The following is a 72,089-nucleotide window of genomic DNA, read 5'->3' as shown; positions in this document are numbered from 1 at the left end:
CTAGAGTTTGAAGTTTAAGAGTCGGTCAAGTCATTAAGTGAAAAATAAACAAGTCTACTTCTAAGCAAAGTTAGTTAGTATATCCTCTTTTTAATTATTCTAATAGCACTTTAACATTTAGTGAAAGAGGTAGAAGAAGTTTTGTACTTAGTGATTCCTATAAAAAAAAGTCTGAAAAGTGTTAGTGAGCATTCAAAAAAAAAAAACAAGCAAGCATAGCCTTTACTCCAATGACTCAAGAATTGAGTTATGAGTATCCTAACTTGAATGTTAGAGTGAGGAAGAGTTCGTAGGGGTCCCTTTAAAACCCGGTCACTTGGGTGATGAGCCCGGGATGTGCCAACTCAGTGAACTCACTATAACGAGAAGAGCGGAAAGGCACAAGTTCAAACAAAAATTGGACTTGAAAAAAAAAATTGTTTCTGAAACAGAAAGGAAAAATTGAATGCAAAAACAAAAAAATGAATTAAGACTTGTAATAAAAAGGAAGAAAACCTAGGGACGAAGCAGATACCATATACTTTCACTACCTTTTTGACTTGCTTAGAGGGAAAATTAGAGGGATCATATGCCTGCTAACAGCTATGAAGTTTAAATGTGTATTTTTCCTTATAAGACTGAGTATTTACTTTTGAAATAGAAATCTTAGGCTAAACGCTTGGATTAAAATTTGCTTTCTTTAGATTAGCTGGTTAATTTCAATTGTAGTACTCTGATCACATGTTTCCAGTTTGGTTTGAGCAGTGGGCACCACAAAATAGCGAGTCATAAATTCTGAGATATCAGATGCTTGAATTAGTGAATATGAAAATTTGTACTCTCGATGATAGATTTCTTTCCTTGGTCTTATTTATTTTGCTTGAGGACAAGCAAAAGTTCAAGTGTGGGGAAGTTGATAAGGGCATATTGTCAGCACCCAATTTTGGTCCACTGGCTCCAGAGAGTCAAAATCGTTATTTTTGCCACCCGTAAGGGAAGTATTTCCGATTAATTACTCGAGTATTCGCGACTTTTTGGAAACAGCAAATTTCCCTAATTTAACACCAATTTTATGAGAATTCAAAAATAATGCTATTCGAGACGATTTCGAATTTCGCGTAAATTGACGTCAATTTTCAAAATTCGGAACAAAATTCGAGATTGAAAATAATTTTATTGCATAATATCGATCAACGAATTTTTCTGAGCACGATGGCGGTCTCGAATCATTTTTCCGAAGTCCGATCAAGAAGACGGAATTTTCAATTTTGTACGCGCGTCGAATTCGAATTCGAAAAAAAAAAGAAAAAAGAAAAAGAAGTCAGAACCGGTCAGAATGACCGTTGACTCGAAGCCCCCAGGTTCCTGTTCTTCTTCTTCCTCCTTTCATCTCAGCTTTTTTTCTTTTTTTCTTCCTCCTTGCAGGGACGACCGAGCCCGTGACCGCGGCCGCGCCTTCTGACCAGAGCCTGCCACACGCTAACCTCTACACACGCCAACGGATTTCGTGCACGCCGACTCTCTCTCTCTCTCTCGATTTTTTCGGAACAAAAAAACTCGCCACTCGGGATTTGGAAAACGGACGAACGAAAAAATCTCGGGGGCTCGCCGATTCTCTAAAACAAAAAGAAATCTTCACCTCATCGGGGAGGAGGGCTCGCCGATTCTAGGAACGATTCTCTAAAACAAAAAGAAATCTTCACCTCATCGGGGAGGAGGGCTCGCCGATTCTAGGAACGATTCGGAGCTCGTCGATCGGGACACACACAGCTCCAGGATCCCGAATGCCTTCAGCACACGACGCCTTCACCTGACTCTCCCTCAGCTCACACGCCCTCGGAAACCCGGAGCTCGAACTCGAACCGAGACCCTCAGCTCGATCTGGAACTCGCCCCCGACTCTTCTCTTCTCCTCCAGCTCGCAATTGATTCCTGGAGCTCGTTTCCTCGCATCAATATCCCGGACCATCCCTCTCTTTCTCTCTATTTTCGCCATTTCTTTCCTAATCGGGATTTCGTGATTTCTATTTGAACAAACGCACACCGCGAGCAGCCCAGCTTGCGGCACAATCCGGCAGCGGTGGCCCAGTCCAACAACGGCCCGGCCTAGTCTAGCAGCGGCAGCCCGTTAGCGTTTGGCCCAGCCCAGCCGCGTCCAGAAGCCCAGCGGTCCATTCGGCCCAGTCCGGCCTATTCGGCCCAACTCGGCCCAGCAACCCAGCCACCCAACTCGCCGACGAAATTTTCTAATTTTTTATTTTTTACAGAACCACCCCTCAACTTCCCGAACTAGGTAAATTCTCGACTTAGTGGCATAATTAGGGGTCCTTTCCTGAATATTAATGCTTGCTTGATGGATATAATGTGAAATGAGTGTACTTGGGTCGCATGGGTGATCGGATTTGTCCCGAACTCGATTTTACGAATTTTTCGTTTTGTCACATTTCAGTCCAGAGGACGCATTTTATTTTTTTCAGATCTGCCCTGAACTCTAAAAATTATTTTCAATCAAGTCCCGGTCATTTTACTATTTTCCAATCAGTCCTTGGATTTTTCGAAATATTTCAAGCATCCCCAAAAAACTTTCCAAGTTGTTTCAGTTTATTCCCGGGCCATTTTTCACCTTTTCAGATCTGCCCCGAATTTCAAAATTTCTTTTCAATCAAGTCCCAGTTATTTTACTATTTTCCAATCAGTCCTGGAATTCCCAGAATTTTTTCAAGCATCCCAAGGAACTTTCCAAGTTGTTTCAGTTTAGTCCTGGGGCCATTTTTTTCGTTTCCAGATCAGTCCAGATTTTCAAATTCGTTTCAAACAAGTTATGGGGACATTTTCAGTAATTTTTAGACAGTCCCCAATTTTTTCATAATTTTCAAATTGGTCCCCGAAACTTCATCCGAATTTTCAAATCAGTCCCTGCTCTTTTAAAATCGTTCAATTCAGTCCCCTGGACATTTTCTAAAAATATCCGACCCTTTCCTACTTGGATCACCCACCGACAATGTATGTGTCCCATTTAAATATTTTATTTTTGTAATTATATGTATACAACGTGATCATGTCGGAAATTAGAGTTTATCGGACGGTCAACTAATGGCTATCTCGACGACTCGAAATCCGTAGACCAAACCATTCAGTAAATTTCTAATTAACCTAAAATTCTATACACGGGGTAATCGAAACGTTAAATTTGGCTAAATTAAATCACTGGACTCTTTTAAATAAATTGTACGAACCGATTAATAATCTGGAATCGCATCGACAGTTCAAGAACTGTTAGTCATGCCCTTTTCAAAATTCACAATTTCAAAAGCACCGAGATACGTACAACGTAATCTTGATTTTCATGCATACACATATTTACCGATTCAATGGCATGATTACCAGTTCTTGTCCTACCGTCACTCTAGTGTAGGTTTGTGTTTAGAAAAGGTTAAAACATGGGAAAACAGATTAATTTCAAACTCGGCTTAAATCAAACATGGGTAATAGTCAAATAGAGGGTTAGGTTTTGGGTTTTAGGTGAAAGTACTATTAATCTGTAAAAGCCATATTGTCACGATACAGAATAATCTAAAAATAACCCACTCATTCGAGACTTGACTATGGACATTATGTCTGTCGGGTTCGTTAAATGATGCTGAATGCTACATACCCTATCCATCATCCTATTTGTTTGTTTTAGGGTAGGATTTGTATGCCAAGATACCCCGGATGATAATTGATTAACTCACGTAAATTCGGCAATAACAAAATCTCATTGTTTGTTTATTTGCGCTTAATTGTTACATTTTTACACTCATTTGTTATGCGGGTTGAGCCCGATCCTTTAGGATACGATTCACATGGGGTCCAATGCCCCAATTGTAGATTACGAGATCTAATCCCCTAAACACCGAGTGCGCACCTTAATTTCAATTTCAGTCTTTTCAAACCACACGGTGAGCACGAGTGGGATAATGACCGAACGCGAACCGACCGGGATTCAGTTGTTGTAATTTTTATTTTATTTATTTGAGAGGACAATGTAAGGATTTATGTTTTACGTTTATTCATGTAAGAATCCCGGTCGGAGAGCGGACGGTCGGAGTGTTTCTTCGAATTTACGATGTCAAAACGCGTAAGATGAGCGGAACTTAATTAAGCGGTAATTAAATAAAAATTGGCAAGCCAAGATAACCTAGAGTACCAATAGGGCATGCGAGATATAGGCTCACATGTAACAGAACCCCTGAATTCAGAACCTCGGGTTTCGCAGACCATATGCCTTAGCAATTAGGTGTACCCCGTACCCCTAGACCTGGGCAACTCACCAGCCCTCGACTTTCGGGTCGTAAACATGTAGTGGCGACTCCTTCTCACGTGTGTCCGTCGCGCGTCCCCGGGAAGGTGGACACTCCCAAGCCGCGTTGCATTTAGGCTCGCGCATGCGTGCCCCGACGAGATAAAATTCGGGTGCGCACAACTTGGCAACTCCACTGGGGACACTTAGAGGGTTCAAGCTCATTTCCGCTTGCTTTGTTTGCTTGTTTATTTATCGCTTTCCGCAATTTTTCGCTTATCTATTTTACGCACTTTTATTTCCCGCGCACGCATTACATATCATACTCGCTTTCTAGATACCTATGGGTCGCGTCCCACGACCGGTAATAGGAGCATAGGTTAGATAGGGGTTCGAAGTAGGGGTACGGCGCGCAGTTCGACTACCGCTTAGGCCTTGAAAAGAATCCCGCTCGGTTTTAAGAAATTGATACCCTTGAGTCGGGAGCCCCCATCCTTACGTAGCACTAAAACCATGCATTTTGCAGGAACTCCATGCCATCCTCTAACCCGGCTTCGACGAACAGTCCATCGAGTTGGCCTGCGTGCCACTTGAGTCTTTTCTGTTTCAAGAGTGATGTACCTTGTAATTTGTACTAAGCCGTAGGCATTTACTTTCTTCGCACACATGCATAATCTATTTTACAAAATTAGGGTGTCATTCTTATGGACGAGTGCTAAGTCGATCTTCCTTTCGTCTTGGTAAGAGACGCCTCACTAGACCTCTTGCTCGCACCTCGATAGAACCCGCCAATCTACGAGGACCTCACCGACTCGCCACAGGATGCATGCCACACGTCTCCCAGGACACCCTTTCCTTCGAGCACAGCCACTATGATTGACCTCACCAACACTAGGACCGATCACTGAGAGATTGTTGAGAGATGAGGAATTCGTTGGTCAACCACAACTTCAGAAAGAGCCCGCACGAGCGAACGCCGTCCTGGAGAGGTCTAGGAAGAGGGCTCGTAGAGACCCACACATGCGCTCTATGATAGATGTCTCTGCAAGGCCCTCGCTTAGAATCGGTGCTTTCCAATGCCGCGCTAGCTCAAACTTCGAGTGTGGTGGAAGATCGGCTTAGGGCTTTATTTTACAAAATTTACATTGTACTTTGAACTTTTGAGTCAATTTGAATGACGGCATTAGTTTTGGAAAACTCACGCATCGCATGCATCCTACTCATTTACTATTTTACATAACAGCTAACACCCCACCATACAAGTAAGTGAAAGACCTCCTTCGCAGGTAGACCAACCGCGACCTTCACCCTCCCTCCACGGCAAGGCGAGCCGTGGCCCGAGGACCAATGCACCTTCCTTGGCAAAGCTAGCTTCTCACTAATCCCACGCAACTAAGAATCATCGCGTGATCGCGTACATGTTTCTTCGCGCAACTGAGCACATCTACCAGCACAACCGAGTGCGACCTCCCGCGTCGTGCGAGCATGCCTTCACCTTACCCATGCACACACCCCCGGCACGCTCGCACGACGCCTACCAGGCCAGTTCGCTTCCCTACACTCTTGCATTGAAATCTTGAACAGTTTATGCTATTTCATTGTTTTCTTTTCCCATTGCAGGAAATTCTCAATAAGAAGACAGCCTGAATATTGAGTGACCACAATTGAGACAACAAACGTCTCTCATCCAGCTCCTTGGGATTTCAACACTAAGTCTCCATCCTTACTCCATAAAGCAAGACCGCAAGAAAAATCAGAGTCACCGCTTTGCAGTGCCCTGCACTGTTCCTCAACATTGACCTTTGCTTTTGCATCTCTTGCACTTTCTTATCGAGCACGCATTTATTGCATTGGGCTCCGGCCCCACATCGGGCTTTGGCCCTGCATCGGGCTCCGACCCCGCATTTACTGCATCGAGCTTCAGCCCCGCATCGAGCTCCGGCCCCGTATTTACTGCATCGGGCTTCGGGCCCGCTTTTGGGTTTTGGCCTTGCATCGGGCTTCGACCCCACTTTTGGGTTTCGGCCCCTCATCGGGCTTCAGCCCCACTTTTGAGCTTCGGCCCCGTATCGGGTCTCGGTCTTGCATTTACTACTTTCGGGCCCCAGCTCAGCATTTACTGTTTTTGTGCTCCGACCCAGCATTTACTACATTCAGCCTTTGACACCTGGCATTTACTGCTTTTAGGCTCATCTGAAATCCAAAATCGACTTGGATTCAAATTCATCCAAGCGATACTTCGAGGAGCAAGTCTAATCCTTTCGCTGCAAAGACCGGAAGTGACAACTCCACAAGCAGAGCATGACCCAACTCTCGATCGCAAGAGATACCAGCACGATCAGGCCTCCGATCAAAGAATGGATCTCATTCACCTCTGTTGTGGTCGCCGATTGAATACGGGGGCAACATGCGCAGTCTTCTTTAAACTCTCTTTTGCTTTAATTTAAATGCATTCCCACAAATGGGCTCTCGACATGAACAAATCCTTCAATGGAGCATTAGGACAGTCTTTGCAACGCCCTATTAGTTTTGTTGGACCTGTTCGACTCGCTTGTCCTCATGGGACCCGACTCCTCGAGCTTTCCCTAGGACGACTGCGCATGCTTACTCGCAAATAGGGAAAATATGTTTATGTGACTTTAGTCACGGTCTAACCACTCCAGAGTAGTGATGATTAGATTCCCAGAAACAAATGCCACCTACACGTGGCACCCCATGGGTCGCGCGCGGGACAAAAAGGGATTTTCTTATGGGACCACCTCATATTCCTCACATAATCGCATAATGCATTGTCTTCTTTGTCATCCTTCACAGGGGCACATTGACCACCGACGAAGAGCGATGCACGAGTTCACGCTTCCTTGAGAACTTGTCTCGGATCCTTTCCTTATACTTGGACGAGGGAGGTGTCCGACGATGAGGTACCCCCCCTATGAAGTCGAAAACAAGGACAATCGAGCGAATCACTCAACATTGATGCAACCGTCTTCCTCGAACATCCAGTGGCTTCAACAGTGTGCACCCTCCAAGAGGCAGGCGCTGTAAAGAACAACAAGAGATGATCGGAGACATCACACCAGGGGCCTACCACGGGCCACTTCAACAAATGAAGACCAGGGCATCCCCGTTCAACATTCGCGCCGAGACAACCTTGGTTCCCTATTCCACATGGGGCAATTTGACATTTTCTTTTCCTAGAAAACAAGGGAAGTTCACATGTAATGCTTGCAAGGGCAAATGACACGGAGTTCGACTTCCAAGTGTGCGAGAGTCAAACTTCCAAGAAAGCCGGTACTCACAAAATAGGGCTAGTAACACACAACAAGTCTCCACGAGGCGAAGCACATCAAAGCGGCCTCGGCGATGCAAAATCGTGAAGTTTCAAACAAAGACATGGGGCACAAAACAAACCCCAGCTGCAAGAAAAAAAAAACCAGAGCGAAAAGAAGCGGGAAAAACCCGCCAATGAAGAGAGAGAGAAAAGACGCAGGAAAAACCCGCCAATGAACAAAACAAAGCACCGCCGAGATATAAAACTCCGGCACCGCCAATTCGAAGAAGAAATCGACAAACCCCGACAAAAAGGGGAGCAGCAGACGCAACTCCTCGACGGAGACAGAACACAACGCACTCAGAGGTCGAATCCTTCGAACCCTTCGCCCTTGCAAACTCGAGAGACAAAAGAGTCGAGCCCACTAGGTCGAAAATCCCTTTTCGGGGCGGCCTAGGCAAAAATTAGGGCACAAGAGAGGCACGACCGGAAACCCCTTGTGGGCGGCCGTGGCAAAAGGAGAGTTCATCCCCTTTAGGTTGAGAGGTACGGCCCCGAGGTGGGTAACCGTAGCAAAAGGAGAGTAAAATGAGAGATAAACAAAACAGTCACCTTAGGCTCTCGCACACTGCGCAGACCAAGGATCCCCAAGGGAATTGGCCAGGTTATCTACTCCAACACGATCCCCGATCGGCTCTCTTCGCACGACTCAACTGTCCAAGGCGGATTCTTCCTCAAGCACAGCGGGCGACCAAGCACCCAATCCAAGCAGTTCAAGACAGCCAACACCAACTGGAGGATGGAAGAGAAAGGGGGGTACATCTCACTGAAGGCGTGAATCTGTGTATCCTTTTAGCTTGGCACAACGTGCTCCCCATGCTTCTCTTTTCTCTCGGCTCATAAATGACTCTAAATGGGTCATAGCCACCCTACAATCGGCTATCACAAAGCCAAAATCCTAGACACTCATCTTTGGGAGTCAAGTCATAACACTTTGAAAATGAATAAACTGAGGTCTAACCAAATTTGTACAGAAATCCCCATGCGGGTCACAAGCGCAGCTGCCCTACGGTACCCTGACGAGAGGGGTCCTAAGCCGACGGGCGCGTCGAATAATAGACAGAGCCATTAGGGCATCATTGAGAATGTCTCGATATGCTCGTGCAGGGTCAACAGGAGGCCTCGCATTGAGGCCTTCGAAAATGGGATCTCATTCGCATTGCCAAAGCAAAAACTCTCTACGGGTCGTCCAGGCGACTCGAAACTGAAGAACATGCATCGCGAACACATTCTTTTACCTGTGCTTATAAATTGCTAGTAATCCCATGACTTACTAATGATGTTAGGATCACAGGTACAATAAACGCGGGAACTACGGCGGACTCTGATTCCCCATCTCTCGGGATACGTGGGCACTTTGTCTAGAACTCGAGTCTTTCATCGCAAGACCGGGGCATCCCCAGCAAACTACACTCGCCCTTGCGACAGAGCCGACATCCGGCGGAGCAACGAGCAACCGCCCTAGTGGCGAGGCCGGCCTCCGGCAGATCGGCACATTTGGGGTAGCATTAGCCCTGCACATTCAGCGTACACCACCATTCACATGACTAATGGAAAGTGATGCCATCTTTGCGGGAGAACCACGTGCAATCCTCACTCTCCACTGAGACAAGATGCGTCTTAGTCCCGAGAGTTAGTCTAACCCCCACCACCGCTTCACTATGGCAACATTCATAAGCAACAGCATCCCCGGTGAACACAGCGATCAGACCATCCCCGCCAAGTGCGCGACACAAGTCATCCAGCACGCGCCCAATCATGCGACAAACTGCAGGCCACGCCTACTGCTGCACCATACCAGCTTGTCCCGACCCAATGCCAAGCTCCCATTTTCAGCGCTTTGCACCATTCCCTAGCAATTATCTTTGCTTCAGCATTTCCTACATTCTCCTATCAACTTACATTTACTACTTTTTGGACTTCGCGTCCACATTTACAGCTTTCTGGACTTCGCGTCCACGGATTTCGTGTCTACATTTACTGCTTTCCGGACTTCGCGTCCACGTTTACAGCTTTCTGGACTTCGCGTCCACGGACGTCGCGTCCATCTTTACTGCTTTTTGGACTTCGCGTCCATCTTTATTGCTTTTCGGACTTCGCGTCCACAAACTTCGCGTCCATCTTTACTGTTTTTCGGACTTCGCGTCCATCTTTACTGCTTTTCGGACTTCGCGTCCATCTTTATTGCTTTTCGGACTTCGCGTCCACGGACTTCGCGTCAATTTTTACTGCTTTTCGGACTTCGCGTCCATCTGTACTACTTTTCAGACTCCGTGTCCAGGACTTCGTGTCCATCTTTACTGCTTTTCGGACTTCGCGTCCATCTTTACTGCTTTTTGGACTTCGCGTCCATCTTTACTGTTTTTCGGACTTCGCGTCCATCTTTACTGCTTTTCGGGCTTCGCGTCCATCTTTACTGCTTTTCGGACTCCGTGTCCAGGATTTCGTGTCCATCTTTACTGCTTTTTGGACTTCGCGTCAATCTTTACTGCTTTTCGGACTTCGCGTCCATCTTTATTGCTTTTCGGACTTCGCGTCCACGGACTTCGCGTCCATCTTTACTGCTTTTCGGACTTCGTGTCCATCTTTACAGCTTTTCGAACTCCGTGTCCATCTTTACTTCGTTCCGAATTCCGCGTCCACGGGCTTCGGCCTAGCACTTTACTGCTTTCCACGGGCCTCGACCCAGCATTTTACTACTTCCCACGGGCCTCGGCTCAGCACTTTACTACTTCCCACGGGCCTCGGCCCAGCACTTTACGGCTTTACACGGGCTCCGGCCTAGCACTTTACCGTTTTGCGGGCTCAGACCCCTCATCTACTGTTTCATAATTTCTATCCCTCAACCACGTTGCCGTTTCGTGGCAGGTTTGTACACTTGCATGATTTCTCCCACACATCCAAGGCAAAGGAGCAAGCGATTACAGAGAGTGATACCAAGACAGTCGCCAGGACCAAAATGTGTGCTTCTCATAATCTTTGGTTACATCTTCTATTCGGGCACGCAACCAAAGAGGGACAAGCTGTCAGCACCCAATTTTGGTCCACCGGCTCCAGATGGGCAAAATCGTCATTTTTGCCACCCGTAAGGGAAGTATTTCCGATTAATTACTCGAGTATTTGCGACATTTTGGAAACAGCAAATTTCCCGAATTTAACACCAATTTTATGTTAATTCAAAAATAATGCTATTTGAGACGATTTCGAATTTCGCGTACATTGACGTCAATTTTCAAAATTCGGAACAAAATTCGAGATTGAAAATAATTTTATTGCATAATATCGATCAACGAATTTTTCTGAGCACGATGGCGGTCCTGAATCATTTTTCCGACGTCCGATCAAGAAGACGGAATTTTCAATTTTGTACGCGCGTCGAATTTGAATTCAAAAAAAAAAAAGTCAAAACCGCTCAGAAGTCAAACGAGTTCTGACCGTTGACTCAAAGCCCCCAGGTTCCTGTTCTTTTTCTTCCTCCTTTCCTCTCAGCTTTTTTTTTTCTTTTTTTCTTCCTCCTTGCAGGGATGACCGAGCCCGTGACCGCGGCCGCGCCTCCTGACCCGAGCCCGCCACACGCTAACCTCTGCACACGCCAACGAATTTCGTGCACGCCGACTCTCTCTCTCTCTCTCTCTCTCTCTCTCTCGATTTTTTCGGAACAAAAAAACTCGCGGCTCGGGATTTGGAAAACGGACGAACGAAAAAATCTCGGGGGCTCGCCGATTCTCTAAAACAAAAAGAAATCTTCACCTCATCGAGGAGGAGGGCTCGCCGATTCTGGGAACGATCCGGAGCTCGTCGATCGGGACACACACAGCTCCCGGATCCCGAATGCCCTCAGCACACGACGCCTTCACCTGACTCTCCCTCAGCTCACACGCCCTCAGAAACTCGGAGCTCGAACTCGGACTGAGACCCTCAGCTCGATCTGGAACTCGCCCTCGACTCTTCTCTTCTCCTCCAGCTCACAATTGATTCCTGGAGCTCCTTTCCTCGCATCAATATCCCGGACCATCCCTCTCTTTCTCTCTATTTTCGCCATTTCTTTCCTAATCGGGATTTCGTGATTTCGGGTTGAACAGATGCACACCCCGAGCAGCCCAGCTTGCGGCACAATCCGGCAGCGGCGGCTCAGTCCAACAACGGCCCGGCCCAGTCCAGCAGCGGCAGCCCGTTAGCGTTCGGCCCAGCCCAGCCCAGCGGTCCATTCGGCCCAACTCGGCCCAGCAACCCAGCCGCCCAACTCGCCGACGAAATTTTCTAATTTTTTATTTTTTACAGAACCACCCCTCAACTTTCCGAACTAGGTAAATTCTCGACTTAGTGGCATGATTAGGGGTCCTTTCCTGAATATTAATGCTTGCTTGATGGATATAATGTGAAATGAGTGTTCATGGGTCGCGTGGGTGATCGAATTTGTCCCGAACTCGATTTTACGAACTTTCCGTTTTGTCACATTTCAATCCAGAGGACGCATTTTATTTTTTTCAAATCTGCCCCGAACTCTAAAAATTATTTTCAATCAAGTCCCGGTCATTTTACTATTTTCCAATCAGTCCTTGGATTTTTTGAAATTTTTCAAGCATCCCAAAAAAACTTTCCAAGTTGTTTCAGTTTAGTCCCGGGGCCATTTTTCACCTTTTTCAAATCTGCCCCGAATTTCAAAATTTCTTTTCAATCAAGTCCCAATCATTTTACTATTTTCCAATCAGTCCTGGAATTCCCAGAATTTTTTCAAGCATCCCAAGGAACTTTCCAAGTTGTTTCAGTTTAGTCTTGGGGCCATTTGTTCCGTTTCCAGATCAGTCCAGATTTTCAAATTCGTTTCAAACAAGTTCTGGGGACATTTTCAGTAATTTTTACACAGTCCCCAATTTTTTCATAATCTTCAAATTGGTCCCCGAAACTTCATCCGAATTTTCAAATCAGTCTCTGCTCTTTTAAAATTGTTCAATTCAGTCTCCTGGACATTTTCTAAAAATATCCGACCCTTTTCTACTTGGATCACCCACGGACAATGTATGTGCTCCATTTAAATATTTTATTTTTGTAATTATATGTATACAACGTGATCATATCGGAAATTAGAGTTTATCGGACGGTCAACTAATGGCTATCTCAACGACTCGAAATCCGTAGACCAAAGCATTCGGTAAATTTCTAATTAACCTAAAATTCTATACACGGGGTAATCGGGACGTTAAATTTGGCTAAATTAAATCACTGGACTCTTTTAAATAAATTGTACGAACTGATTAATAATTTGTAATCACATCGACAGTTCAAGAACTGTTAGTCATGCCCTTTTCAAAATTCACAATTTTAAAAGCACCGAGATACGTACAACGTAATCTTGATTTTCATGCATACACATATTTACCGATTCAAGGGCATGATTACCGGCATTGTCCTGCCGTCACTCTAGTGTAGGTTTGTGTTTAGAACGGGTTAAAACATGGGAAAACGGATTATTTTCAAACTCGGCTTAAATCAAACATGGGTAATAGTCAAATAGAGGGTTAGGTTTTGGGTTTTATGTGAAAGTACTATTAATCTGTAAAAGCCATATTGTCACGATACATAATAATCTAAAAATAACCCACTCATTCGAGACTTGACTATGGACATCATGTCTGTCGGGTCCGTTAAATGATGCCGAATGCTACATACCCTATCCATCATCCTATTTGTTTGTTTTAGGGTATGATTTGTATGCCAAGATACCCCGGATGATAATTGATTAACTCACGTAAATTCGACAATAACAAAATCTCATTGTTTGTTTATTTGCGCTTACTTGTTACATTTTCACACTCATTTGTTATGCGGGTCGAGCCCGATCCTTTAGGATACGATTCATATGGGGTCCAACGCCCTAATCGTAGATTACGGGATCTAATCCCCTAAACACCGAGTGCGCACCTTAATTTCAATTTCAGTCTTTTCAAACCACACGGTGAGCACGAGTAGGATAATGACTGAACGCAAACCGACCGGGATTCAGTTGTTGTAATTTGTATTTTATTTATTTGAGAGGATAATGTAAGGATTTATGTTGTACGTTTATTCATGTAAGAATCCTGGTCGGAGTGTTTCTTCGAATTTACGGTGTCAAAACGCGTAAGATGAGCGGAACTTAATTAAGCGGTAATTAAGTAAAAAATGGCAAGCCTAGACAAGTTAGAGTACCAATAGGGCATGCGAGATATAGGCTCGCATGTAACAGAACCCCCGAATTCGGAACCTCGGGTTTCGCAGACCATATGCCTTAGCAATTAGGTGTACCCCGTACCCCTAGACCTAGGCAACTCACCAGCCCTCGACTTTCGGGTCGTAAACAGGTAGTGGCGACTCCTTCTCACGTGCGTCCGTCGCGCGTCCCCGGGAAGGTGGACACTCCCAAGCCGCGTTGCATTTAGGCTTGCGCATGCGTGCCCTGACGAGATGAAATTCGGGTGCGCACACATATTATACTAATATTTTATTGTGCAATTCATGTTAAATTATTATTAATTTTATAGAAATTATAAGAAGTTGGTGCTTAATTATGTGTAATTTGATATTGTAGGTCTTTGAGGACTTAGATGGAATTACGAGCAATATTGAGGAGTTTTGCGTAATTTGGAGCCAGCCTATATCTTTTGGAAATCTTTTTTGTTTTGGATATAAATACTCCTCATAACAAGAATAGGAGACCCTGGAGGGGGGAGCCATCTTTCACCATTCTTTTAACCTAGAGAGTTTTTGGAGAGAGTCTTGTCTGGAGCCGTCACCTGGATCAATTGATTTGAAGCGAAGAATTGTGGAAGAGACAAATCCTTAAAGGAATTGTTGGGTTTTTATTTTAGGATTCAATATCTTGAGTTTACTGCTGAATATGAATTCTATTGCAATGGCTTCTTTGAATTATAATTGTGTTTTCAATTCCATGATGTTCTAAGCTTCTCTTGTGGGAATATGATGAAACCCTAGGTAGCTAATATGATGATTGTCGCCATGTTATAGGATTAATAGATGTGTTAATGATTCATGATTGCAATTCCTATAATTTCAATTTTAATTCTTAATTGATTATAATTGTTAGAAACACTATTGATACGGGAGTTGATATAGTGTTTGTTAGGAATTCTTGATTAGACTAATTAGTTAAATGTGGAAGCTACGTTAATTAGTTTAATTAGAGATTATCCAGGGATTAATGCAATGTTTCTAGTTAGTTATTCGCTAAGACATTAGGGATAATTAGGGTAATCTTTCTGCTCTTTGTGACGATTTAGGATGATTAGTAGTTAATTATTTAATTCTCTCAATTTAATTGCTTAGATAATAATAGAATCTAATATAGCTTTAGTACTTAATTAATCCTCGTGGGATCGACACTCTATTCATCACTACATTACTTGATCTGACCCAGTATACTTGCTGGTAGAATTTGCGCTTATCTTTATATATATTTGCAGTGGATCAAGTTTTTGGCGCCATTGTCGGGGACTAACTTAATATTAGACCACTTTTAGTTCTATTGTTAATTTAGGCGCACTTTACTATGTGTTTATTTCTTGTTCTCTTAGCAGGTATTCTATGCGCAGGAGTAGAAGTGCTGAACTTCAACCATTAGATCCTGAGATAGAGCGCACCTTGCATCGGTTGAGAAGAGAGAACAAAAGAAGGGAAGAATTGCAGGCAGTTGAGATGGCAGATGATGACATCAACTGCCAAATACAAGGTGCTGCTAGAGCACTTCGAGACTATGCAGCACCTACTATTATGGGTTCTGCGATCAGAAGGCCCCTATTCCAGCTAATAACTTTGAACTGAAGTCGGCACTCATCCAGATGGTTCAATCAAATCAGTTTGGAGGATATCCATAGTTATGTCAGTAAAAACTGACATGGGCATTGGCAAAGGTTGCAGGAGTCCAAGATAGGCAAAGTGCTCTGCTTTATTTTGTTGGCAGACCTGGCACTCCCTCATGAACTGCCTCACATGTTTCCATAATCCCTTCTAATATAATAGACTTGTAATCCTTTTTGCAGTAGCTTGAGCCCCTGAGTGCCCTCCTACTGGACTTGAGTGATATGCAGCAATTATTTCCTGTTGTAATGCAGTATCCTTTCCCACCACTAGTCTTCCTTTTCTCCTCAGTTGCTTTCCAACCCAAGTAAACTTAGGGTGAGACGACCCTTCTTTCAGATTTGCTATCAGCTGCCGAATGGCATGATCAGAACTCCAACTTGCTTGAATCTTGTCAAGGAAGGTTGTAGACACCACCGAGACTACCATACATTGAAGTTCTTGCCCAGTTATCCGAGAAAGGGCATCAGCCACTACATTTTCTTTCCCCTTCTTGTAACGTATCTCATAATCATACCCCAATAGCTTAGCTAGCCATGTGTGTTGAAGTGGGGTATTAAGCCTTTGCTCTAATAGGTACTTCAAACTTTGATGGTTGGTTTTGATTATGAAGTGTCTTCCACTTAAATAATGATTCCACTTCTTCACTGTATAGAGTATAGCGAAGAGCTCCCTTTCATAGATTGAGAGTCCTTAGTGTTTTGGAGCCAATATCTTTCTGATGTAGGCTATGAGATGACCTCCTTGCTGCAAAACTGCTCCAATCCCTATTCCAGAAGCGTCTGTTTCCACTATAAACTCCTTTGAGAAGTTTGGCAAAGCCAGCACGGGTGTGAAAATCAAAGCTCCTTTAAGTTTCTCAAATGCTTCCTGTGTTGTATGTGTCCACAGGAATGCATCCTTCTTGAGAAGATCTGTGAGTGGTTTGCTAATACTGCCATAGTTCCTCACAAATCTCCTATAATATCTCGTGAGTCCTAGGAAATCCCTTACCTGCTTCAAAGTGGTGGGTGTGGGCCATTCTTGCACCGCCCTTAACTTCCTGGGATCTGTTGCTACACCTACAGCAGGCACATAATGCCCAAGATACTCCACCTTATCTTCCCCAAAGCTGCACTTGGATTGTTTTGCAAATAAGGAGTTCTTCCTACACATAGTAAAGACCCTCCTCAGGTGTTCCATATGCATTTGCCAGTCCTTGTTGAAAACTAGAATGTCATCAAAGAAAACCAACACAAACTTCCTAAGGTATGGCTTGAACACCTCGTTCATCAAGCCTTGGAATGTTGAAGGAGCATTAGTAAGCCCAAAAGGCATGATCAGAAACTCATAGTGCCCCTCGTGAGTTCTGAAAGCCGTCTTATTCTGATCTGGTGATACCTTGACCTCAGGTCAATCTTCGAAAAGATTGATGATCCATGCAATTCATCCAGTAGCTCCTCTACCAAAGGAATTGGAAACCTGTCCTTGATGGTCATGCTACTAAGACTTTTATAATCTACACACATTCTCCATGAATTATCTTTTGTCTTTACCAACACCACAGGAGAAGAGAAAGGGTTGTGACTAGGCTGTATTATACCTACATCCATCATTTCCCAATTCATCTTTTCAATGACATCTTTCTGCAGTGTGGGGTATCTATATGGTATGATATTCACTGGTTGTGACCCTTCCTTGAGTGGGATCCTATGGTCATGTTGTCTCTTGGGTGACAATCCTTTAGGCTCCTTGGAAATATCTTCAAACTCCTTCAATAATGGCTTTAGTTCTGGTGCTTCCTTGTGGTCTTGACTGCTACTCAACTGTACCTTACTAGGCCTAGCTATTTGCAGAGTGCACAGTTGCACCATAGCCAGTTGGTCTTTTTTCTGCAACAAGCTCTCCGTTTGTTCTTCTCCAATGGCCTTAAGCTCTTTAGAATTATTACCTTGTAGTGCACTTTCTTTGCCTCCTACAACAAACCTCATATGTAATTCTTTGAAGTTTCATAGTATGTCTCCTAATGTGGATAACCACTGCACCCCCAGCACCATGTCATAACTGTCTAAGGGTATCAGCAGCATATCAGCTACATATTCATTACCCTGCATCCTCCACGTAAACTTCTTACACATTCTCTCACACTTCAACTCATTACCATTGGTTACAGCTACTTTCACAGAGGGCACCTACTCCGTTTGACAACCCAATTTCCTTCTAGTTTCCACATTAAGAAGTTGTAAGTACTTCCCGAGTCTACTAGAATGTGCAACAATCGTTTGCCTGTGGTTCCCACGACCCTCATGGTTTGGAAACTGCGGGTACCCAAGAGGGCATGTAGGGATATCAAAGGGGTTGTCTCTTCCTGCTCTTCCTCGACCTCTACCTCTTATTCTCCTTCCACTGCTTCTACTTCAATAATAAAGGCCTGCCTTCTCGAGCACCTATGTCCTGGCACAAACTTCTCATCACACCAAAAACAAAGGTTCTTAGCTCTCTTCTCTTCCAACTCCTTCTAAGTAAGTGTTTTGTTGGGACGGTTGTAAGGGGAAGGTAAGATTCTTGGTAAAGCAGGAGTGTTCAAAGGTAGTAATCCATTGCCCTCGTTGTGGGTTGTTGGGATGTTTTTGTGGGTGTTAAGTACAATGTTTTTGGATGCATTAAAGTGGGTGTTTGGAGAAGGTATGTAGTTGTTGCTAGAAAAAATATTTTGCAGCTTAGGGACTGTTGAGCCAGGTTTGTGCAGAGCTAAATAAGTGGATTCTTGTAATTTGGCTAGGGAATAAGCTTGGGTTAAGGTAGTAGGATGAAGCATACGAATAGGCAATTGGATCTCACTTCTCAACCCTCCCAGAAAATGGCGTAGAGCATCGGACTCACTGATAGATACCTTGTTCACCAATGCGTCAAAACTCATTCATATACTCCTGCATATATCCCACCTGCTTCAAGTTTTTTAAATCAGCCATGGGGTCTACATACCCATAGTCACCAAATCGCGAACCCACAGCAGCAACATACTCATTCCAACTCACGGACTTCCCCTCTACTCCCAGCGACCTAACATATGATTGGTGCCATTGAAGGACTCTTCCCTCCAAGTGAATGACTACCAATTTCAATTTAACCTCATCTGGAGTCTCATCCACTTCGAAAAATTGCTTGCACCTATACAACTATTCCCTAACTCCATCACCACAGAATCGTGGAAAATCCAGCTTGCCAATTCTAGAGGTAGGTGAATAGTGCCCCACTTCTAACCCATCTGAAGAAGGCAAAGTAAGTCAGACTTACCTTTCTATAGTTGAGACATCAGTCGATTCTGTTGCAGGGTAAGACCACTGATCATTTCTGCAAGTTGGTCGATACGACTACTGGTGTGGCTCTTGAGCTCCACCATAGCTTTATCCTGTTCTTCCAATGTAGCTGCCAGCTTGTTCACCTCTTGGTTACGAGTTGTAGACGCCATGGATGCCAGGAAGGAGGCTCTAATACCACTTGTTATGGATTGAACCAACCGTGAACGGCAAAACAGAGGAGAAGAGAGGAAGAGGAAATTAGGAGAAGAAGGAGATCAGAGAGCGAGAGAAGCCATCAGAGAGGTAATCACTTTTCATTTATCCAGATAATCTGAAGTTATTACATCAGTATCCTTTTATACAAGGAATTACTGGTCACGCCTCCCTTGCTTCACATGTAATTGACTATATCAGAAATTAACAAATATACCCCTCATTTTCTATTTTTCTATTCTCGTCCCTTGATCTCTTTTAAGTACTATTGGCTCTTGTGAGAACCTTGATTGACTTGACTGTTGGAGAGGAAAGTCGGGCCATCACCCGATCTTCCCCTTTCTACAGGCTGTTCAAGAGCACAATGATCGCAAGTGGATTTACTCTGAATCATAGGTCCGTAACATATTCGTGAAATATTTTAGTAATTTCATTATTTTTTCAGAGTATTGCATCACTTGAATCACCATTGAAATTGCACTTGGAGAGATCAAGATATACACCCATTACTAGCTATAGCATACTATTGAAGGACTTATGATTTTGCTTGGTCTATTGGTACAGTACTTTTGTTTTCTTTTTCTTTTTTTTTTTTAAGTAGGAACAGTAAATGGTGGGGTACCATTTTGAATTATGTTATATGGCTTGATGTTTTGGCTTATCTAGTAAATCATGTTGATGAGCACATCGGCTGTTAGATGGTCATCAAAACTTCGACCAAATTTAATATCAGTTTGGAAATATTATTTACAGCTTACTCCGGATGCCCCTTCTAAATCTAAGGCAATTGACTGTTAATAAACAGACAACTGCACATACTTGAGATTGATTTATCAAATAACGTCAAACAGGTTTATTTACTCAGTTTTGATATCTTTTAGTTTCCATGTCTTGTACTTATGTAAGGACAGGGTAAAATTAAATCAAGCTAAACACATGAAGGGACCGAGAGGGAGAGTGCAGAAAAAAAATTATGCAGAATATTCTGTGATAATTCATTCATCGGGGAAATCCCTTATAAGGACAAAATACATCCAAGAGACATAAGAAAGTCCTAGAAAAACTAAGTAACAAATGATGTCTAGCCTAAAGTAAGAATACTTTACATAATATCAAGATACGGTAATAATAATGTACAACTGTAATACCCCCTCTAGTTTGTGCGTGAGGATTACGAACACCCAACTTGCTGAGAAAAAGAAATTGATCTCGTCCCAATGGCTTAGTGAATAAGTCCGCCAATTGATGTTTCGTGGAGATGTATGTGGCATCAATGACATGATTCTTAATATGATCGCAAATGAAATGACAGTCAATCTTAATATGGTTTGTACACTTGTGAAAAATTAGATTGGCAACAATATGGAGTGCTGCCTGATTATCACAGAAAAGTTGAGTAGGTAGAAGTAAATTGACACCGAGAGATGATAGTAAGCTGCGCAGCCAGATGATCTCACTAACTGTAGTGGCCATGGCCTTGTATTCTATTTCAACAGAAGAGCGTGAGATAGTGGTTTGCTTCTTTGTCTTCCAGGAAATGGGACTGCCCCTATAGTTATAAAGTAGCCAGTAATGGAACATCGGGTCATAGGACAACCAGCCCAATTGGAATCACAGAATGCTGCGAGCTCTAAAGACTACGGATGAAGAAAGATTCCTTGTCCCGGTGATTGTTTTATATAAAGGAGCATAAGAATAGCTGCGTCCCAATGATCTTGACGAGGTGCCTGCATGAATTGCGATAGAATTTGGATCAAATAAGTGAGTTCTGACCTAATGATAGTGAGATACAGCAAACGTCCCACAAGTCGACGATATTTTCTTGGATTAGCTAGAAGAGCACTAGATTCGGAAGAAAGGCGATGATTATGTTCCATAGGAACTCCAGAAGGACGAGAATCCAGCATTCCACATTCAGATAAAATGTTAATGGCATACTTCCGTTGACAAAGAAACAACCCTGAATCCATGTGAGACACTTCTATGCCAAGGAAATACCTCAAGGTGCCTAAGTCTTTAACGCGAAAGCAAGAACTAAGATACCTTTTGAACGTGGTACAGTGAAGAGATGAATTTCCAGCAACTAGTAAATCATCCACGTATATGAGTACTGCAATGAAGATAGTCCCTCTAGAATAAGTAAAAAGAGAGTTATCGGCTCTGGACTGCTTGAACCCATATGCATATAATGCATCCACTAATTTGGAAAACCAATTTCTGGAAGCTTGTCTTAAGCCATAAAGAGATTTACGAAGTCGGCATACTTGTCCTGGCCGATTGGAGGAGAGGCCAGGTGGAAGTGACATGTAAACCTCCTCGTGCAGATCACCATGCAGGAAGGCATTATGGACATCCATCTGATGAATTTCCCATTTCTTCATGACAGCAACCGCTAGAAAGCATCTGACTGTCGCAAGTTTGGCAACAGGAGCAAAAGTCTCACCAAAATCAACTCCCTCTACTTCTGTGAAACCTGTAGCCACAAGACAGGCTTTATATCTTTTGACAGAACCATCAACATGCCGTTTGATTTTGTAGACTCACTTACAATCGACAGGTTTCTTTCTCGGGGGCAAAGTGCTCAAGGTCCATGTACCATTAAGTTCAAGTGCTTGAAGTTCTTTTGCCATAGCCACTTGCCATTGTGGATCACAAGCGGCCTCTTTATATGAACGAGGTTCAACATCCGAATCCAAAGCAGCGAGGAATGCTATATATTTATCGGTAGCACCTATATAGGACAAATAGTTAAGGAAGGAATATGGTGTACCTGAGGAGTTTTGATGTTCAGGTGAGTGAAAAGAGGAAGGATTAGACATAGCTGTATGACATACATAGTCTTTGAGGAATGAAGGTGGCCTACGCTCTTAATCAGATCGACGTAAGGATGGAATGTACTCTGGAGTCGGCTCCAAAGATGTTGCTGGACTTAAATCGAGCTCCTATGTAGAATCCAACGAATAAGAAATCCAGACAGGGCTCTTTTGTTCATGGGCTAGCGTTGTAGGCGATCCTGGGCTAGAGCCCATTGACAGGCCATCACCACTGATCCGGAAAGAAGCGCGACCCGGAGAGGAGCGACCCGGAAATATGTGATCCATTTGGCCGTCATCCGGTTTTATTGGGCTTTCACTGGACTCTTCCATGCCGACGTCGTGGACCGGATTGTGAGCTTCTCCATGCAACCAACCCAATTTTTCTTCTTCTTCATGCAAAACAGGATCTTGTATGACCAAAGGTGTGCCATCTTGCTGACCACCTATTCCCGAAACTTGAAAAGGGAATGAATTTTCGTAAAAGCTAACATCTCTCGAGACAAAAAATTCACGAGTCTTCAAGTCATACACACAACACCCCTTCTTCCCATAGGGATATCCAACAAAAATACATTGCCGTGCCCGTTCTTTGAATTTGTCTTTAGGCGGTGGTCTTATTTGCGCATAAAAAAGACAGCCAAAAACTCTCAAATGCGAGTAGACAGGGGGTTTGCTAAATAATACTTCATATGGGCTTTTTCCGAATAATATCGGAGTGGGCGTCATGTTGATTAAATAAGCCACCGTCAAAATGCATTCACCCCGAAACTTAGCTGGAAGAGAGGCTTGGATGAGTAAAGATAGTGCAACATTTAGAAGATGTCGATGTTTTCGCTCAACACACCCATTTTGTTGAGGAGTATCGACACACGAAGTTTGATGAATGATTCCCTTCTGAGAATAGTATTCCTTCATATCCCAAGACAGAAACTCCGATTCATTGTCACTTCGAATTATCTTCACACTTCTATCGAATTGGTTTTGTACGAGATTGTAGAAATTTATTAAATGTCGCTTTGCCTTTGACTTTTCCCGCATCAAATAAACCCATAAGCCTTTACTGAAGTCATCACGAATGTGATCGAACTCTATAAGCACCCCATATATCAACATGCACCAATTGAGAAATAGAGCTCGCTTTATTTAAACCGCTCGGGAATATAGATCGAGTTTGCTTAGCTTTATGGCAAACCTCGCAATCCTTGTTCACATCACTCTTAAACAATAAACCGGGACTAGACACTCGGGGAGATGGATGCCCGAGCCTTTGGTGCCACAGATCATTCCCTCGTATTGCTGCCACCTTATTGACTTCACGAGCTCGAGCAATGTGTCGCAAATAATAAACTCCTCCATGAAGTTCACTGACTCCAATCATCTTCTTCGACAAGCAGTCCTGAATAAGGCAGAGATTAGAGGAAAAAGTTATCTGGTAATTCATTTCTTCTGATAGTCGGGCAACAGATATAAGGTTGCAATTAAATTCTGGAACAAGCAAGACATTTGACAATGTGAAATCGCCACCGAGGTGTACACTGCCAGCATGCGTAGCTTGAGCCGACTTTCTGTTAGGGATAAGAACTGTTGAGTCACCCCGTAAAGATGACGAACTGAATAAGAATCGGGAACAACAAATCATGTGTTTAGAAGCCCCAGTATCAATAATCCATGCCTCATTACAAGATACGAAATCAAAACGGTTACCAGTCTGATTTTCTCCTTCTTCATCAGGTCCGATCAGGCTCAGTAATCGTTGTATCTGTCCTTCAGAGAAAGGCAAGGTCGAGAACGACTGGTTTACTGTCTGCACTGTATTTGCCTGGCTGAAATTAACCGTAGACTTCTTCCCATAAGAGCTGTGCTGTTTCTTTCCATACGAACCTCTTGACCCTTTCGAGCTTCCTGCCTTGTATTGACTGTCCTAGCCACCAGAGTTTCGCTACCCATCCATGTTTGTCGGGCGTCCATTCAGCTTAAAACATGTGCTTCTTGTACGCCCAACTCGATTGCAACAGTCGCAATGAGGTCGGTTTCCTCCCTGCTATGCTGCAGGTCTGCCTTCGTTTGACGTTTTCATTGCAAAGGCGGCAGCTTCTTGCCTTGATGACTCATGGGAACGAGTTATAGCTCTCTGTCGTTCATCCTGATAAATCAATTGATAAATACGATTAAGACTAGGAAAAGGTTCCATGTTAAGAATATTGGAATGAACAGTGGCAAACTCGGGATTCAATCCCATGAGAAACTGATGGCCTTTCTCCCTCTCCCTTTGCCCCTGTCGGTTCTGAGCCGCGCCACATACACAAGCGCAGGAGCAAGCTACTGATTCTAGAAGATTATCCAGTTCATCCCAGAGTCCTTTAAGGAAGCCATAATACTCTGCTGCCAGTTTCCCTTCCTGTTGAGATGAATAAATCTCACTTTTGAGTTGGTAAATTTGCTTTCATTTCCCTGAGTGAAACGCTGCTTCAAGTCTTCCCACAGAATTCGAGCATTTTCGATGCACGCTATCCTCGACTGCAAGTCTCTTTCCAGCAAGTTTACTATCCACATGAGCACAAGTGAGTTTATCATCACCCATATTGGCTTGTTAGGATTGTCATTAGCAGGTTCAGGTAGGGTCCCATCAATGAAGCCCACCTTGTTCTTCGCACGGAGAGCCATCCTTATCAGTCAAGACCAGGTAAGATAGTTTTCTCCATTTAGTTTGCACTCAGTGAGTCGCAAAACTGATCCATCCGATGAAGTCACGGAGTATGGAGAAACCAAAGATACTGCAGGAGCTGTTGTAGGTGGAGCAGCTTGGACATTTCTTGCAGGAGGGAGGGCAGCTGGAATTGCGTTTCCTCCAGACATGATCGATAGCGAGTCGGTTGATTGATTTGTCGAGAACAAGAAAACGATCGTGATTCAATCACGCGGTCCTCAGATCGCCATGCTCTGATACCATGAAGGGACTGAGAGGGAGAGTGCAGAAAACAATTTTGCAGAATATTCTGTGATAAGTCATTCATCGGGGAAATCCCTTATAAGGACAAAATACATCCAAGAGAAATAAGAAAGTCCTAGAAAAACTAAGTAACAAATGATGTCTAGCCTAAAGTAAGAATACTTTACATAATATCAAGATACGGTAATAATAATGTACAACTGTAACAACACACAACTCCAAACTGAAAAAGATGATCTTATGTACGAGCCAAAAGAAAATACAACACATGAATTGAAGAAACGGTTTGATACATAATGGAAAGACTAAGATACCCTCAGAACTTAATAACATAGAATGTGTTAGTGATATGCCCTAGATCCAGATTTATGTATTTGGATAATTCCATTTATGGCAATAAAGTTTATTATATTATTCGTATATTATCTATATTTATTAAAATAAAGTCCTTAAGATAATTTGAAGGCTTCATTCTTAAAGAGTTAAGAATATGAGTGACGGAGTAATTCGGTAAGAATATCTTTAAATTGTTCATGATCGTAGGAGACTTAACTTGACATTATTTCTCCGGATAGATCGTCACATCTGTCTGTATCCATGATTAGTATACAAATACTAATAAAGATGGAGTAGTGAGTCTCATGCTATATGATAACTGTTATCTAGACAAACATGTGAATACTTATATGATAAGTAGTCGAATGTGACATGTAGATAATATTCATACAGTAATTTACTTTTATCAATGAATGTTATCTAGATCGTATTAGTGCATATAATCATTAGACTTGAGATGGAACGCTATCTCATGTATAGGTAATTAGGATTTGCTATTACTAATATATTTGTGTTCAGCATGAGTATTTGATAGATAGTAGTTCTAGTTAGTTATACTTTAAGGTAGGTGTTTGATCAAGACGAGATTCGCTAACCTGAGTAAACAAGAAAAAAGGTCCTATGGATGTGTGTTTTGTTCAGGATCGAGAAATTCTCAGCCGGGGTAGATAGACTCGAATAAAAGAAGTTTCTATTCAAGTTCTACAGATCTGAGAATGAAATTAATGAGTCAATGTAATCAGCTATAGGGTTTGACATTTATCGTAACTCTGGCTAGATTGGGATCTTATAGTGAAGGAATTATGTGCATGGCATAAACGATTAGAGGTTCATCAGAATGTTTCAATTATACATTAGTCACCATTTGGATTGTCATGATACACTGCTATGCGTCACTCGTGAACTTTGGGAACCAATGGCATTTTGGGAATTATGCTTTTGATTACAGAAAGCATTTCTAGTAATGTCAAATGAGTGATACTATAATCCCATTGCCATTTGGTGATGAACCTAGTTAGTCACACACATTGAGTGTGTCTAAACCGAGAAAATAATTAATTCTAATTAAGGAAGATAATTATCGAATAAGGCTTGCAATGTGATTACAAGGGTGTTAGCACATCATAAAGCTGAGTTCAATATCAAGGATAAATCTAATTAAGGAAATACGACAGTTTCTTTATTTGGAGAGTTTCTATAAATAGATTGTTTATTGATGGAAACTCATGTCAGAAACTTGTTTGATCTTTCTTTCTTACTACAAGGGCAAGTCATTGGATGACTTAAAACGAGAGGACTCATTTTTGATTTATTAATTAATGTGGATTAATTAATAATTGCATTTTTAGTCCATAGTGTAAACATATATATAGATATGATCTTACAGTTAATCCTAGAGAGCACTCTATCGATAAGACCCGATATTAGAGAGAAAGAGAGGAGGGTTCGGCCAAGACTCAGCGCAATACAGCTGCACACTTCCCAAGGCTGAGCGGGGTTTTCCTCAATTCCGGTTCGACATTTCGATGTTGTCCTTGACGTCCTTGAAGTGATCCTTTCATTCTGTGATGATTCCATTCGAGATTGGTGATCTAGATCGGAGTGTACGGATAGCGAGGAGCTTAATCTTGGTGGAGATGCGCTCGTGTGGACGAGCTAGAGGCCGGACACTTGGATGATTAGTTTGATCGACTCGAATAGACAAGGTTAGTATAAAAATCTAAACTTTTCTTGTGGATTCGATATGTGATGTTATCTATTCGTTTAGGAGGCAATTCTTGTGGCAAGATGTGATCTTGAAGTTTTTGATTAAACGAGCACGCGATAAAAGTTTGGTTTTTATTATATTTAAACTTTCCGCTGTGCACGTGCACTGTTTTCTAACAGTGGTATCAAAGCCACCATTCTATTCGATTAGATACATGTTTTGTGTCTAATTTTAGTGTTTGATTGTGATTTATTGAAGTGTTTGATAAAATCGATATCGAATCGGGCACGAGAAATCGTTTCTCATGATCGGCCCTAGACAATACAATTGGGTTGATTGTCATGGCTGCTGAGTAGCTGTGGGATGGCCATTGTCGGCCAAACTCAACCGCAGCTGGCGGCTGTAGGACGGCGAGTTGTTGTTGGAGGTACTCGGTGATCTCTCGGGTGGCTCTCAGGTAGCCGCTGACCGCTCCAGGAGGTTGCGTTGCTGCTAGGCTGTCTTGCGGGCGATTGATGTTCTTGGGTGGAGCTGGTCTCTCCCCAAGAGTTTGCTGGCTGGTTTAGCGGTTTTCTGGAGGAAGCTGCAAAGTTTACAGCAATCGCTGGTCTCCTGGTGGCTGGTCGCGACTGAGCGCACTGCTGGATGCGACTGGGGGCGCCACTTAGCGCACAACTGGACTCTGCCGCTGGGAGTTTCTAGTTGTTGTTGCTGGTCGTTGGCTGCTGTTGCTAGTTGCTAGCTACTGCTGCTAGTCGCTGGCTGCTGTTGCTGGTTGCTATCGGGTGTAGCTGGCTGCTGCTGGTCGGCTAGATGCTGTTGGGCTGTCGCTGGCCACTCTCGGTTGCAGGTTGGCTGATTCCGGGCAGCCATGCTTCTCGGCTATGATGGCTGAGGTGTATTGGCTGCCCTAGGGCCGGCGATAGTCGCGTAATGGCCAATTTCGATGCTTTCGAAAATAAGATTTTTGAAACGATTAATTACCAATATTGTTTTCTTAATAATTGATTTTATGAAAATTGGATATTTGTTGTGCGTTTGGTTTCAGAGTTAAAGTAATTTTGATTTTGATTGTGGAAAAGGACAAATGATTGTGTAGTATGTTGAATTAAAGTTAAAATCTTTGACTTGGGAAATGTGTATTTTTGTTGTGTAGTGTGTTGAGTTAAAGTTAAAGTTAAATTTTTTGTGATTTTAACTGCGAAACCAAACGGAGCATTGATATCCTATTCTAATGAGATTAGAAATTTGATATATGATATCAAAAGGGATTTTGGAAGATACACTAGATATACGATATCTTGTATATTTTTCAAAATTAAAAATCTCATAAATATATGATATTTGGATATTTTGTAAAGGGTTACAAAATTGGCACGAAATTTATGTTCCTTCAATGCTATTAGTTTTCTTTTATAAATTTCGAGCATAATGTGTGATTATAGACTTTAGAAAATTTTTACTTAATTCTTGTGGCTCTAGTATTAGGCTAATAGTAAGTCCATGATCATGCTTTTATCGATTCCGAGTACATATTTATGCATGTGATGTGTGAATACGGATAATGTGCAAAGTGAAACCAAATAGTAATTAGGTCACCTAAAAGAAAATCTTCCAAAATTAAAATATTAAGTCGGGAATGGCACAAGGTTGCGAACCTCTATCATGACCCTCCACCAAAGCATTCTCTAGAGAGTTTTAGTTTGTTTCGTTGTCGGTCGTGGATACACGGGGCACTAGACAAACGAAGTGATCTTTTTGCATGAATGTTAAAAACATATGACGTTTAAATTGTCAGCTGCCAACAACAGCAGGCACCTGAGGTAGCTGACATCTATGGTTTGTTGAGTCAGACTTAACTATGTATGATGGACCAATAACGACAGGCACCTAAGGTTCGGAGTACTAGGAGGTGAATTGATTGAGCCGTACATAGAGAGGTACTGAATAAGGAGTTGTTCGCTTGTAGAATGCTTGTTTCCAATAATGGTAGGTACATGAGGGAATTAGTGTTTTATGAGAATTTAATCACCTGCTAGGAATCTTTCCCGATTAGGATTCTCATTTCCTATTTTGGAAGTGTAGGATTCGAAAAGATAGTGTGAGACCATTTTGATTGAAAGTCCATGGTCATTATGGTTGATATACATAAATTCACTAATTGGAAACTTGTTATTTTCTACATTACTTGATATGATATCTCTAATTTGTTTGTTAGCATACTTAACACGAATAGCTCTACTAGGCCTAAAAGGACTAGTTACAATACTTTGATATTGTCTGAAACTTGGAGCGTATAGGATATGTTTACTTGACTCTTTCATCCATGGTGCATAGTGAAGAGATCATGGAAGATAAGTGTCTTGTATCCAAGAGAAAGACAAAGGATAGAGGTGGTTGTAAATAAAGGAAATTGTTTCCGGCTGTAGCAAGTATGTATATTAGAATAGGAAATGCTCTTAATACATGGAGTGATTGAAGGTGAACAAAAGGAAAAGTGACAAGCCTTTGGAAGGTAAATCCATCTCTTGCCTGTTCTAAAAGTCCGTTTAGCTCATCTACTGTATGGGTTCTTGATATAAGTGCAAGTTTGAGAAACTGGTACTTTTATACATGAACTAGCAAGTAGTAAGGTAGTTCTTGGAAGGAATGAGGTTTGCTTAAAGATCGGCAATGGAGCAAGTGTTGCGGCCAAAGCTGTGGGATCAACTTCATTACGTCTAGATTGACACTTTTTATTTTTAGATCATGTTTTAGTTTTACCAAACGCCTATCGAAACTTAATTTTGTTTCTAGTTTGACTAAAAGTGGATATTTATTTGATTTCAGACATGATGTTTGCGATATTTATTATGGTAATAAAATTATTGGCACTGGTTATTTGTACGATGGTCTTTATTATCATAGAGCTAGAAATGAGACGCTTCCGAACACGGTTGAGATCAACACCATATCCGAATCTGCTCTAAGTCTAAAGCAACTTTGGCACCTTAGACTAAGGCATGTTGCAGATGATAGGATAAGTAAGTTGGAGAAGATGGGACTTATAGTTCCATTGGGTTCTGAACCCAATCCGACTTGTGAATCTTGTCTTCAAGGCAAGATGACTAGGACTCCGTTTATGGGAAAAATGGAGAAGGCTAAGGAAGTTTTAGAACTCATACATAGCGATGTGTGTGGTCTATTTAGTAAAGTGGCTCGAGGTGGTTATTCCTACTTCATCACCTTTACCGATGATTATTATCGGTTTGGGTATGTTTATCTTATGAAGTATAAACATGAATCCTTGAAAAGTTCGAGGAATTCAAGGCTGAAGTAGAGAAGCAGAAAGGGAAAAGGATCAAGACTCTTCGATCTGATCGAGGATGAGAGTACATGAGTACATGGTTTGGTGATTTTCTAAAGGAACACGGTATTGTTTCTCAATTTACTCTACCAGGAACACCACAGTGGAATGGAGTTTCTGAGAAGAGGAACCATACCCTGTTAGACATGGTTCGGTCGATGATGTGGTTTGGTGATTTCCTAAAGGAACACGGTATTGTTTCTCAATTTACTCTACCAAGAACACCACAGTGGAATGGAGTTTCTGAGAAGAGGAACCATACCCTGTTAGACATGGTTCGGTCGATGATGAGCTATATAGATCTCCCCACTTCGATATGGGAATATGCGTTGCATACCGCATGTTACTTGTTTAACAGGATTCCAAGCAAGTCGGTCTTTACCACTCCATATGAGATGTGGAATGGTATGACACCTAGTCTTAAGCACGTTAAGATTTTGGGTTGTCCTGCATTCTTCAAGAAGCATAAGACCGATAAGCTGGAAACCCGGTTCGAGAAAGGCAGATTTGTTGGTTATCCAAGTGACAACCTTGGATACTATTTTTACTTCCTTACTGAGCAAAGGGTTGTTGTCAGTATAGATGCAATCTTTCGGGAGAAATAGTTTGTTTGGGAAGGTGGCATGGGAAGGTAGATAATACTTGATGAGGAGTCATCAGTACCATAGACCGATCAGGCGCCCATTTCGATGGACACTGATAAACTAGTTGAGACACCTACTCAGATTGAGAATGTCACAGAACCTCGAAGGTCTGGTAGGGTAACTCGTACTCTTGCGAGGTACCGAAATCTTCACGAGAACGTGCAAGAGTTGTTCGTTCATGGAGATAAAGATCATGTGGATGATTCTACCACTTATGAGGAAGCTATATCAGATACAAATTCTTCTAAATGGCTAGAGTCCATGAAATCCGAGATGGACTACGTGAGCAAGAACCAAGTCTGGGATCTTGTTGATCCTCCTGAAGGTATAGTACCTATAGGGAACAAGTGGGTCTTCAAGAGGAAGATTGGTGCTAATGGGAAGGTAGAGACCTATAAAGCTAGGCTAGTGGCAAATGGTTATCGCTAGAGGCAGGGAGTCGACTATGAGGAGGCTTTCTTGCCTGTAGCTATACTGAAGTCCATTAGGATAATACTAGTCATTGCTGCCCACTATGATTATGAGGTTTGACATATGGATGTGAAGATCACTTTTCTTAATGGATACATTGAGGAAGACATATTCATGGACCAACCCAAGGATAGGTCCAAGGCATGCAAGCTTAAGAGATCCATTTATGGTCTTAAGCAGGCTTCGAGGAGCTAGAATCGATGTTTTGATGAGGTCGTAAAGTGCTTTGGCTTCATTAAGAACGAATATGAGCCATGTGTGTACAAGACGGCTAATGGGAGCATGATCTTGTATTACATGTGGATGACATTCTGTTGATGGGTAATAATGTTGGTATGCTCACTTCTGTAAATGTTTGGTTGTCTAATACTTTCTCCATGAAGGATTTGGGAGAAGTGACCTATATTTTGGATATTCAAATCTATAGAGATAGACCGAAGAGATTGATAGGTCTGTCTCAAGCCCTGTATCTGGATAAGGTGTTGAAGAGGTTCAACATGCAAGATTCCAAAAGAAGATTGCTCTCTGTGAGACACTGTATCCATTTCTCTAAAACGATGTCTCCCAAGACTCTTGAGGAGAGAAAGAAGATGGCACAGGTGCCTTATGCTTTGGCTATAGGCAACCTGATGTATGCTATGTTGTGTACTAGGCCGGATATCGCGTATGCTGTTAGTGTGACTAGCAGGTATCAATCCAACCCAGGACCTGATCATTGGACTACTGTCAAGAACATCCTTAAGTACTTGAGATGAACTAAGGATATGGTTTTGGTGTATGGAGGAGGTGAGTTGAGACTAGACGGGTTTACAGATTCTGATTTTCAGTTAGATGTGGATAATAGAAAGTCTATCTCCGGTTATATATTCACTTGTAATAGAGGTGCAATTAGTTGGAAGAGTTCTAAGCAAGAGACGACTGCAGACTCCACTATAGAGGCTAAGTACATTGCTACATCTGATGTAGTGAAGGAGCAGTTTGGATTCGGAAGTATGTGACAAAGCTCGATGTTGTTCCCTCCATATCGTCACCAGTAGAGCTGTACTGTGACAAAACTGGAGCAATCCCTCAGGCAAAGTAACCGAGGTCATATCAGAAGTCGAAACACATCGAGAGGAGATATCACAATATCGAGGGGATTATTGGGAGAGACGATGTAGCCGTGCAGAAAGTAGCTTCAGTGGATAATGTCGTTGATCCACTCACGAAAGGCCATGACGCAGCAGCAATTAGAGAAACATCTTGACAAGATGGATCTTAGATACTGTACCGAGTGGCTCTAGTGCAAGTGGGAGATTGTTAGTGATATGCCTTAGAACCAGATTTATGTATTTTGATAATTTCTTTTATGGCAATAAATTTTATTCTATTATTATTATATTGTCTATGTTTATTAGAATAAAATCCTTAAAATATTTTGAATGTTTCATTCTTAAAGAGTTAAAAATATGAATGACGAAGTAATTCGGTAAGAATATTTTTAAATTGTTCACGATTGTAGAAGATTTAACTTGACATTATTTCTCCGGATAGATCGTCACATATGTATGTATCCACGATTAGTATACATATACTAATGAAAATGGAGCGGTGAGTTTCATGTTATCTGATAACTGTTATCTGGACAGACATGTGGATGCTTATACGATAAGTAGTCGAACGTGACACGCAGATAATATTCATACGATAGTTTACTTATATTAATTAATGTTATCTGGATTATATTAGTACATATAGTCCTTACACCTGAACCTAGTTAGTCACATACATTGAACGTGTCTAAACCGATAAAAGAAGTAATTCTAATTAAGAAAGTTAATTATCAAATAAGGCTTACAATGTGGTTGCAAGGGTGCGAGCACATCCTGAAGCCAAGTTCCATATCAAGGATAAATCTAATTAAGGAAATATGACAATTTTCTTATTTGGAGAGATTTTATAAATAGATTATCTATTGATGGAAACTCATGTCAAGGATTTGTTTGATCTTTCTTTCTTACTACAAGGGCAAGTCATTGGATGACTTAAAACGTGAGGACTCATTTGTGATTTATTGATTAATGTGGATTAATTAATAATTGCATTTTAGTTCATATGGTAAAGATATATATAGATATGATCTTACAGTTAACCCTAGAGAGCACTCTATCAATAAGACTCGATATTAGAGAGAAAGAGAGGAGGCTTCGGCCAAGACTCATCACAATACAGCTGCGCACTACCCAAGGCTGATAAGGTCTTCCTCGATTCTGGTTCGGCGTTTCGATGTTGTCATTGACGTCCTTGAAGTGATCCTTTCATTCCGAGACGATTCCGTTCGAGATTGGTGACCTAGATCGGAGTGTATGGGTCGAGAGGAGCTTAATCTCGGTAGAGACACGCTTGTGTGGACGAGCTAGAGGCCGAACACTTGGACGGTTAGTTTGATCAACTCGAATTGATAAGGTTAGTATAAAAGTCTAAACTTTTCTTGTGGATTCGATATGTGATGTTATCTATTCGTTTAGGAGATGATTCTTGTGTCAAGATGTGATTTTGAAGTTTTTGATTAAATGAGCACAAGATAAAAATTTGATTTTTACCGTATTTAAACTTTTCGCTGCGCACGTACTCTGTTTTCTAACAAAATCCAGATTGTTGACCTTCATAACAATTGACTACTTCTCATATGCAGTCCATTGTCATTGTGGTCTGCCAATGCCACATAGGCTTCTAGGTAAGTCAACTGTCTAGACCTACAGTCCACTGTCCTCTAGGTTAGATAGCTCAGATAACTCACAACACGAGAAGCACGAAAGATGTAGTTCATACACGATATAGTTAAAAAATTAAAATTGTTGTTTACTCATACATGCACCCTAACTGACATAATAGGTGAAGATCGAACACAGTTTACCCTCACACTCATAGGGATAGAATGGACAGGCTTTTATGAAGGATCACTCAGTCAACAAGGAAGCCATCATCGTCGGTGTGAGTAATGACGATAATGGACTCCCTTTCATAAACACATGCTAGTATAAATGAACTTCAGCCTTCGCCAAAGCCGATATGATGTGCGGACCCGGATTTCGTCTCGTCAAGCCTGCATGCGTGCTACTGATCGCCCAGCTTGGGAATTCCACCTTCATGGGGGACGCATGTGGAAGCTTGTGCAAGAAAGGAGACACCATTACCTGTTTACATCCTCAAGGTAGAGGGCCGGTGAGTTGTTCTGGCCTAGGGATAATGAACACCTAGTTTGCTAATGTAAGCACCTCATTCCGGCCTGGGCTGGGATCATCGTTCGGGGAGTGCATTGAATCGGAGAGCTAGTAAAGCACCTGGGGATTGCCCGTGTGAAGACATACTATCAAGAATAAACAAATAAGTCCTCGAGTGCTGAGTACTTAATTACAACTATATGTGACTATTTTCAAAATTTGTACGAGTTAATTGGCTATATTTATTTCTCCGGGGACACACATGTAAAACGAATTTTGAGAACGTGACGCTCACTCTCTAGAGACCTTGTTTTAAACCCAATTGCTCGTATTTTTTATGTAAAAAAGCACGATAATTTTCTCCGATTAAAACCCTTTAATTTATATATTTTATACAAAAAGACAATGGTTCGAGATGGAGAAAAAAGATATTCTCACATAGCAAAAGTATTAATGTTAGGGTGATTTCTACTTAGAAAAAGTTTTCTAAGCTTGAAGATATTTTCTGATAATTTTTCTCTGTTCAAATGTTCTTTACAATCCAGAAAAGGGTGAAGATGCAATGTTTTTGAAAGTTTGAGGTTAATTTTTGCCCGACCAAACCAATTTAGTTTAACTAGTTCAAGTTAGCTCCCACCAAGATAGATAGGGGTGTAGTTGGTTCTCGCGTCCCTAAACGAAGGCGCGTTTACTGACCGCAGCACAGTTGGTAACAGTGGTGACATGGCAGTTGTCCCTACGAACAAGTTCAGACAGTTGGACCCGAACAGATCTCTCAAATTGTAAAAATTAAATTCTGTTTTGGTCCCTGAATAGTCGATTTTTACAAAAAGACCATGGACTCCCTTATGCCTATAAATAGGAGGTTCATTTTCAGCAATAGAGGACTTTTGACAATTCATGTGCTGAAACCAGTATTATCAGAACTGGACTGGAGCAAGCGGCTCGACTAAACGAACTGAAAACTGGACCTATGTCCGGTCTGGTTAGTTTAAAAATAAAAAATGCACAAACAGACCAGCGAATCCAAAAAACCAAGCGGTTTTTAGACAAACCCATCGAACCTATTCGAACCGGCCGATTGGATGGGTTCTGATTTTCAAAGGAAATCCCCCAAAACCGAAAATGAGCACAACGATGAGGTCCTTGAGGTTGCTCTGCTCCAAGAGGTCCATGACCTAGGAGAGAACGGGGTGGTTCGCCATGGGAAGCAGAGCTTAAGGCATCTCCTGCAATCACAGAGGGAAAGATGTCTAATTGAGATGTGAAATGAAGCCAATGGAGACGGCGGCGGGACAGAGAAATTTTTCTTATATTTGATCCCCTTTTCTTATATCTGCCATATAATCCCCTAACATCTCCAAGTTTTCTCCAGCTTTCCGATCCCCTCATCGATTTATCTTCGGTCGGTTTTCGCCCTCGGTCGGAAAAAAGACAATGGGATCAAGAAAAAACCTCGAAGATCAAAAGAGGAGCTTTAGGGCGGTTGATCAAGACTAGGAGGACGAGGAAGAGGAGGAAGAAGAGAAGAATCAAAGAGCAATAGGATAAGAGCTGTTGGTGCGAGCTTCTCAGGATCGGGCAAGAAGTTTGGATCTTCCAGCGAAGACGGCAGCGGGGCAGAGAAATTAGTCGGCTTTTGGCCCCATTCGATTGAAAATATTCAGGAATTAGAGGGGGAGAGAGAGACCTTGGAAATGAGGGGGACAAGCTTCTTGAAGAAGAAGAAGCCAAGGCAGGAAGGGTTTTGCCACAGTGATAAGAGAGATAATAAATATTTATTATTAGCAATGGTTACATTTATTTACCATGGGCACCTGCTATTTATTAGCAGTGGTTATATTTATTAAAATAATAAATATATTTATTTATTTTATAATTAAACATGCGGTCTGTCCCATCGAACTTTCGGTTGAACCTATAAATCCATGAACTCATACCTCGGTCGGTTCGATGTCCGGTCCGGTTTTGATAACACTGGCTGAAACTCTACCAAAATTAGCCTAAAATCTCCAATAACGCCTATAGTTCATAGATATTAGTAGAATTTAGTGAGCTTGAAAGTGATTTCCACTGATTTTGAGCTCGTGAGTCCGAATCGTGCCGAACTAAGGTGAGATAGGACTTTTTGCCTCCGTCCAGAATCGGGATGAAGCTCTTTAACTCCCATCTCGGTCAATTTCTGCTTAAGTAGGATAATTATGCGTAGATTAGATGACTAGCTTGGTAAATTGTGTGATTTAGAGCCTAATTAAGATTAATTGAGTAGTATCTTGCTTAATTAGAATCAAACTTGGCTAATTTATCTTGATTGTACTTGGGAAAGATTAATTGCATGATTAATAATATGCAAATTTGAACTAAGTTATCACTTCTTCCACATTCGTTATAGCGTTAGATGTAATTTAGTGATAACGATAGTTTAAAAGATGATAAATAGGCCAATTTGAACTAAGTTATCACATTTACTATGTCCGTTATCGTGGAAGATGTAGTCCAGTGATAACGATAGTTTAAAAGGTGATAAATAAGCTAATTTGAACTGAGTTATCAGAGTTTCTACTTCCGTTATCGCGAAACATGTAGTCTAGTGATAACAATGGTTTAAAAGGTGATAAATAAACCAATCTGAACTAAGTTATCACATTTACTACATCCGTTATCGTGTAAGATGTAGTTTAGTGATAAAGATAGTTCAAAAGGTGATAAATAGGCCAATTTTAACTAAGTTATCACATTTACTAGCTCCATTATCACGTAATATGTAGTTTAGTGATAGTGATAGTTTCACAACCGATAAATAGGCAAATTTGAACTAAGTCATCACTTCTTCCGCATTCGTTATCTCATAAGATGTAGTTTGATTTAACAATAGTTCATCAGATGATAAATGGGCCAATTAGAACTAAGTTATCACTTTGTCGACATTCGTTAATGCATAAAATATAGTTTAGTGATAATGATAGTTCAATAGATGATAAACAGGCCAATTTGAACTAAGTAATCACATTTACTACCTTTGTTATCGCATAGGATGTAGTTTAGTGATAAAGATAGTTTAGAACGTGATAAATAGGACAATTTGAACTAAGTTATCACTTCTTCCACATTCGTTATCACATAAGATGTAATTTAGTGATAACAATAGTTCAACAGATAAATTATCACATTTACTACTTCCGTGATCGTGGAAGATGTAGTTTTGTGATAATAATGGTTCAACATATGATAAATAGGTCAATTTAAACTAAGTTATCACATCTTCTACATTCATTATCGCGGAAGATGTAGTTTAGTGATAATATTAGTTCAACATATGATAAATAGGCGAATTCGAACTTAGTTATCACATTTTCTACTTCCTTATAGCTGATATCTCATTTTGTGATAACTTATTTTTTTTTGTTCTTCTTTCAATCTTTCCGAATTTTATTCATAATATCCAAAAAATATAGTTAATATTCATTGTCTATTTTTAATTCACTCATTTTAATTAATGATTTTTTTGAATTTGTATAAATTCTGTAACTTAAATTAATTGTTTTAAAACCTTAAAACTAGAAAGAAAAAATTCATTTACCACCGGTCAACCAGTAAAAATGCCCTGGTGGAAGGCTATAAGCTTCCCTCTGATCATCAGTTCCCATTAACTGTGTCCTGGAAATCCAATCTAAAGGGACACTTCTGCTCTTGGTCTTTATTGGCCAATCCTTTCTTCTTTATTTTGCTGCGCGAAACCCCATTTTACAAGTATCCCTCATCACACTACGGAAATATCGGTCCAACACGAGTATATTGACATAAAATAACAACAATAACATGCTAAAGAATACATGGAAGACGAATAAATTCTTCCGGTAAAATCCATATATATAAGTAAAATTGTATCCTATTGTAATAAATGCTCTCTCATTAATATTATCTAGATAATATATTAAAAAAGTAAGAGAATTGATTTAATCAAATCAAGCCCAATTATCAAAATACTCAATATCTCCTCGACTTATTAGAAAATGCTCAATTCAATAATTCAGTGACAATTAAGTATACTAAAAATTAATTATTTAATTAGATATTAACCTAATTTCTATTATTATAAGAGTGAAATTATTGTAATATATGAAATTATGGTAATATAAAAAATTTTAAAAAATCATTGTCCTCAAATTTTGCATTTTAAAAGTAACTAACCAGTTTTGTGTGAATATCTATAAAAATATGTATATTATACAATTATTAGATAAATATATAATGCATTGAGACCATTAGTTGGAAAATACTTATAGTACCATTGAAAATTAGTGTAATTTCATTAAATTATTATAGAATGAAACTTCTAATTAACTTCAAGCATATTTTATTATAAAGGTAAAATTATTGTAATATGTGAACTTATTGTAATATAAAAAATAAAAATTTTATATTTCAAATAAGAATGTCATCAAATTTTGTATTTAAAAAGTATGTAACTGACTATCTATAAGAATATGCATATTATACAATGATCAGTTAGATAAATATATAATGCATTGAGACCATTAGTTAAAAAATATTTATCAAACCATAATTAGTCTAATTTTATTAAATGATTATCGAATGAAATTTCAAATTAACTTTTAACATATTTTATTTTGTTAAAGAGCAAATATATGTTTCAAAAATCAGAACAAATGTTATAAGAAAGGATATATATATGTGTGTGTGTGTGTGTGTTAAAAATGAACATATATAAAATACCAAATGATATAAACACTACAAATAAAAAATCAATGATATATAGAATTTCTAAAATTATCATAATCCTATAAAAGAACAAATTTATAATATAATGCTATAACTGATAAAAAATAAAAATAAATATAAAGATAAGAATGTTACAAACAATGTCTTAAAATACAAATTTATATTCTTCTTACAAAACTTAATATATGTGATAAATTTATAGTAAACGGTTAATTTAAAAATATGATGCATATTAATTGAATAGAAATTATTATTATAATAAGTTTTATTAAAACATTATTGAAGAATATTATTTATATTAAGATTAGAAGTTGAAAATTATTATTATTTTATATAAGATAATTCATGTTTAAAAATATTAATAATTATGATAAAAATGATATAGAGATATATGAACATGAACCCGTGTAGCCTAGGGGACAAAAAAATAGTAATCAAAGTATTACGTAATAGAATAATTATGTTTAGTGATTGGGTAAAGCCTAGCTTGACATTAATTTCATTTTCATTGCTTGACATTAATTAGGATGTTCTTTTCCAAAATACAATTGATCAACAGGTTATTATACTTGCACTCATCAATTTTCTTTCCCATACAAAATTGCCCAGTGAGAAAAATATTTTTTTTTCAGTTACAAGCGAGGCCATGGATCAAGTATAATTAAATAAAAATCATAATAACTAATAAAATGGCATGAATAGTCCCACTGAATATCGAATCTTGAATCTCTTGATTGTCAGGTAAGGGCATGCGCCACTGTGCTATAACATCTTTTGATGTATATTTCTTTTTTTAGCTCAAGTGAGTACATCGTGGACCAAATCTCTTTCCTTAAATATTCTCTCCCTTGCCTTGTTAGCCTGCAACACAAATCAATACCTTATAAGAGGAACTAAAAATAATTACAATAAAAAATAATTTTCTTTAAGAAAGAGAGTATAATGCAGTGATACATGTTCTTACTTGTCAACCAAAAGGTGACAGTTTTGATTCTGGTTGTGGGACAATCCATGCCCCTTTATTAGATATTTAAAATTTCAACTTTATTGTATTAAATTTATGGATCTCCCTTGTGACAAAAAAATATAATTTTCTTTTACAGGTATTTAGTGTCAACAATTAGTCAATCTCATATAAAAAAAATAAAAAGGAAATTATTTTATTTATAAAAAATTAAGTACCACATCCTATCAGTTTGAATTTTTTTATTAGAGATCCCATCAATATCTTATAGGTCCAATGAAAATTTTAAGATAATACTGAAGCGAGTTACCTATCTTGTGACCTTACAACATACCAAGTTTGAGTACCACATTCTATCAGTTTGAGTTTTTTATTAGAGATCTCATCAATATCTTATAGGCCTAATGAAAATTTTAAGACAATAGTGGAGCGAGTAACCTATCCTTATGACTTCACAACGTGCCAAATCCAATTTGGAGACTACCAAAATGTGCCATATTAGTCAAATTCTTGTGTGAAACTTGTGGTCATCTTCTAGTCTTGAGAGCGAGTGTTCAAGTCCACATGGCACGTGTGGATAAAGTATCAGAGCCACATATTGCCACATGAGGGCGTATGTTAAATGTTCAGAATAATAGTCAATTCCACATCAGAAATTGAGAAAAAATTTTGGAGTTAATAAGAGATTGTTCACACAATCTATCAGGTTGAATTTTTTGATTAGAGATGATTCAATCGCTTATAGGTCTAGTGAATAAAGTAATCCTTAGGTTCATGAGATTTATTATCACAATCTATCAATTCGAGTTTTTAGATTAGATTTTATTAGTCCAGTGAAAACTCTATAACAATAAAGGCCCATGTAGCTAGTTAAATGAATAAAAAAACAAAATATAAAAAGTGTAGTAAGTATAACATCTTAATTTCATATAAGATTGCATGTGCCGCTACACCAAAATTTCCCTTCTCTAGTTACTATAAAGATAAACTACTAGTTCCAGTTATTATTAGACTAACTATATAATCAAAGATCTCAAGTAAAGAATCAAAATCACGAAACTTACTAGGTGTGTTTGGATATAATTCAATTAATTCCATCTTGAGAACATGTGGAATTATCAAATGACTGGACAATTTATTTAGAATCTAAATTAGACTGCTCTTTTCTTCTCATTTGTATTTTCAATTTGCACCCTCGTATTTGAAGTCCAAATGGGACACAACTAATTCAATTCGAGCCGAATTGGCCTAAGAAGGGATAAAGCTCTCCCATGTCCCAATTGTGATGTGAATGAATGAATGAATGAACGAATGAATGAGTGATCTATTTTACTAAATTGAAAATGGATTTAATCTGATTTTCACAAGTAAAAAAAAAAAAAAGAGATGGGGAAAGACGTACCTGTTTCTCCCAGTCTGTACATATGGTCACGATTAGCAAAAGAACCGTTTGCACAAAAGAACCAACGATGATTCCAAGCCAAAGACCCTTCCCTCTGAGATGCGCCCAGAAACCCAACAAGGCTGCCACTGGAATTCCACATACATAATACGCAACCAAATTGATGTATGCCCCAATGTCTTGCCACCCACATCCCCTAGCGATACCTAATAAATAATAATCAGATCGTGTGTTATGACGAGATACTTATATGATATAAATTGTACCGAAATGGTCCAGTTTTGCTCAACAATTTGTGTAATTGTATTCGAGGTGGTTAGTCATCTAGTATATATATTTGAAACTCCATTCATTCAGCTGGCATAAAAACCAGAATAGCTTAGCAAACAAGTTATTTAATAAATACTCTAAGAAGTGATTACTTCATGATTCGGTGTCCGATTAAGATATACTTAGTTATACATTTGGTTTTTGATTTCTTGATTTTCTTTGTGTTATTTGGTCTATAAGTAGACTGCTAGTATGTGATTTCTTCAGTTGCACATTTCTGATAAAATTGTATATTCTGATCTTGATATATGATCAACCATGTGTTCTTTATCTCGACTCTACTTTCACGGTAAATTTATCTTCTTTTTTTTTTTGGTGTGAACCACGGTATCTGGAAGCCCAATTGGGCCCCGACTAATCCATTCGAGTTGGATCGGCCCACTAAAGGGTAAATGCGATTGAACAACGTACGTGCCGATGCGATTAGTTTATTCCCTAATTAAATGTCATACTGCACTTACTATATATAGATATAGATGGAAATATCAACTGACCTGAAAGGACACCGTGTAAGCTATCTAGCACGATGGAGATGCATACGAGAGGAGCCATGCTTGCGACATATTTCACGACCTCTTTCTCATTGCTGAATACGTAGCCAAACACGTGTTTGCATGCAAATATAATCGAGCTCATGATCACAGTCTCTGTGAGTGTAATCACCATCGTGGCGATCACAGCAACTCGAGCTGCTCGTGGGTTTCCGGCACCCAGTTCATTTGATATGCGCGTGCTAAAATAGAGATTTATTAAAAGAAACAGAATGTTAAACGGTGTAGTGCCAGTAGATATGTAATTAGTATATAGGACATGGGCAATCATGCAAATTCTCTTATGACATGTTTATATGAGCCTCATGGAGCAAACCTTGTGGCTGCACCGATCGAGTCTGGTATATTATACAAAGTTGAGATGGTCGCAAGACTGTAGAAATTGCAGGGAGACAATTAGTCATTTTAAATTGTCAAAAATATGATGTTGAATCATCAAGCATGTAATAACTATGCTTAAAGTTTTGAACAGCTAATTCATATACATACCACACTGAGAGAACTGAAGTTTCGAGTTTCGGATTTGGCAATAGCCCAGATAGCATTGTGAGCAGCTCAAATGACCACCACTCCAAGCTGCAGATCAATTGACATGAAAAGAGCCTTCATATATTATTGACTATGAGGATTGTTTGCGAAAGTATGATAGAATTGGTAAGTGGAAGTACCAAACCATCACGGCAGAAGGGATGGCGAAGATGAAAAATTCTCCCATTGTTTGGAAGATATCTGTCGGCGAGACTGATATCCGGGTCTTGCCACAAGAGGAGGAGTACTTCATATACAGCCCAAGCAAAATCACATTCAACCAGTACGAAAGACCTATAGCCAGTGCCCCGCCAACGGTACCCCATCTTGACTTAAAAACCATCACCCAACAGAGAATTACATGGAAGATGATTGTCAGGCAGGAGCTCACGAGCATTGGCATCACGAGGCTCTGAGTCTGGAAATACCGAATGATGGGTTGGAGGGCGGCATAGGCAAAGAGGGCCGGTATAAGGCAGACTATGAACTTACCGGCTTCGTGGGAGATCTCGGGGTCTTGGCCGAGTAAGACTAGGAGCCTTCCCATGAAGAGCCATAGGAGGGATATCGGAAAGCATACCAGAATGAGGGAGAATATGCCTGTGAATATCTGGACACTGAATTTGTGGTACTGTCGAGCTCCATAGGCCTGCCCACATAGTGTTTCCAAGGCACATGCCATTCCGTACTGTGGCAAAAAATACAATGATATATATAAATATATTCGATAAATTCCTATCATCTACAACCTAAAAGCTACAATGTTAAATATCTAAAGGACCTACAAGGGGTTGAGCCCTTCTGCAACCCAGAACCTTAAATTGATAGGATACAAGACTCGACCCTCTTATTAACCTAGGATTATATTTGTGTTACTCCAATGTGGGATCTAAAGATCCTTGACAATATATATATATGTGTGTGTCTATAACACTAACCATAAAATCCGGTAGAAAGCTTACTCACAGGGACCGTGGTCAGTTCCTATGATCATGTTCATAGCACATGCTCTCTAATGAACTTGTTATCAGACTTAACTAGTGGCCAAATATATATATATCGTCGTAGGTTGTAGCGGGATATTATCTTCGCAATTGCTTATGTCCCATTAATTCTCCAAAGAAAAGAGGACCTATACACACGGTCTACCTGATCAACAATGCCACAGCAAAATGTGGCTAAGAAGTATGGCCAAATCGATGCCCAAATGGGATAAGCTCATTCAATAATTTGATAATACCCGTGATTTTATTTTGTTTTTTGTTTTTTAAATGTAACCCAAGTACAAGTCCAGCAATGCGTCCAGGGCCGGGGTAGCCTGCTAGGGACTGACTGGCCCGCCCAACATATTTGTACGCAAGCTGAAACTTAGGTCCGCCAATAGACTAGCCCGATTATACGCTATCATTTCCACCTCCTTTTTTTTTCTTTTATCAAACATTGTTTGAGTTGTGACGTACTATCATAACATATTGCCTTCTTTTTCCCTAATTGAAAATCTCGGATTTATTTCTAACTCTACGCGGATTGAAAGAAATATTAATCCTGGGATTGGCATCGGGCTACCTCGGCCCAAACAAGTCTATTTTTTTGTTACGGCTCGAGCAGTTGTCCTAAACTCGTCCATTTAGCCTGACCGAGTTTAGTCAAAGAAAATGTCTGGTCATGGACAGGGAAGTACAACATACATATACCAAATATATAAAAAAAAAAAAACAAAGTTTTGGTTTCTTTCATGGAAATTAAGCATTTACTTGTTTCGAAAATGCTTCATGCAAGCAAAATTTTGGTACTTATTTACGCCTTAATAACGCAGGATAAGATGCAATAAGTGATGTATATCTGCCTTGATTTGAAAATACAATAAATACTTTTTTTTTTGGGAGACTACCAATATTATAGTCTAGTGGGTAATACTAATACAATTTGTATATCAGTTTAATCCAAGCTACGAGGCGCATTTTAATTGATAAAATTTACCCAAATATAGTCGCAATATAGCGAAGGCACTTTAGTTTGGATAGAAAAATCTATTAATCATCACCCAAGAAAAAAAAAATCTAATAATCAAATCATGCTTTCTGCCCATACAGAAAGAGAGCTGGCATAGAACATCAGCAGGCTGAACTCAATCTACTAAACACGTTTGAAATGAGAGAGAGATTGAAGCGTACTACTTACCACGGGGCTGAGTCCGGTGACGGCACCGAAAGAGACGGCGGTGGCGGTGCTAGAGAGTGCGAGCTCTCCGAGATGGCCAACCATCATCACCGATACTATCTGCAAGAAGTAGAGCGACAACATCACTGCTATCATCGGCGTGGCGATTGAAGCCAACCTCTTAATTTCTTCCCTCACTCCTCCTGCAGCCTCCTCTCCTCTCTTTCCCTGGTCATCCGCTGGCCTCCCTTTCGTCAGCAAACCTTCCAATTTCTCCTCCTCCATAGTTAATTTGTCCAATTTCCTTGCTTTTCCCGGGCCTACCCTCACCCCCTCAAGTGGTAGGGCAATGAGAGTCTCTTGTCAAGCCCCGTGTAACTGCCTGCACTATTTGTTTTAGGTTTTAATTCCACATGGAACAATATATATAGAGGTGGGCAGGAGCCCAAGTATAATAGTTCTTGATATTTAACAGGGAGGGGCACAGCGGTAGGGACGGATCCAAGATTTTGACTAAGGATTGAATATAATGATATTTTTCTGAATAAGGAGAGGAATACAAATAAAAGATTTTATTAGAACCCAAGAAACAATATGCATTTATATTACTCAACTTCTCTCGTTCCTTCCCTGCATAGCGGCAGAGTATAGAAGTATAGACAATCAGCAATAGTCAAGAGATTTTGGTTGGACCAAAAAAAAAACAGCGAAATTTTGAAATCTATTCTCACAAATATTTTCTTTATTAAAGGCCAACTATTCTTTGCACTTTTCTCAAGACTTTGTTCTGAAAATTATGAGATCATATCAAGAATGAAGATTATTTCAATACCTCCGATTCAACAATACAATTATTATTTTTTCTTTTTTTTTCAAATTTTTTAACCATTCAACTTAATTTTTAATATTAAATTTTCTCAACTATTCATTATTTTTTTCTCAATTCAACGACACAATAATATTTAATCATTATTTTTTCTCAACTATTTATTACTTTTTCATACTTTTTCTCATAATTCAACAACACAATCATTATAAACCAATTAAAATCAAAACTCAACTCAACTCAACTTTAAAATTAAATACAACCTAAGCTTCTCGGGACTTGAAATTCTCCTACGTATGAAGGTTGATGCTGCTCACAGAGTTGATTCTGTTAATTTTGGAATAAGGTGCGTGTGTATATATATGTACTCTGTCAGTTTGCTCTATATTGTTCTCATATACTATAAAGACAAGAAAAAAGAGGACATGCTTTCGAGGGAAAAAAAAAAGAGCAAAAGGTTTTTCCGTGGTCGTGATTTCATTATTAATAATTATTGACAAAACGCCAAATCAATCGCTTTTCTCTTCTTTTAATTTATTGGGATATTCTCTAATTATTTATACTAAATTTGATCCAATTTTCATTTTCCACTTTCTATTCATATAATTATATATTTTTGAGTGTGTCCTAATTTTCGGAAATCTAAAGAGTCTCAATTAATTTAACGTGAGCAGGATCAGTCCATCAAGGATTTTCCTCAATTATGAATTTTTATTATTCACAAAACTTGAATCCAAAATTCTATTTAAAAGAAATAAATGTTAAATCATTTGACCTAATCCATATCTATGCATAATTATTATATTTTATTCACTACCTACCCTTAAATGAAAGATCCTATCATAGATTTAGCAAAATAATCACCCAGTCTTCACTTTTTTCTCCCTCGTGACTCCATCTCCTGCCCTCTTCCCTCTCTATATTTAAATGTTTATCAAAGTTCAAACAACTTTTGTTGTTTCTTTATTAGGAGGAATCCGTAATTAGATTTAATTGAAAATAGGGAAAATTAAAATAAAGAGGCCATAAAATCAATCAAAATTATTCAAATCTCCAAATATTTTAATTTCAAAGGGGAGAATAATTTTCTTCTTAATTTAAATAAACTTGCGCATATCGTGGTACAGTCATATAATAAAAAATCATTACATGTGATACTTTTCCAGGTTATCTCTTGCCATTTTATGTTCATAGTATTACAATTAACATTAATTTAGTGATGATTTCATGTATGCTCGGTTTTTATCGATGGGGTAAGAGTAAGATTGCATCTAACATTGGTGCATGTCCTTGTTGATGTTCGTTCAAGTTATCATTTAGTATCGGTTCATTCACCATGATAAAGTCTATCAACTTTTGCCAGGAACTTTCGCCACTTTACTTCAAACAAATACTTTTCATTAGGATATCGAATTCCGTGTAGCAATTCGCCTCTTCTACAAACACTGTCATGTCTCTGTTCCATATATGTCCGTGTGTGTGTGTCAGTGTCAGGAGGACAGATATATAATGAGAACAAATAAAATTTGGCCACTTATCGTCGGATGGAGCGGTAAACGCATATGCCCAAGAGATGCGCCTACAAACATTATTAATCTGTTGGAAATTTATCCTTTTCTTACTTGTTCAGCCGATCATTTGTCAGAGACTCAGAGATTGAGCGATGCAAAATCTCAGAAAAAAGAAAAATGAAAGAAAGAAAGAAAGAAAGATTGATTGATTTTGTGAGTGAGTTATCTCATTATCAGGAATAAACAAGACGTATCAACAATAATGATTAATCTCAGTTGATGATGGACTCAGGGTACCTCGTAGTTCCACAGGAAAAATAAAGAGCGGCAAATGACAGTAGCTTTGGCGCCGTACTCATTGAGTGCTCATCACCTTCTTCCTGTGAGCTTGCTCGCGAGGGGAAAGAGATGACTGCTACTTGACGTCCATAAATCTCTTGCAGCCAGTCTACCGTCAGTGGGAGGGACTCCTAACCAAGACACGTTAATGAAATAGTTAGGGAGTTAAGAGGCGATGGACCTCGAAAAAAGCTCGGTTTATTGGAAGAGAGGGGGGAACCGGGAAGAAGGTATTGGCAATAATCGGTTTTGTTAAGGGAATTGAAAGTATGTCCATACAACAATGACTGACTCATATTTTCTCTACTTTTTAGCTTATTTCTTTTCAACTTGGGTGCGGTGGTTAACTGCATGGCATCTTACCTTTCAGAGGGGGGGAATTATGTACCCAACCCACCATCATCTCTAGGGGCTGGGTCTTCGGTCAAGGTGGCTAGACCCGAGCCTCCATGACCGTAGTTGGCTCGAGGTGAAACGCCTGAGTTGATACGATTTGCTGATGTTGAGCTATGGTTTTGATTGATTGGGGTAGAAAGGGGTTTCTGATGCTGCTGCTTTTTTATTTAGTAAGTGAAATCTCCCAAGGCGTGCAGGAGTCCCAATTTTCTAATGGTAGTACCGGTTAAGCTGTGTAATTGGGACTGAGAAAGGTTCAAGGGAAGGATTGACTATGGACTGGTTTGGTTGAGTTCAGGATAATTTTTTAGTCTTGCTCCAATGGATGGATCATACATTTCATATTTGTTGAATTCTTTCATCTGACGAAGATGAAGTATTGCTAGGATGGTTTTTTGGTCCTTCGTCAATGGACATCCCCCTATACCATTAATTACCTTGCCATTATTGTTCCTGTCAATCACTCCTAATCCAGTGTAGCCATTATTGTTCCCGTATAAATTAATGACAGCTTGATCTTTACATTTTTAATGAGGAGGCTTCTGCCATTGCTTGGGAGCACTATTCTTCCCCTTTTGCATCTGCTGAGGATATTGTTACTTGGATAACTTCAATGTTCTGTTATAAGTTGCTGTTGATGTTAGAATTCTATCATTAATTCAAAGTTCTTCCTTCTTCTTTTTATCCCGTTTTGCAGACAAATGAATGTTGTGCCCCAAAGGACATGGCACCATGAGAAATTTTATGAATTAAAAAATGATGTTAGTCTGGGATTTTACAATCTCAAGCACATGGCACCCGCAGGAAAAAGAAAGAGAGAGAGTTTCATGGCTCATGTTGCTATGTGGGACAGAAATGTTGCACATAGGAACATAGGAATAGCCCAGCAATCAACCAAAAGTCTCTTGGTCCCCTGTATCCAGGCCTCCAACAGACATATTTGAAAAATTAAGCGTTGAAGCTAATGATCCCTGAAAATGATTTGTGGCTCAATTTAGAAAAGTAATTGTCAATAACTACAATTCAAAATAAGTGATAGAATTTTTTATTTATTACTGTTGTTTGTGGAACTTGAAAATATTGATGTGGAATGGCTTGATTTGTCGGAATATTTTGCCGTGTCTAAACCTGGAAAATCAAAAGAATATACTTACGAGCAAAAAGATTATGAAAAAAACCAATCAAACCAGACATAGATTAACATGGTTGATTGGTTTTTTTCGTAATCTCCTCCAACTCTTTCAATCTTCTTCTGGCAATGCTCACAGTAGCAACGTCTTTTGCACAAAGGCTCATCACACTGAAGGGTAGTCGCATTAGATCCTTTGAATGCAGTGTCAGTGGTGATACTGTATCTTTAGAGCTTGAACCATAGTAGTCACCAATGGAAACTCCTCTCGCATTTTTTCTCCATCTTTGCAAAACATATTGATTTGGAATGTTACTGAGGTTAACATGGTTGTTCATGACACATAGTGCATGTCGGCACAACCAACCTTTTGACTCGAAGAATTTACATGTGCAAGCAATTGTCAGCTCATTAACATTGAAATGAACCGTGTGTTGCCTTTGCCCAAACTCCTGAACCATAACAAAAGTACAAGCTGCATCCTCAACATGTGTATTAGCAACACGCCATTCCATAACAGCGAGGAACTCCTCTTGAAACTTTCTGAAACTGTGTATAGTGTACACCTCAGATGCATGTTTGATAATCCCTGTGTTCACAATTCGCCGAGGTCTACCGCTAACGCACTCAAAATCATCCATAGCCTGCGCTTCACGCATCTTCTCAGCTCGCTTCTCATAGTGGTTCACAAACTCTGTCAATGTCATTGTGCCACAAGACATCTGCTTGAAAACCTTGTTTGTGCTCTCACTTCGTTGAGTAGATCTAATCCCAGCTGAGAATATATCACGATTAAAAGCTGGACCCCACTTATCCCTCAGTGAGTACAAGTTGCTCAACCACTTATTCTCGGCAAGATCCCATTCCTCGTACAATTCTCTCCAACAACACTCCATCGTCAGTTTCACAATCATGCAGAAAATTTATTGAACTTATCTTTGAAGCTCCGCTTTCCTAGCAGAAGAGATATATGTAGTGTGGCATTTTTTGAAATATGCCAGACACATAATCGATGAATTGTTTCAGGAAAAACTTGAAGAATAGCTTTCGCCATTGCACCATCTTGATCTGTAAAGATAGTTTTTGGTGCCTTGTTCCCCATAGCTTCTTGAAATGTTTTAAACAACCAAACAAATGAAGGGATCGCTTCATCAGTCAAGAATGCACACCCGAATAGCACATTTTTCCAATGACTAATTACTCTAATGAACGGGGCGCAAATCATATTGTACTTATTGGTGCGATAAGTAGTGTCAAAAACTACTACATCTCCAAAGCATTCATAATCAAGCCCCAAAGTTCCATCATGCCAAAAAGAGGTATAGTCATTCTATTAACACCATCAACTTGAAACGAATAGAATACATCCCTTCCACTAGACTGCACCAACTGTGAATGGTTCAACAGACTTTGAAAATCTCCTGCACTAATCAAATCTGATTTTTTTGCCTGAAAGAAATTTTGGCAATCACGTAATGTGAATCCAACACTTCCCATAACCCCTGCCCCTTTCATCATATCCGAGTAGGCCTTTGTTGGTCCAATACCATAATCTACTATACTTTGATGCTCCCCTTGGTCTCTGTAATCTTCCGAGATGATCTCATGAAATGTCTCTGACTCTCGTGAATAAGAGCATGATTATGTATATCATCAAATTCAATCACTTCCCAAACACCTCCTTTTATCGTTCTCACAACTTTCCTTTCTTCATGTGGAGAAACCTCGTTAGAACCCTCACAACAACAGAGAAATGTACACCTTCTTAGTTCCTTCTCTCGACTAATATTTATGCCCCTTCCGAATTCCAAATCCTCTGTTAAACGCATATGCATTATACGAACTGTAAGCATCTTTTTCATCAGAAAATACCATACCAACTCAAAGCTGAAAATCTTTATCTATCACACGTAGACCTCCATCTTGTGGATCCTCTGCAGTTTTCAGAATTGTTGAAACTAATTAACCACATAAGAAGCATTATTTAGTAAGCAATTCATAATTTAGAAAGAATAAATTTTTATACCTGTACTATTGATTTGAATATGTTCCTCTTCTCCTCTGTTATCCTCCATGTAAATAATAGCCAATGTCTATCTTGTCTATAACAGAGATCAATTTATTAGACCATTATAAATATCAAAAGCAAGTAAAGACAGCGTATCATAAAATTCATCCCGAACTCAACCAAACCAGTCCATAGTCAATCCTTTCCTTAAACTTTTCTCAGTCCCATTTACACGACTTAACCAATACCGCGATTAGAAAGTTGGGACTCATGCATCCCTTGAGGCATTTCACTTGTGTTAGATAAAATCTACAGGTCTACTTTGGACTCGGACCCATTCGTAACCCAAAAGCTTAAGCCAATGGGTTGCTAGACCATTATCTCTTATAAAGGAGAGAAACCGGCCCAACAATTCCCCCCCTTCTCGACTATATGGAGGACTTCGAGCCGGGCTTTCACTTCCGGACTCGGATACCAATTGTTAGGCCCATCACTAGCCACGAGTTCCACACTCGAGCCTTGGCGTGGTGTGGGTTTCCACGTATAGCGTGTGCACTTCCCCAGAATCGTTACCTTGGGCTCTGATACCACTTGTTAGAAAAAATCCACAGGTCTACTTTGGACTCGGGCCCATCCGTAACCCAAAAGCTTAAGCCAATGGGTTGTTAGACCATTATCTCTTATAAACCTATGGATTTCCTCTCAACTTTTCCATGTGGGATTACTTCCAACACCCGCACTCACCATTCTCCATATAGGAGAGAAACCGGCCCAACAACTTGCTGAATAAGAAAGTACCAACATAACACTAACTACCCCCAATCAATCAAAATCGCAGCTAAACATCATCAAATCGTATCAACTCAAGGCCAATGGGGTCGTGGAGGCTCGGGTCCAGCCACCATTACCGAAGACTGAGTCTCCAGAGATGGCAAAGTCCTTTTCTTTCTTTCTTTCTTTCTTTCTTTCTTTCTTTTTCCTTTTTTTTTTTTTCTTTCGGGGGATGAAAAGTAAACAAGCCCAAAAAACTTCTCTTTCTTACTTTACACGCGTCACTTATTGGTGAAGTTTTATATAATTATTTGACTGTATATTACTTATTGAATATTTTCTCGAAAAGAAACCAAGGTCACAATGTGAATGTTTACGGGCCCTTTTCTACTTGATAAGAAGAACAAGCCCTTGTTGAAGTTTTAGTCAGAACTTCGTTTAAGACTAACCAACAAGCCTATAATACAGTGTAAACTAGGGTTCAATCCCGTGCATTGCACGAGTTTGTATTCATATATTTATATTTTGTACGAATAGTAATTATCACAGTTTAATATATTAATTTACCTATTATTATTATTATTATTATTGAAAATAAAAGTCCTCAACAATCAATTTTCAAATGAGTTGCATAAATACTTTTGAATAGTTCAATTATAATTTCATAATCAACATTCTTATTATGTCTTGTAAATTTATTTAATTTCTTTCACAATTTTAGTTTGAATCATATATAATTATATTATCTTATATATTTTTATTATTTTTATATTATTTTCAAATTTATGAAATCTTCTTTCTGGATAAAGATTGTTATTATTTTATATAATATTATTTTTTCAATTTATATAATCTTCCTTTGTGGGTAAGGATTGTTATTGTTCTATATAATGAGACATTATATATATATTTTTAGGGGAAATTACGCCATATATCTCGTGGTTGAATTGTTTTTTCAAATCTATCATATGCTTTAAAAATTATCCAATATATCCCATGGTTTACATTTTCTCCAAATTTATCATGCCGTTACATCTCCATCAATGCTTAACGGTCTTGCCACTGGGACCCTTTTATCTGGGATAGATTCGAGAAAAAAATTTAAACTATGAAATAGATTTGAAAAAAATTTAAAATCATGTGATAGATTTGAGAAAAAAAATTAAAACCGTGGAATGGATTTGGAGCCTGCTAACGTTTCATGAACTGAAAATATAATGCCATGATAGATTTGAAGAAAAATGTAAATCATGGGATATATTGGACAATTTTTAAAGCATATGATAGATTTGAAAGAACGGTTAAACCATGGGATATATGGGGTAAAAACCCTCATTTTTTTATACATACTTCTTATATATTTCTTACTATTTTAGAATTTATTAAAGGTAATCATTTCTATGGTTCATGATTCCTATTTTTATCACTTTAAATTTTATTTTTCAATATCCTCGTACATACACATGTTTAGTTTTTATGATAAATTATACATACGCTTCATTAATTTTCATAAGAATATCAAAATTTTATATCAATTTTTGTAAGTTAGGCTCAATTTGTAATGTCACGTTAAGTTAATTGTTTATATGCATTTATCTCTTATATATAATTAAGAAATTACAACAAAAATGTTCTCTTAATTGTATTTAGTAAGAGATTTAGGTATATTTAATTGCATTTATTAAATATTTTTAATTATTATTCTTTATTTTTAATTATTTTTCCATATCCTTTTAGTTTTCTTTTAATTATTATATATAGTGAGTGGGAGATTCAGATACGTTAATTTTATTCATGAAAAAAAAATTAATTATTATCTTTATTTTTAATTTTTTTCATATTTTTAAAATTTTCATTAAAGTATTTATTATGCATTTAAGTAAGTTTTAGTTATACATAGATAAGAAAATCAGTACATTAATTGCTGGTATATATATGATCTAATTCAATCTTTGGAATTTTCCAGTTATCAATTAATTCATCAAAAGTGATAGACGAGAGAAGAATTCTGCATTCGATGACGTCATCAACCCAGGGGGGACATACTGAGAATATGGTAATCTACGTAAATTGTACGTTATGAATCTCGTAAAAGAACCTACATTGATATACACGTACAGTACACAACCATTCCCCTTCAAACTCAGGAGGGTGCAGAGACACCATATGAAGTTTGTCAGTTAAACTCCGAAAACGCCTAGGAGGATGAGTCCAGGGGCGGAGCCAATGTGTTGGCACTGTCTATATAAATACTTTAACAAAGGCATATATATAATCCCGTTCATATATTATAAACTATGCCTTCGTTAAAGTATTTTCCCCCAGAGATATATACGTCTATTTTCGTTTTATATTTTGTCCTCTGAGACAATTTCTTGGCTTCGCCCTTGGATGAGTCTTTGAAAAGATATCAACGGGTTGTTCCTGCGAAAAGATGTAATGAAGACAAACCAAACCACTGAGAATATGCTGACGGATGAAGTAACAGTCGGTTTCAATATGCTTGGTCCACTCGTGAAAGACATCATTAAGAGTAATCTGCAGCGAACTTTGATTGTCACATTGAAGTGTTGTGGCTTCAGTTTAATGTGTAGGGTCACCAGCCCAATCAGTCTCAGTGAAGGCGTGCAACTGGAGGGAGGAGTCAAAAGAAAATCGCAAACCATGAAATAATGTGCCCTTCACATAACGACGGATATGAAAAACAGCTGCATAATGTGATGATTGCAAGGCTGCCATGAACTGACTGACAATATGCACCCCATAGGCAATGTCAGGTCAGGTGACGCATGGCTGAAGGACTAAATGAAAAGATCACGAATCATATCTATCTATTTAGGCAATTCGCTTAAAAACTGGTTTACTTTCATCTAAATAGACCAGCTGAAATGCAGCCATAATTGTTGAACGTTATACGTCTCACATGATACAGCGGGTATAGATGATCTCAATTGCTTTCAGCTCGAAGGGCTCCCATCTTGTAAGTCAGCGAATCCCCCCATAATAAATCCGAATCCGACATTAACTGTGACTGCTGCTATTCTGTTGGACGCTGTCTATTGCTTTCCTTGCCTGATAGAAAGAAGAAACAATGGCAGATCATGGAAACTGTAGTACTAAATAACAGCAGATAATGATAATACTTGCCTCTACGTCCCAATCCGTGCAGAAGTTTACTGTCACGAGTGCCACTACTTGTACAGCAAGTCCACATATTATCCCCATCCATAGACCCTGTTAAACAACATCCGATCATGATATACGACCCAGTGACTGATAACTTTATGTTCAAATGCCATATGACCAGAAAATTTACAGATGTGAGAGAAGGACAGCGAGATTCTCACCATGCCTCCTATATGTAACACGAATGCGAAAATCACAGCAGATGGAATAGCCACGATGTAATAAGCACCAAGGTTAATAAATGCACAGAGGTTTTGCCAGCCACATCCCCTAGCAGCCCCTGTAAAATATTCAGACCACTCATTTATCTGGTGTGCTTCGTCCCGTAAAAGGAGGGCATGCTTGTATTATCCAGGTCCAGTCGACCTGACCTTCTTACCAGAGTTGTCCTGTAACTTCAATTTCTGTTTATTTATTCAGTCTTTGTAATAACTTTTAAGTTCGATCTTAACATATCAAGCTCCAGACTTGACAAAGGAGTGGTAGAGCATGCTTGATACAGACAGTTGATTCATCTTCCTAAGTGGCAATTTTGTGGTAGGTGTTTGTCGGAATTATGCAACGCAGAGAACAAGCTTAGAGTAAATTTAGGACCTGAGAGGACGCACTGGAACCCGTCCAGGAAGACCGAAAGAGCAAGCAGTGGCATCATTTTGGCAACATATTTTATCACTTCTCCTTCGCTGCTGTATAATCTTCCCCAAACATGGCGAACCAAGATAGTAGTAACTCCGACTATCACACCTTCTGTGAGTGCAATGGAGACCATTACTAGTAATGCCAAGCGTGCTCCTTTGGCTCTCCCTGCTCCCAATTCATTTGAAACTCGTGTGCTGTTGGAAGACAGTATAAAGAAAAGCATTATTGAAAGGATCATATCAGATTGATTAATATTTCATCAGTCTTTCATAATTCTTGCAAATTAAACAGAAAAGGGGCAAAAGAGAAGGCCGTATGGTTTCTATTGCATTGTTGATTCTTCTGGAAAGTACAGAATAAATTCTTGATACGATAAGTGTGGTTTTCGTTTGAAACCTGATAGCACCTCCGAGGCCAACAGAGATCATGTAAACCATCCAGCAAGTATTGAGACTGCAAACAGATGAACCTCAAGATTATGATTTCAATAAAGGTTTTTTTATTCGCCCCTAATGATATAAATCAGCAATTATGATCATACATAGGGAGGAATCATATGCACCTTATCGATAACACCGATGTCTGAAGTTTCGGATTTGGGAGGAGACCCGAAAGCAGAACTACCATCTCAAAGGACCAATACTCGAAGCTGCAATTACATTTATGCCCACAAAAAACTTTCAATCTAATGTACTTATGACTAACACATCAATTGGAATTGTTGTCATTATTGTTTATACAACATAGTAACACCTACCAAATCATAATAGCAGAAGGAACGGCAAGCTTGATGAAGCTAAGAATGTCTTGCAAGGCCTCCCTCGAGAACCCGGTCCACGTCTTCGAGCAAGCTGGGGAGAACTTCACATAGCCCGTCAGCAGGCCCACATTGACCCAATATGATGCAGAGTTGGCAAGGGCGGCCCCACTGCTACCGAGTCCGCACTGGAACACTAGGACCCAGCACACGAGCACGTGCAGGCAGGCTGTGACAGCAGAGCTGACCATCATTGGCAGCACATCATTTTGAGCCATGAGGAACCTATCGAGACACTGAAGGAGGCTATAGGCGAACAGGCTGGGGACCATCCAATGGTTAAAGGTCCCTGCCTCTGCTGATATTTCTGGGTCTTGGCCAAGGGAGACGAGAATCTGGCGAGTCGAGAGGCAGAGGAGGGAGAGCGGAATGCTGAGGAGGAAAAGGACGAGCATCGCCCTCTGCGTGTGGATTCCGAGCATGTGGTACTGTTTGGCCCCAAAGGCTTGCCCACAAAGAGTCTCCAATGCACTACCCATTCCAAGCTATATACAGAAAACAAAGACAGCATTTCTTTCTGAGAAAATAGAGTAAGGAAAAGCTCACACAAAGAAATGATTGTGTTCTAAAAAGTGTTACAATATAAAGCAGGGCAATGGGTGGTTCAGTTAATTTAGTCGTAGGATTAATGGATTGCTTCATGCCAAACCACGTCCTAATTGTGTTAGCATAGGCCGATAAAGAATTTTCAAATCTATGTCTGTCATTTATTATGTTTAAGAAAATATAAAAACCGATTTATAGTCATTGTAATATGGACTAGCTCAGATTTGTTCTTCCATATCACTCTGCTCGCTGTTTCTTTCTGCCATTACTGGTTTTACAGTGCTCCCAACAGCTTGCCCTCATGTGATTAATTAGCATGGATGTTGTTAAGTAATGGATAAGGATTGTACAGGTCACATTTCACAAGGCGGATCTGGATTTATATATTTTAACCACAGCTTGTAGAACGTAGAAAAAATGAGAGAATCACATCAAAACGGATGATTCCATCACTCACCAGGACACTGAAGCCGGTGACGGAGGCAAAGGAGGTGGCCATCGAAGCCCCGGAAAGAGGGAGCTCACCGAGGTGGCCGACGTACATGAGGGAGATAACCTGCAGACAATACTGCAGCAAGCTCACTCCTACCAAAGGCCCAGCAAGCCCCAGCTGCTTCTTTGCTTCATCAGTTATCTCTTCCTTTCTTCTTCTCTGATCCCGAGTACTTATTGGTGATGACGATGATACGGCGGAGGAGGTGGGTGAGTTCAGTCTCCCAGTCTCCTCTGCATTCAGCAAAGCCGATTCGAGATCGTCCTCAGCTCCTCCTTCCGGCGATCCCCCCATTCTTCTGGTTATGAAACTTAAGTCAACGTGGATTTGTTCTTGGTGGAGTGAAGACTGGAGACGGAAGCTCTTGTATAGTAAATAAATGCAAATAATTTGTAAGATGACAAACAATTTGCTCTTTCCCAACGCCAAACAGCATGGCTTCATGTACAAGAGATTTAGTTTATAGGAAGATATGTGGACATCATCATCATAACATAATCATATCGTAACTTCATATAATCTCATCTCATAAAATAAACTACAGCTCGTCCATGGAAACAGTCAGAGAACAATGTGTCCCACTTTTCTCTTTTTCCATTTCTAACTATCTAACCAAAAATAAACTAAACCTCATCCATGAAAACAGCAAGAAGACATGTGTCCCAATTTTTTCTTTTCAATTTCTAACCTTTTCTTTCTTTATTTCTTAAATTTACCTATAAACTTTGATTATTTTTCATTTTTGTCCTATTTTTTATTTATTTCTTTTGTATCTTGTATCCTGCAAAAGAATTTTAAAATTAACATGTCTTATTCATATCTACAATTAACTATAATAGGCCACAATCTACAAAAGTAGAGTAGAGTATCATTTTTTCGGTAACTAAGTAGAGAATCATTTTAATATTCACGTGCATTTTTTCTCAAAATGATACCATCCGAAACTTTTGTTTTTATAAATTTTGTAGATAAATTTGGCGCTATTAGAGAGTTAAAGTATTTCTTAATTGTTATTTAAAATAAAATATCTATAATTTTTAAATAGAAGACCCAACGATGAAAATTAACTTTGATGTTAGTCATTATTGACAATTTTCATATATTGTGATCGTTTTTATTTTTCTTTTTACTTAACAGAATGATAATTGACATTATAAAAGTGCAATGTAACTAAAAATTGATACTTAAAAAGTGCTAACTTTAATTGGGAGAGTTTTACCCTCATGGGCAAACTCGACTCGAACTGGAGTAGTCGGGTGGTGGACTTCCGAATATCAGGCATACACTTGAAAAATATGCTTAATTTTAATTGGTTTCAACAATAAGTATTATAATAAAACTAATGCCAAGTAATAGTCAAAACGTCAAATTAAGTAACAAATTATATTAAATATAGTATAGATGTATATGAAGTTCAACATTTTCCTTAAAAGAATGACAAGAAACATTTAAGAGCAATTGTTTATTAATTAGAATACTTTCATTTTTTATAGTTCATTACAAAGAGAAAGGAAAATCCCATCCGAGCCGCAACGCAGTGCAGGTGCGCATGCTAGTCCATAGAAAAACACAGTTTATGTGGACGGCTCCAAATCCAGCTCCGGCTTCTATGTTTCCATACACACATATAAATGATTCAAGCTATATATTTAATTTTCAATTTGAGTAAACATAATTATTAATATGAGTCAAAGTGATTCGCCTTTTACGCTAGGCTCATAAGCCTCCCTTATAATTGAAAAAAAGTTATTCATTTTTATTTTGTGTGTTTAAATTGACATAAAAGAAATTATAGAGGGCAAAGTGACTTTGAACTCAAATTTTAGGAGTCAAAGTGGTTCATTCTTTTTTTTTTTCCGGTTACAAAGTGGTTCATTCTTAGAATCTTAATTGACGCAAAGAAAACTTTAGTGAGCAAAGTAATATTGAAATCAAAAGTGAGTAAAGTGTCCTTTTACCTAAAAAGAAATACAAGCCACAAATCATATGAGTTCATGATCATGTCAATAAGACTGTATGTTTTTTTGCTGAAAAATAAAACTGTAATAATATAATAATATGCTAAGCAAGGTTAATATGTCTTTATGAATATATTATAATATATCAGTGCATTATATTAATGGTAAATATATATGCAATACTTAGACGAAACACAATATTTCCATTTTAAAGTAAAGATATCAGAAAACGATATTGAAGAAAATGCACAATATCTTCCGCTCCGTCTTGCTCAACCGGAAAAAAAAGAGAGAAAGAAAATGTACAATATCAATTTTTTTATATTTAAACTTAATATTTGTAATGAGTCTAAATAATGTATTTACGATTATATAAATAAATAATGGACATTAAATAAGAGAATGAATTGCAAACTATGTACAATCCCGTGTGTTGTGCCGGTGTGTAAGGGCATCAACTGAATTGTAATATCATCAATATTTATCAAACTTAAATTTATCAAGAAAACTTTTTTACTTTTAAGAAAACTTCATTTTATTCATGATTGCTTGAATCAAAACAAAAAAAGCTCAAAGAATTTAAAGAAGCGAGAATTATCAAAATGGAGTTCCCACATTGCGCCACTCAGAATTTAAGTATGATAACTATTAACTGATTAATCGATTGACTTTGAGAAAAACTCTAAATATAATTTATCATATTATATTTTGAGAGTCATGTTTCTTAATATATATATATATATATATGTAAGCAATGTAATATTTTAAAGTAAAAGAAAACTGATTGTGAATATATTCTACTTGTGAACACTTGTTTCTTGGATCTTAGATTAATATATAAAATATATATATATATATATTTTTTCCACAATTCAAAGAAAATCCAAATTTTGTTTAATGTGGAATTACATATTTCTCAGAATTCTTTCTTTTTTTTTTGTACCTTCTGGTTTATTTATTCTAAGTTCATAAGTTAATTTAATTTTGTGTAGGCCTCGATCTTGCATAATCGACAATCAAGAAATTAGTGCGAGTGGTATGATCGGGGACGCGAGGAGGAAGTTGGGCAGCTGTTTTATCTCGAAGTACTTTAAGTACCCGACCACCCCCCCCCAACCCAACTCGAAATCAGAAGTACCAGTAAATAATGGTGCTTAGTATACCCTCCTCCCTCTTCATCCTACTTGACAGTAAACTCCAAAAGATGAAAGTTCATACAAGCGACGACGACGAGAATGAAGCCCACTAAGGCCAAATACGTACCTCTCCATCTATGTTTTGTACCATGCATCAATCAAGTGCGAATCATGATTAATCATAACGTTCAGTTGGTTTTTATCTCATTCCTTCATAATTCCCAGTTCTCACAATAACCATACTAATCTTCATATGGTATGTGTTATAACAGTCCCACCTAGCCCAGTGCGTTGCTTGGAAAAGGATGTAACCAGCATTAAGCATTGCATTGGACATTGAAAGATCCGGGGAGCAAACCGGGGTGCAAACCAGAGACCAGAAACATTACATGTACAAGATAACATATATATTACTCTTCCGACTGAAAATAGCGCATATGAGCTCTCTGAGTAGCTGCAAATTTACCACAAGAGTGTTCAAACTCGCTAATTTTTCCAGAATGAATGCGGAGTGAAGAGATATGGGTGTTACATCAAGGAGTAGAATATTGACGCTGGATTGAAGCAAAACAATCACAGCCCGAATAGATGTCTCTAGGTCCTTCAACATAGTGAGGGACAGCATGTTTCAGATTCATCCCTCATTATTTTGGACTGATTGAACACTTGCTCATGCCTTCTACCGTTAGGACTCAATAAACTACAACACCTCAAAAATTAAGCTTGTAAAACATTTGACGACTTCTTTGGAAATTTCATTCGTGATGATTATTTGTAACTGCATCACATTGTACTGCTAATCGAATTATCGAGGAGCGGAGCTACAGTGGAGTAGACTATCTGTTTAAGCCACATTAACCCCAGACGCAATCATGATTGTTGAAAACACAACAAACCATATGTAAACTCTTTGTTTAAGCCATCATCCTATTGGAGCCACACGGAAATATTGAGTATCTCCGAGAGGTCACCACTAAGGCAAGAAAATCGAACTTGCACATTTAAATGTAACTACATTAAGCATGTTCGTCTCTGTAAGCTCCAACACGCACATGTCCCCTTTACTTGTAGATCGTTTTGTCCTTCAATAACTTGGACCAGCCTGCACCAAGGACCGCCTGATTTCTGTTCAAGTAGATAAACAGATTCATGCGCTATGTTTCTACCCAAGTGCTCAAGTTTCATCTTACGGAGTTTATTCTCTAAGTTGCCGAGGAAGCGTGCAGAAAACCACTGCATAATCATTATAACTGACACTCAATAAAATGGCAAAGAATTTTAGACGCAAGGGTAAGGAAAACGAGTAAATTTCAGGTGTGATACAGAAATTCATGATATGTTTGCACTTGCCGATGGACAATAAAATGGCAAAGAATTTTAGACGCAAGGGTAAGGAAAACGAGTAATTTTCAGGTCTGATGCTGAAATTCATGATATGTTTGCACTTGCGGATGGACATATTTTATTATTAAGCCAAATGGAATAATTGCTAGGGGAATTACTATTATTATTATTATTATTATTATTGATGCTGTTGTTGTTGTTATTATTGTTATTATTATTACTGTTATTATTATTATTATTAAACTCGATAGGATAATTGCTAGAATATTATGATAAAGCCAAATGGAATCATTGCTGAACTTTTTAAATAGGATAATATTCAATACTCGAATCATTTGAACTTTTAAATAGATTTTGTATGGTACCATACATGATAGTCCTTAATTGCTGGATGGAGTTTGCATTGCTTAGTAGGGGGCATGTCAAAATAATGCAATGATGGGCAGTAGGCCCTAGCCACTGATAAATTTGTTTTTTCGAAATCCTGCTTCCTAAGCAAACAAAAAAAAAATCAAGTAGGATGGAGCCGGCCTTACTTAGTAGAGTGCAGGTCCATCTAATCCACCAGTGGGAAGTCACTCTAGTATCCCAACTATTAATAAAAATTTTCCTAGCTCCTATTTCCCACATAAATAAAAAGAGAAAATTCAAATAAATCGGTATGATTTTTATTTAATTATGTGATGCATTATTGTACTTCGTTTTAGCGTAATGAAATTATAAGGGATTTATGCACTATATCCTATTCTAGGCCATTCTCATACTTTAGAAAATAAAAAGGGAATTCGACAAGCCAACCGGTCAGTTAACCGACGCTACTTCCAACCGTTAGATAAGATTGATGTGTCCCTTAATAACCAAAGCAAACTTCCAATTTACTTGAATTTCTTTTTTAATTACATGAGAAGTAGAAATTAAGAAAATACCCGCAGCTAGATTACTAGAGTTATTTCCCACCGTTGGATTAGATTGACTTACTGCTAGTAAGAAAGGCAAGGCTCCAACCAGCAATTGAGGACTATTAGCTACAGTACGATGTTATAGAATAGAAGTTTCCTGAACTAGATAGTAAATAATCTTTCATGGAGTACTTGTTGAAAGCCAACTCTAGATGTACTTTTAATTGCATGGCTAAATAGATCTTAAAAAAAAATTACCTGGCTAAATGTTACGACCCAAATCCGAGCATGACTTACTGTATCCAATGATGACATTATCACAAAATACGAAACCATTTAAATTTTCCAATAATTCGAGCACTGAATGTCGAAAAAACCAACATAAATCATTTTTTTTATTTCAAGTAAAACTAGTTGTAAAATGCACTTAGAAGTAAATATCACATCATAGAAAGGGATCAATATTTTTGAAATAATTATAGGAGCAAAAAGTTTATTATTATGTGAAAAAAATATTAAAAAAATGGTAGATTTGGGAATAAATTAAAAGTTTGTGATTTTATGAAAACAAAAAGAAATGACAGCTCATATTCTGTTTGCTACGTCGGCACCGTTAAAGGCCACATCAATAAACTTAATAGAACAATAGACGTTTTGGCAAAAGTGAGAACGGAGCGAAATTTTGTGAATTTACAAGTTAAAAAAAAGAATAAAATAAAATTGGTAGATGTACGAATTTAAGGAAAGTATGTATATTTTTAGGCTATTAACACTTAAATAAACTGGAGAAAATTTTTGTAGGCAATTCCATCCAATTCCATCAAATAGCTTTCTACAACTCGAGGTGCAGTTTCATCATATATGGAGAATCAATGATTTATTAGCAGCTCATTGGATAGGTTGATCGGTCATGTTTTTCAAAGCTGATTTCTTCCAGCATATTCATACCCATACATCATCCATGAACAAAACAAAATTTATCTATTTTTTGAGTCCTCTACTGATAAGAACTTTTGTTTTTGGATAGAATCTTCAAGTGGAAGTTCCACTAAGGAGAGTGAAGAGCAGGGAAAGGCATTGCTCATGTAAATAACATAATGCACAAGAAATAAACATGGACTATCTGTAATTAACCATAGCAGATTTTATATACATTCTCAAAGCTGTTAAGTGAGCATAACAATCTGAACTTTACACCTAAGGGGATGCTTGATCTAGCACTTAGTCAGATCAAAGATAACGATGTGGAATGTTTTGCTCCCTTCCCACCTAAAACTGTTAAAGTATCCAGCAGCGACAAAGAAATATTTCACAAAATTCATCCAACCATCTCCTCGCCAAACATCCCCATTGTTCTTCTCCAATTCAATAGTCCAACTTTCACCACTTTGGATGTCAAGGAGTACCCGGTTGGTTAGGTCGTTCCTGCATCTCCCGATAAAAGCCCCTGGGATTGGCTGACTAGAAATTGAAATTTTGCATCAGCAAGTAGCACATAGTAGGGGAGCACACAAAACACGGAATGATGCAACTTTGTGGCACCATGCAATAAGCAGACCGAGTCTGCACAACGGCTAAAGCCTCAAATGGCTTCCTTAGTTGTGGAATAAGACAGAGCTGTGCTGTCTGGTAAGCTAAGCATGATGATTACTATACATTCGAGGAAGTTCAGCTAAGCCACTAACACTCCTGGTTTGAGCTGAGCCCTACGAAGCAAAGCAGAACCCAAAAAGAATGCTGTTCAGAAGTGACACAGAACAAACTCTTGGTCGAGACCTTTGAAAATAAACCCAACACGGAAGGCTCTCTTCTAGATGGGAAATAACATTCAATAGGTGGCAGATAACGGGAAAATACGGGGCAGACTTACAAGTTGCTAGGGGTTTCACCTGCTTGTAACATGTCGGACGAAGTTGCTGATCCCTTCCAGTTCCTGGAGAAGCCATTGGAGTTGGGGAATCACAAATTGCAATCACAGTGTGTTCCAACAATCCCTGCAGAGAGAACTGATGATATATTTGATATAAAAGAGTGAACATTCTCTCCCCAGAGACCCTCTTCCTCCATGTGGGTATGTTATGCTCCCCGGAGGGCATCCGATAAATATAAAGCAATACCTCAGCTTTTTCTTTTGTCCCCATGGCTGTACTGACCAACCGGGGAGCAAACGGCTGGCCGTATCCTTTGTCCGTGGACATGGGTCATGGATTTTTCTTCCCCAGAAGAGAGCTGACCACTTTAATAAGAGGGAGAGAGATATTGATCTGATTTGATGGAGAGATTTTGGCCGGTTCCAAATCTGCAGAAATGTACCATTTGATTTCCACTTTTAGCAAAGAGACCCCTGCGGAACTGAAGGTCTCAGACTCAGAGGCCTTTTACGCGTTAATCAAGCAAGGGAAAAGGGAATATTTCGTGATGATTGTGATAGAATATAAGTTTATCGTCTTGATTGTCGGATGTTAAAGTTTATCGACTTGGCTGCCGGCCCCACCCGTGTTACCGAAAAAAATTACTATGTCTCCGTAGGGAATTAATTCATGACACTAAAGGTTCAGCGAATATATATTATATGTTCATTCCGGACACATTCGATCCAATCTCAAGGCTATCATCGCCCATTTGGACCGGATGACTGTGGAGCGTTTTCTTAAGGGTCGAAAGAATCAATTTTGTCAAGCGGCCAAGAAACTTGACACTGCATAACCGAAATGCATCAATTTATGTGCTGGATAATTCTAGATCTCATATGGAGATAATGTATATATTTGTTAACATTATCGATCAATTGGATCACTCTTAGGTACATGAATCCGTATTTTTCCTTAGGTACATGAATCGGTAAGGCAAAAGGCTAGCTGTTTAACACAAGGCTTTGTGAAAAATGCAATTCTTAGTCGTTGTCACCAAATGATCATAAAATTCGGTGAAATCATATATTAGTGCAATTTCCTTAACCAGAGTCATTTTAAAAAAAAAGAATAAAACAATTACTTCAGTTATATATCCCAAAAGAATGAAACAGTTCAATTAACTATATTGCGGCCCCATGGCTATATATATACATATATATTATATAATAGTTACACGGAGAGGGAGAATTAACGTCGTTGATTCAGTCATCAAATCCTCAACTCCTCATGGCTTGATCTTTCACATACTCCTTGCTATTAACTAGATGCAAAGGCCCGCTCATGTATGGGCTAGAATTATATATTACAATAATTAATAAAATGTTATATATTCTCCCATTATAACCATTATTAAAATTATTTTTGTTTATTTTACATATACATAGCATTTTATGCATGCATACCTACTATATTGAGGTGTTAAGTGATCTCAGTGCTCAACCCACTGTAAGAACAGTAAGACATATCAATCATCTCCAATTCAAAGGGTCCCTCAAAGAATTTTTTTCATTCATACAACAAAGAAAAAAATAACAATTTAGCCAATAAAAACAAAAATATGAATAATATACTAAACTCCATGATTATGTTATTATATTTTCTCTAAAAAATTGAGAGTTCATGAGTTGTTCGAATAAAAATTTTGGTATGTACTTAATATCGAATCATCTTTCTCTAATCCATATAAATATAATCTACTCACTTTAAGATGGTGGGCGGTTTTATGAATCCCACATCTTTTTATTTTTTATTCCAGCTAGTTGATGAAGAACTTTTATACTCAAATTTCAGTTCATGTAAGAGACGGTAGAGCAAAAAAAAAAAGTTGTTTCTCCCCAACTTTACATTAAGCCCTTAGTAATAAAATTCAATCTATTATAAATGTAATTATAAATATATGACTTATGATTTTTCATGGATTCAAGTCTTTTCGACTTCTAAAATTAAGGAGACAACATGACAATGCGTTAAGTGTCACGTGTTTATTGGTGGTGACTTGAAAGGTCTCTCAATCAGAGACATGCTTTGTCTTATGTGGCGTATCTTGGGACGTCATTCCGACTTTTATTATTTTATATAGATATAAGACTTTCATTTATGAAATGGCTGACATTTATTAACCAATCACATTAATTAAACCATCAATACTCTAAAAAAATAAACATCACATTAATTATCTCATAATATTAATTTAGTCCATACATAATATAATAGAATTATTATCTAATGATCTATGAATAATTTTTAATAGAAATATATGATCAGGATATGCCAAAATTTCATTCATTGATTTTTGGTCACAAAATTTCAATTTAAGAATAAAAATTAGAAAGAATAAGTTTTGGTTAGATGACAAAAAAAAAGCACGTTTGAAATTAAAATATTCTTTAACATGTATATAACAATTTAATTAACAATATTAAAAAAAATCATCTTCGATAAATAATTAACCCATTATAATGTATTCCAAGAGTCAAAGCTAAAAAAATTAATTAAATGAAAGGTATGTTTCTCAATATAATTATGACTAAGTATATCAAATTAATCTTGAATTTAATTTATGAATCGATTCGTTTAATTTTTAGAGAAATAAAAAATCTTTTCGATTATACATTGACCAAATATAAAAATAAAATCATATTCGTGATATATTATATGGATAATCATATTCGTGATATTATATGGATAATCAGAACTTTTTTTATATGTGATTAGATGGTGCCAAGACTAACTAGCACCCTTCTTCAGAGGGTTGAATTTTGATTCCTGTTAACGGTTATAAAGATTTATCATTCCCGAGCAATAGCTATTGCACCTATTAAAGCAACTAAAAGTATTATCGAAATGAGTTCAAATGGAAGAAAAAAATCTGTTGATAAATGAATTCCAATTTGTTGACTAGTACTCATCAAATCTTGTTCTATCCACTGTGCTGATCGAGTCAGTGTTATCAAAATCAGATCGGAATCCGGCGCTTTGACCGGTCTGATTCTCTTGTGAACCCAAAGTGCACTGGATTCTCTATATTCCTTAAAATTGTCAAATTACTATGAATGGAGAAGGAATTGAACCTTAGACATTCAAGTTATTACTTCACCCACTGATCCATTGAGCTATCAACTTTTTGTGATGCACTTTTTACCATTCCTTTATAATTTATTTCAATGACCATCCTAATTGTCTATTCTAAATCATATTTTAATTGTTTTTCTTGGTAATATTGTAGTTATTGCATATTTAACAAATTATAATTATTTTTATTGGTAATATTATTATTTATTTAATTTTTAATTAAATGTGCGATCCGACCCATCAAACCCCCGGTTGAACCCATAAACCCATGAACTCATGCCTCGACCGATTCGATATCCGGTCCGGTTCTGATAACACTGAGAGCTAAGACATTTACGATTGGTCTTGAACAAAAAAAAATTATTTGATTTGAAGAAAATAATTTTCCTTAAAATAAAAAATTAAATGAGAATATCAACAAATGATATGAAAGGATAAACCGTTGCAAAGAAAGAAAATTAGAAATATAAATATAAATGTACGTTTTCAAGACAAATACTTTATTGAAAATGTTATTTGGATCATATGATGTATGCATGTAATAACAGACTATGTAAATTTATATTAGTTTAAATTGAAACTTTAATTTTAAAAGTGTTTTATTATGTCTAGAAGATTTAAAGTGAATTCTGAATATCCAAGTGTCTTTTATAATTGGTCTTGAACAAAAAAATTATTAATTTGATTTGATGAAAATAAGTTTCCTTAAAATAAAAAATTAAATAAGAATATCAATAAATGACATGAAAAGACAAACTGTTCTAGAGAAAGAAATTCAGAAATAAAATTATAAATGTAGGTTTTCTAGAAAAAATGCTTTAATGAAATGTTATGTAGATAATATGATGGACACATGTAGTAACAGACAATGTAAATTTATACTAGTTTAAATTGAAACTTCAAATTTTAAGAGTGTTCTATTATGTCTAGAAGATTTAAAGTGAACCCAGAATATCAAAGTGTCTTTTACAATTTCAATGTTAACAATATAAAGGCTTTTTTAGAAATCGTAAAGAATAAAAATATTAATTTTGGTTAAAATAATTTTACATGATTTTACTCTTCCTTTTGGTGAAACATATAAATTTAGTTATACTTTAATATAAATTAAGTACTTTGATAATTGGAAAAAAAATATTTTAGTATGAATGACTCATGAATTTAATGTATTCTATTAACATATAATTTACAAAATTATCTCAGTGTAAATTGTATAATAATAAACATATTATCTATTTTTATGACCAAATTAAATTAAATATTAAAATATACTAATTTTGTCATGAATAATAATATCAGTAACATGCGGGTGAAGTGGCTAATTATATGTTTGATTAATATTTTTTTTCCACTACATGCACCTACAGAGAAGAGATTTGTGCCTCAATCCTTCCTCACTCCTCTCACGCGTCTAGTATTTCCCGCATGTGTATATGTTCCTTTGCCTGAAAACCCAAGAGAATCAATCAGACCCAACTTGTTTTTGCGCCGCTCTCATGAGACGGAATCGGAAAGTCACATATAAACCACATTTATGATTGTCGGACACATATATCAGTACATCATATCATCCCAACGTCATTTTACTTCTAAAAAATATATTGGTACAAGGCACATCAGAATGATATGACACTCCGACGTTAGTAAGAATATCTTGTACTAAACTCAAAAATCCAAAGACTCGAAGGAAACAAGGTAGAAATGATTGAAGGAAACTACATTTTCGTCTAATACCACATTATAGATTTTTTTTTTTTTGCTTGGACTGCAATAGAAAATTTGTTATTTGGTTGGATAGATATTTTATTTCCTATCACTTATAACTCTAAATTATATTCAAAAGTAGAATTCAAAATGAAGCTTTAGTAGAGTGTAGGCAGTAATTCTTTACTCCCATATAAGTGCCTTTTTCTTCTTCAGCTATTATTACAAAATGGGAATTAGCTGGTGTGGTTTTAATAATTTAATATTTTATAATGGAAAGTAAGTAAAACAAATTCTAATGTAGCACCGATTTAGTTAGTCTTTTGAAATTAGTTTTTTGGTATATTTTCCAAATAAGTTACTTTTCTCATACAATAGTAATTTTAGCCAACAAAAAGAATGTCATTTTTTTTTTTGCGGATAAACGGGATTAGAGCCAACGAAGAATATCATTTTCAACAATAAATTTATTTGTGTTTAATTTTTGAGAAATCCAACGATGTTAAAAAATGCTCATGAGATATTGGAAATTAATTTATCAACCAAATTTTTTGTTAGTATGTACAGTTTATCTAAATAAGGAAACTTGAAATAACACTTCGCACAAAATTTACTAAAACATCTCATATTACCTATTATATTTTTTTCGCTAAATAATGTATAATAATATTAATAATTAGAGGTGTCTACAACTGGATTTAGGATCGAATATCCTTGAAACATACAAAGTGAAGGGAAATTTGACTTCGAGCCAAATTGGCCTAGGTCATGGGCAAGGATGTTATCTGATCTTGGAATCCAGGAGCAGATCCAATCTGAGAAACAATTAAGGATAGAGGTAATATCCGAAACTATACTCCTAATTTCCCACGGCGAGTTGTGTGGGTGCAAAATGGCATCTACAAGTAACAAGGCATCACAACGTAGCCAAATCTTCGGCTCTCTTCTTTCTGCCGCTATTGTAAGAGCAAGGAGTGCTGCTCGGGGCCTCTGCTTGGATGGGCTTGTCGTCCTATAAGATCTGGAACCATGATAAGATTGGAGGGCTATGTTGATGATGTAGGACTCCTGAGAGACATGAAATACTGGTGTTCCAAGATGCGTCCGTGCTGATGATGCTCCAGTCGAGTCCTATGGGTTCTTACGCAGGTTCAAGTTGCAGGGATGGTGAGCACCTTTCTTGCTTTTTCGAGTTGCGTCCTCTTCTGGAGTGCTCCATGTAACAGGATTTGATTCTTTTGATGGTGTTATGGAGGTCTCCAGGTTTCCCTGCATGCAAGACATCATTTAGTGAGTTCCACAATTGATATAAGATAATAGCAGCATATAAGGAAAAGCTTGTTTTATCAGAGATGTTTGCAAGTAATGTCATTGGTGGGCATGCAATGAAATTCATCAAATCTTTGATAGATGTACATGGGATGACATTTGAATGTATGTCCCAGGGTGATTCCCTCCATGCTGCACAATAAAAGATGCAATCTCTATAGAGATGATCAAGTTTATCGGAACTAGTTTGGCAAAGGGGACATGGGGTGTTCTCTTCGCTAAACCAGAGGTGGAGTTTGAAACGTTCATGGATTTTCATATTCCAAATGGCTTTCCATGCAATTCCGTTATTGTTTTGGAATCTGCCCTGCTGATCAATGAGATAAAAGGATTTGACTGAGTGCTTCCCTGTTATGTTCAATGCCCATTGTGCTCCGTCTTCGTAGTCTTCCTGGGGTAGATGGATTCTGAGGACTTTCACCATTGTGTTTTGCTCGAAGAGGTTTGTGAGTAGAGGGGCGTTCCATCTCTTCGGGTTGAAGAGCATTAGGTCGCGAACTTTTAGCTCCTGGCTAGGGGCTATATTTGAATTAGGGGGAGGCCTGCGATCGTGCGTACCTGGGATCCAAGGGTTGAGCCAAGCTGAGATGGATGAGCCATTTCCAACAGTGAAGCATGTACTTGCTTGGATTGTGTCTTTGCACCATTAAAGCTGTTTCCAGATTGGCGATGAGGATGAGCGATTGGATGAGTTTAAGAAATTACCGTACTTCGCCCTAACAGCTCTGCCAGCTAGGCTGTTGTTTGTTCTTGTTAGAGCCCAAGCTGTTTTGGAAAGCATTGCCTTGTTCGAATCCTCAGCCCTTCGAAAACCTAGGCCTCCTTTGGATTTTGGTTGGCATATGGTATCCCAATTTTTTAGGGCGTAGTAGCTTCCTTATTCCTTTGTTGTGCCCCACCAGAATTTTTTCGTCACTTTGTCAATATTGTTTATAGTGGATTTAGGAAGTCGGAATAGTGACATGGTGTAAATGGGGTATTG

At 38.5% G+C, this 72,089-nt stretch overlaps 4 protein-coding genes across 11 annotated transcripts; all 4 read right to left on the bottom strand.

The window, feature by feature from the left end:
- Positions 1–39,722: 39,722 nt before the first annotated feature.
- On the bottom strand, positions 39,723–45,617 carry LOC116201653 (protein DETOXIFICATION 14-like). The gene is made up of 7 exons (XM_031532954.1): positions 45,113–45,617; positions 43,072–43,619; positions 42,893–42,979; positions 42,720–42,776; positions 42,347–42,585; positions 41,523–41,728; positions 39,723–40,017 (listed from the first exon to the last, which is right to left on the bottom strand). Exons 1-7 carry the CDS (start codon positions 45,374–45,376, stop codon positions 39,955–39,957), a joined length of 1,464 nt encoding a protein of 487 aa, XP_031388814.1. The 5' UTR covers positions 45,377–45,617; the 3' UTR covers positions 39,723–39,954.
- Positions 45,618–49,285: 3,668 nt separating this feature from the next.
- On the bottom strand, positions 49,286–50,188 carry LOC116200501 (protein FAR1-RELATED SEQUENCE 5-like). The gene is made up of 2 exons (XM_031531350.1): positions 49,430–50,188; positions 49,286–49,291 (listed from the first exon to the last, which is right to left on the bottom strand). Exons 1-2 carry the CDS (start codon positions 50,186–50,188, stop codon positions 49,286–49,288), a joined length of 765 nt encoding a protein of 254 aa, XP_031387210.1.
- Positions 50,189–54,715: 4,527 nt separating this feature from the next.
- On the bottom strand, positions 54,716–58,270 carry LOC116198853 (protein DETOXIFICATION 16-like). Its single transcript, XM_031529104.1, has 8 exons — positions 57,717–58,270; positions 56,654–57,198; positions 56,459–56,545; positions 56,293–56,349; positions 55,852–56,090; positions 55,419–55,537; positions 55,219–55,305; positions 54,716–55,143 (listed from the first exon to the last, which is right to left on the bottom strand). The coding sequence occupies exons 1-8, from the start codon at positions 58,194–58,196 to the stop codon at positions 55,093–55,095; spliced, it is 1,665 nt and encodes a 554-aa protein (XP_031384964.1). The 5' UTR covers positions 58,197–58,270; the 3' UTR covers positions 54,716–55,092.
- A 5,872-nt stretch (positions 58,271–64,142) lies between these two features.
- Positions 64,143–65,485, bottom strand: LOC116199284. Of its 8 annotated transcripts, none has more exons than XM_031529590.1 (3): positions 65,207–65,485; positions 64,960–65,083; positions 64,143–64,795 (listed from the first exon to the last, which is right to left on the bottom strand). In XM_031529590.1, the coding sequence occupies exons 1-3, from the start codon at positions 65,285–65,287 to the stop codon at positions 64,770–64,772; spliced, it is 231 nt and encodes a 76-aa protein (XP_031385450.1). In that variant the 5' UTR covers positions 65,288–65,485; the 3' UTR covers positions 64,143–64,769. The 8 variants fall into 8 exon arrangements, with proteins under 8 accessions (XP_031385450.1, XP_031385448.1, XP_031385447.1 ...); XM_031529588.1 differs by having other exon boundaries at positions 64,143–64,550; XM_031529587.1 differs by having other exon boundaries at positions 64,979–65,083.
- Between the last annotated feature and the right edge of the window lie 6,604 nt (positions 65,486–72,089).

Source organism: Punica granatum, chromosome 3 (genome assembly GCF_007655135.1).
Source record: "Punica granatum isolate Tunisia-2019 chromosome 3, ASM765513v2, whole genome shotgun sequence".
Taxonomy (NCBI): Eukaryota; Viridiplantae; Streptophyta; class Magnoliopsida; order Myrtales; family Lythraceae; genus Punica; species Punica granatum.
This window is presented reverse-complemented; position numbering and strand designations above follow the sequence as displayed.

Coding starts and splice junctions, on each gene's coding strand:
- LOC116201653 (XM_031532954.1), bottom strand. CDS start 45,376: ATGGAGGAGGAGAAATTGGAAGGTTTGCTGACGAAAGGGAGGCCAGCG. Junction 42,980..43,071: donor CCTTCTGCCGTGATGGTTTG/GTACTTCCACTT, acceptor ATTGATCTGCAG/CTTGGAGTGGTGGTCATTTG. Junction 42,777..42,892: donor ACTTCAGTTCTCTCAGTGTG/GTATGTATATGA, acceptor CAATTTCTACAG/TCTTGCGACCATCTCAACTT.
- LOC116198853 (XM_031529104.1), bottom strand. CDS start 58,196: ATGAAGCCATGCTGTTTGGCGTTGGGAAAGAGCAAATTGTTTGTCATC. Junction 56,350..56,458: donor ACATCGGTGTTATCGATAAG/GTGCATATGATT, acceptor ATCTGTTTGCAG/TCTCAATACTTGCTGGATGG. Junction 55,306..55,418: donor TGTTACATATAGGAGGCATG/GTGAGAATCTCG, acceptor GTTGTTTAACAG/GGTCTATGGATGGGGATAAT.
- LOC116200501 (XM_031531350.1), bottom strand. CDS start 50,188: ATGGAGTGTTGTTGGAGAGAATTGTACGAGGAATGGGATCTTGCCGAG.
- LOC116199284 (XM_031529582.1), bottom strand. CDS start 65,287: ATGTCCACGGACAAAGGATACGGCCAGCCGTTTGCTCCCCGGTTGGTC. Junction 64,796..64,978: donor GTCCGACATGTTACAAGCAG/GTGAAACCCCTA, acceptor TTTGCTTCGTAG/GGCTCAGCTCAAACCAGGAG.